At 38.0% G+C, this 72,089-nt stretch overlaps 2 protein-coding genes across 2 annotated transcripts; both read right to left on the bottom strand.

Annotated features, from left to right (window-relative positions):
• Positions 1 to 46,792: 46,792 nt before the first annotated feature.
• LOC146003062 (uncharacterized) lies at positions 46,793 to 48,729 on the bottom strand. The gene has a single exon (XM_083141231.1). It carries the CDS (start codon positions 48,682 to 48,684, stop codon positions 47,695 to 47,697), a length of 990 nt encoding a protein of 329 aa, XP_082997357.1. The 5' UTR covers positions 48,685 to 48,729; the 3' UTR covers positions 46,793 to 47,694.
• A 151-nt stretch (positions 48,730 to 48,880) lies between these two features.
• On the bottom strand, positions 48,881 to 63,699 carry LOC146003063 (uncharacterized). The gene is made up of 3 exons (XM_083141232.1): positions 63,539 to 63,699; positions 60,688 to 60,815; positions 48,881 to 49,231 (listed from the first exon to the last, which is right to left on the bottom strand). The coding sequence occupies exons 1-3, from the start codon at positions 63,596 to 63,598 to the stop codon at positions 48,964 to 48,966; spliced, it is 456 nt and encodes a 151-aa protein (XP_082997358.1). The 5' UTR covers positions 63,599 to 63,699; the 3' UTR covers positions 48,881 to 48,963.
• Between the last annotated feature and the right edge of the window lie 8,390 nt (positions 63,700 to 72,089).

Genomic DNA, 72,089 nt, shown 5'->3' with positions numbered 1-72,089 from the left:
GCGAATCGGGACAAAATTTGGATTATAGCCGTGATTGTTAGAAATGTAGTTGTCGGAAAGGTAATTGCAGTGACGTAATAAGTAAAGGTTATATTCTTGTGTACTAGTTGAAGAACGACACTTCTTGTAATAATGATATAAGGCATAGCCGGTAAGTGCAAAATTCCAGACGACCAGAAGGAATATGGCGATTGAGTATCTCACGTAACGGGATTTCTGTGGCCAAATATTGATTTAATTTCAGTAAAGCTTAGTTATAATAATAATAATAATAATAATAATAATAATAATAATAATAATAATATATCTTTATTGAGCGGGCGAGGTTCAGCTACGTTGTCTCCCACCTAACCCTTGTCAGAATACAGTCTACAGTTACAAACGGTATATATATCCAATAAGAAAAAAAGAAAACAAAAAATAATAAAAATAATACTAAATAAGTAAGAAAGATGAAAGAAAAATTCATGGACAATTTGAAATCAAATTACAAAATACAATTAATGAGTATATGTATACACATAAAAATACATAAAACTAAATTCTAAATAGAATTTTAAGTATATATATTGTAGCGTGACGTCGGGTAAGGTACTGGATCGAGTCACGCCGGGACGTAACTCAGACAAATACGATAGGTCTTAAGTTTGATTTTGCTAACCACCTCTACCCTTAAGGGAGCTGATGAAGGATTGTTGGGAGCCTGTGGTGTTGAACACTACTCACCCCTTGCTGTAGGTCTGGCCCTCGGCTTCTGGCGTCGGTGACGGTGACAGGTGCCCGCTGGAGAGATCGTAGATGACGATAAGAGATGGCAGGCAATTCGGCGACTTGTTTTATGGCTTGCAGATTCTTCGGCTGGCTTAATCCGGACTGCTTATGGACTTCTCGCTTGTTGCCGCCTCGTAGTGTCGCGATCTCTCAGCAGGCCGTCGTCCTCTTCTCGTCGATCAGTTTGGTGGTGATATTGGAGCGAAGTGAGAGATCGATTTACCGTCTCCAGGAGTTTTATACATTGGATTTGAGTCATAACTTGGTGGACTTTGCACCTCCACTGTGCACCTGGGGTATCCCTGGATGCAGATGGAAATTTACAGTGGTGGTGCACTCACCGCTGGTGAGGGCCGTTGCCTTACTGACTGTACAGAGCCGAGTGGAAAATTCTTGTTGCTCGGCTCTGCATCGGGTGGAATGTGGGGTGAATGAGCGTTCAACTTGCGAGCTTCAGAGCGATGTTTGAGGCAAATTAATGTTTCTACCTTTATGCTCCCAATTCCTTCATCAATATAGGCACACACACATGTACACATAAATGCGTATTTGTTAATGTTTGATGGTGCAAGAATATAAATATTTGACATGAAGTAATATCAAATTCTTACATTGACATTAATACATTGTGGGATGTATTCTTATTCTTATTCGTGTGTGCTTCTAGATTCCAACTGTTCGCATAGTAGATAGTCCGTTGCTGTGGATTTAAGAGCATGCAGTGTTAATTGGATAGTTATTGTTATGGGCAATTTATTCCAGGTTGAAACTGCATTTACCGAGAATGATGATTTGAAGGAGGTGGTACTGTGATGACATGTAAAAAGTTTGTTATGCTCTCGCGTGAAGTGTGAGTGTATTTGAGTGCCTATTTTAAGTCTTCTAAATAGATAATCTGGTTTACTTACTTTCAAAATTTTGTTTATGAAGGTGATATAGTGCAGATGCCTTCTTCTGTCCATTGTTAATATTTTATTTGTGTTCAAATGAGGCAGGATATGTTCATATTTTCTTATGTTCAATGCAAATCGTATACAAGAATTTTGCATCACCTGAATTTTCCTTTTATCTCTGACTGAGACCCCAGAACCATAAACTACATCACAGTAATCAAAGAGTGACCACAATAAGAGCTCAACTAGCTTCAGTTTAACTTTTTCTGTTAGATAATTTTGAGACCTATATAAATTTCTGAGAATGTAGAATGATTTTCTACACAGTCCATTGATGTGTTCTGTCCAAGTGAGAGAACTATCAATCACCAAACCCAGGTTTTTAGATGTTGTTTTATGCGGTATGCACGTCCTACGTATCTTCAAGACTATGTCGTTATACTTGTTGTTCGTAATTGGTTGTCTGTTCCCCAGTAACATGTATGTGGATTTTTTGGGATTTAATATCAGTGCATTGGAATCACGCCAGGTGGAAATTCTTTTTAATTCATCGTTGAGGACCATAACATCACGTCTAACTGCAATTGGCGTGGTAGGTAGATATATCTGTGTGTCATCAGCATAGAAATGATATGTACATGTTTGTATTGCTCTCGTTAAGTCTGCTGTGTATAAAGTAAACAGTAGTGGCCCCAATATTGATCCCTGAGGCACCCCAGTTTTTATTGGCACAGATTTTAAAAATGACAGTGGAGTGTCAGGCATTTGTACTTTCTGGTGTCTGTCTGTAAGATACGAGTTGAACCACCTGATAGCTAATGGGCTGAAGTTATAATATCTGAGTTTAGCTAAAAGTAGATCATGCCGTACACTATCGAAGGCTTTGCTGAGGTCTAGGAGGACTAGTATGACTGCACTCCGTTCATCCATGAAATGAAGGAAGTCATCTACTACTTTCATGAGTGCAGTGGCTGTACTATGTTTACTGCGAAAACCTGACTGTAATTCTGGTAATATATTGTTCGCATCAACAAATTTGGTGAGTTGCTGACACACTACTTTTTCAATAATTTTGGAGACAACAGGCAGCAAGCTTATTGGTCTGAGGTCATCAAGACTTTGAATATCCATATCTGTCCAATCCGGAAGGATGATGTCAGAAAAATTGAGAGACAAATTAAAAGGTAGATTAACATCTGTCATTTTGACTGTCGTGTCTAGCGATTGGCGAGTGTGAATGATTTCATCAGCAAAAATAAATTGATCGAAGTCATTGTAATGCAAAAACACAGAATTTCCTTCCAATACAGACACCGTGGTTTGACTATTGACATTGCCATGAAGAATTTGAGACAGTTTAAATTGTCCTTTACCAGAGATGAGAACACCATTCCGTGTTCGAATTCGTTGTGGCTCGGGGCCAGTATGAGATTTTATTTCCATTGCACAGGAAGTTGTAGAGTTATGGTAAACCAAATTCTGAAGACAAATAACGTTTTCCTGGATTGACAATTCGGCGTGTCTACATATATATAAAAATGAAATGAACTGACAACTACTGTCCACAATTTCCACTACACGAGGAGAGCCGTTATGTTGGATTGTATAAGTCAGTTCGGGTACTTTAACTCGTGACCATTTGTCCTGTCGAAGGGTGCCAAGATTGATTGCTCTGAACACTGAAGAAATTGAATTTAATGATAGATAAGGAGTTTCCAATAATAAATGGAAGGAACGTAAAGTCATATCATAATTAATAAGATATACGTTGGACAAAGTGTAGAACAAACCAACGTCTGTCGTATACAGTGTGTTTTTGAAATCAGGATGTAAATTAATAAAAGTGCGCAGCCAATGAGGAGATATCCTATGATATGATAGTTTATTCGTTGCTATTTCGGCTATGAGAAAATCGACACGCTCAAAAATTCAAGCTGTTTGGAGAAGGTATAAAATATGACGCTCCGCTGTGTACAAATCCCAGAACCTGGCCATTAAATTTTTATGAAAATCCAAAATTGAACGTTTAAGGACCAATAAAATGTTGATAACTATACCAAAGGTACGCAGTTAATTTTGTTTCATACGTGTGAGTTCTGCAGAGATTTCATGTTGATTTTTGGCGAGAGTTTGTACCGAGGACTGAAGGTGATGTATAGAGAAAGTATTATAAATTGACATACCCGCGATAAATAGGTTCAGTAAATTTAGGATTAAGGAACGTTTATTCCTAGACTGAGCGTCAGATGAAATGTTTGGAGTTAAACTACAATGGGGCCTCGTGTCACCGACTACAAAACGGCAAGGAAAATAATTGGAAATTTCAAGTAAATAAGTGTCAATTTTTGCGTGGGCTTGAACGGCAATTTGAGACCCATGAGGGCAGTCGGCGGGGTCTTTGATGTCAATGTTCACATCTAGATGGACATTAAGCGTGGTATATATGTTGCGGTGAGTATGGATCAGTAGACTTTGTTTTTCATAGTGCAAGCCAAGTGATTGAATAAAAATCGAATCGCGGTCATCTGACGTCGTTAAGGGCAAGGTTGTGGGAATGGTGAGGGAAAGAAGAAATATAATCCAACCGAGGTAAGGCATTATCGCTTCGTGTCTGAGACAGAGGAGAATAAGACTCATCCGTAAATTTGCAAAATTGATGCGGTTGCTAGGTGGAAATTACATTTCATATGACAAAAAATAAAAAAGGAAAAACTGAAACAAAAAATCAATAAAAAATTTCAATCAGGCTAATTAAGCCAAAACGGGCTGTTGTGGGGAATCCACAACGATCCGGACGGTACGCCTCTGACTGTAGAGTCACTGGGACACGGGTAGCGACCGTCATGGTCAACCCCCGGTTTCAATTTGCGTACCGTCGCAAAATGCGTCGTGATGTGCGTTGCAATTAGCCAAAGGTAATAAAACACACGACGGTTTAAGAAATTGATTAAATTTACAGTAACGTCGTCTCTTAATAATGTCATTTGAATTTGTAAATGTAATATGAACCTAAATCTGCCGCGGACTTTTGAGTATAATTCTACGATTGTAAAAATAAGATATTTAAATATCTCTGCCAAGTCACTTTCATTTACGCACGAAGGAATTGAAACAGGCCGTTGGAAATGATGATGAATTATAATCGCCAACTAGTAAATAAAATTTCGACCGCAGCTTCGATGCGAGTGATGGCTTGAAGTACAAGAAAGTCGTGGCGTCAGGATAACTCTCGTAAAAATTCTGGGGTGGGGAAATTCTAAAAGGTAAGCATGCTGGAACATTGTTCCATCTTTCCCGGTTGCGAGAACAATAGTATTGCCGCTAGGCGACAGATTATGGGGAGTCAGGAAAAGGTAACAAGAGATGTATTGTTGCTCAGAGTCAGTTCCTTGTAAAAGGAGCGGAGTTAGCCATTGTGCATTGTCATATTGCAATCCTGTCATTGTATCAATTTTCACCTTTCGGCCGGAACTGTCCAAGGTTACTGGGTGTATGGGAACGCTGAATCGCAGCCGTCGGAGTTTGCTGGAATTAACTAACGCTGGTCAAAGGGAATGGAGGAAATTAACTTGCAAGAAATGTGAGTTATTGCGTTCATGCAGATCTCCACTGGGTACTGTGAGGGGGGTAAGGGAGAGAGAAAAAATTAAAAAAAAAATGTAAGGAAAAGAAACGTGAATACGCTTGCAGAAATGTGTACTCAACCGTGCACCAAGAACTTGCGAGCAAATCTGGGGTGTAGACATAATGGAAACTATAAATTTATCACAATGAAAAAATTATAAACAATTTATGTTGGCACGCAAATCAATTATAAGTCATCATATATATCGTGATGGACAAAGGCAATGGGTTGATCCTGAGCTAGGATATTAACTGAAATTGGTATTAAATAAGGCTCAGTAACACCTATATCCATTACGTCAGGAAAGTCTTTCAGGAGCACAGGTGGGAAGAGCAAGGTGCTCTACACTCAATCTCAACTAATGGTATTGGAAAGGGGTTTAGTGGTACTATCCCATGGGTGTTTGTTTCTAGTTCCATGCAAACATTATCATAAACATGATTCATTTCTGAGTTAACTTCGCTAGCTATGTCATGTAGTACCACAATGTCTTGTAGGTACTTGAAGCTTTTTCTTTGCAGGCTTAGAGCGACAAAAACGAGATCAGAATAAAATAATTGCTAAAAGAAAACATATAACAAAGGTCGCAATGACTAAACTGGTACAGATTACATACGGGAATTGGAACGCTTCTGAAAATATCTCTGTAAATGATAACGCCTGAAATCATGGGAAATTAATATATAATACTATACGTACTTCCAAACTATTCATAGTAGAATTGTTGCAATCCATTCTTGACCACTTAGGACACTAAATTCTCGTTAGTTAGGCGTGCTATGAGCTCTATATTTATATTTTCAAAAGTTATCGTAGCTGTGCGTTTCCTATTCGGTTATTAAATATAAGTAATCCTATTCAGTTTTGCACTATAAAATTTATTATTGGAGGCGGGTAAAAGGAAAAAAAAATATTGGGAAGATGTAAATTCGATGATCTGGAAATAAAAAAATCGACGCTATAAATATGTGAATGTGTTGTTCAGCCATGAAAATTCTCTAACACTAAAATTACAGTGGAACATCTTATGTTCACATTTCATTATTAATATGTGCTTAGCACATTTATTTGAAAAATATTAGTAAAGTCTTCTGGAGTCCTAAATCTTATGCCATTTCGTCGATAACGAAAGGTACTTTCACCAGTTAATTGGGATCCCTGGGTAACTGGAGAAAGGATAATCAAAAGGCGCATTAAAATATATTTCGTACATATCACTACTATTATAGTATTGTGTGGTTACTAAATAAACTCCTGGTGTCTATGCGCATTACAGAAAATATATCGGTGTTGTAGCAGGCCCACGAAAAATGTTACTGAAACAACGCACCCCGCCAATGCGGTTTGTAGGATCAAATATCAAGACCTGGTCACCTTGATTGAAGTTCACAGACTTATGCCGTTTGTCATAGTACTTCTTTGTCTCCTTGAATCGTTTCTGTACGCATTCGGCAGCTGATAAACGTGCTTTTTCCAGGATGCGTATCTTCGTCTCGTTGGACGGGTGGTCACACGGTGTTGCGTGGAGAGCCGCTTCCGCCGGAGTTCAAAGCCGTGAAATAGGAAAAATGGTGAACTCTTCAAATTTTCATTCCTGCTAATATTACAGGAAAAATAGCGGGTTAACGTCCTAAATTTCGATAGATTTGGTGACATCTACATGAGTGTTTGTGGTGTTTGACATCATCAGGTTTCATCGAGTTAGTTGGGGGAATTGGGCAAGTATGTTTGTTGGGTTGAAGTTCTGCAGTTGCAGAAAGGGTGGTTTCGTCGGCTCCAGATAAATCTTGTTGATCATGTTTTGATAGGAAGTTTGTGTACGGTGAATGAGTCTGTACGAATGTCTATTCGGGGTCAACGTTGGAGAGGTCATTGATATCGATGGTCATAAGTAAAGGATGAGTGTATTTTTGAGGGCTACATTGTAATAACAATAAAAATAATGATTCTAATAATTATGGTAATGTTGTATATTTCCCAAGTTGTTTTATAATGCGAGAGCATTGCTAAAAAATGCAAAGCGGGGGTGCACTTCGTATTTACCACTGTGAACGAATATCGTAAGGAAATTTACGATTTAAACTGTAGGTCCAGTCCCGATTTGGTTTACTGTCGTCTATACAGTGAACTTAAAACAGCATGTCAACTTGAAACTGTAGGTCCAGCCTAGACTGGCCTTGCTGTCTATAAAGTGAACTTAATACAGAATGTTAATTCATTAATTGGTTTGGATTCAAAGTGTCCCGGGGTCGATACTCTACGGAGACACAAGTGGTTCGGATTCGACTTGAAACTGTAGGTCCTGTCACGAATAGTTTTACTACGGGGCTGTACTGTGTATTAGCCATTGTGAATGAATAGCGTGAACTGATTTACTTGTTTTTTATTTGTTTCTATAAACTCTGGATGTTCATGAGGTGTTTTATTATGCGAGAGCGTTGCTAAAAAAAATGCAAGGCGGGGGATCCACTTCGTATTTTACCATAATGAATTAACAACGTGAGGAACTTATGAATATTAATGAAATATACAGTATATATATATATATATATATATATATATATATATATATATATATATATATATATATATATATATATATATATATTGAATGTGGTTTAAAAGAAATAAAAAAATAAAACAAAAATAGAAACTTCCCGTTGAACGGCAAGGAAATAAGAGGGGCTGACGATTTACTTGCTCCGAATCAGGCCCGGCAACATTGTTTCAGATAACAATACCCGATGTTCTATTTATTTTGCAAAAGTAAATAGGGACAAAGTTGACGCGAGGTTTGTATATATATAGTTCCGAGTAGAAACTGTTTGGTATGATTCGTGGTTGTGGTTTTCAACCGTTATGAAGTATCTGTATAAGTATATATATACTAACGAGATACATTTTATATTCTGGCTGTGGAAGTGAAGAATAAAGATGGGTAAGTAACTAATATTTTTAACTGTTTTTATGTAGATGGTGTATTTGTTACGTCATGATTTTGTAATCAAGGGTCCCAGGGTTTTATACCCCGGTGGATGTACGCGGTATAGTGGTTCAGATTACACTTTAAAGTGCAGGTTCAGAAGTTCGAAGGTGTGGTGGCATTAATTGATTTTGTTTTATGTGAATAATTTTTCAATGGTGGAAACTCAGAAAGGGTATTTTTTTTTGTATTCCAGATCAATCGTCTCCCTCATCATCATCTATGCGAGGTGTTTCTTGTAATATCGTTGGTAATATGAACAGTGATACCGAGTTGATTAATATATCTACACAGGAAATTTTGCATAAAATAGAGTGTCAAATCCATTTCCCACAAGATTTATGTGATGTATTCGAAAGTCAAGAAGAAGAATATATTTTGTCTACCCGGAAAATATTAAACGATGTTAACAACTTTGCTGGGTATTCAACCGGGGAGGGTTCGATGAATTCAGGTTTGCACCAGATTAAATCCGAATCTACCCGAGTGCCCCCGACAGCGGACAGACCAGTAGGGAAAATCCGAAACAATCAAGAAGACAATTGGGACAGAAATATAACTACCTAGGACATACTGATGGACATTAACAAACATGTAGAACTTTCCACAGACACAACAGGGGATGTTCGCCGGTTAGAAATTTGCACCTCTCAACTGACCTCGACAGTGACTCAGATGTCTCCGAATAATAACGTTTGTACCCAGAAAATAATAGGTGATATAGATGCTTTTCTTGGACCTCCAACGCAGAATCAGCCGACGGAAGTAGATACAACCCAATTTTTCCAAGTTATTCAAACAGGTGGTGAGGGTACACGGAAAACGCAGGAGCAGAATGATGAAAGTAGAAGTGAAAATAAACATTTTGTGGTAATTCAAGAATTTGATCGTCAATATAGAAGGTTTAATCTACAAGGTAGGCAGGTGAATGTACGACTTAGCCCTGTTCCGGATAACAAAAACCCTGTACAGTGGATCCATGAGGGTGTAAACGAGGTAGTGGAGTTACTAACAAGGGATGTTGATGACCGAGACCATGTGGGGTTAACGATTAGGAATGTTAATTCCCCCAGAGACCCCTTCTGGGTCAGTTTCCGACTAGGAAGTGAACTAAATGCAGATGTTGTTTGGGAAAGCTTCGAGAAACTACTCCAGAGTAACAGCACCTTCCTAATATCTGATCAACTGGTTTTCCATCTCCACAGAGTAAAAGTACCTTTAGGAACTGGACGTATTAAGCAAGGGTTGGAAAGTTTGGAGGAACTTTGCCGAAGACGTTCTGGGATTGTTTGCATAAAAAACAAGGATTATATGTGTCTCCCACGTGCACTTGTTGTTGCTCGAGCATATGCTGAAACTAAGGATGATAATAATAAAAGGAAGAAATACAGAATGGGGCATCCGATTGTAAAAACAGAAGCCTTACAACTCTGTGAGCAAGCAGGTGTAGTTATTACAGAACATGGATGTGGTATTTCGGAGCTGGAGAAATTCCAAAATATTCTTCCACAGTATAGAATTGTGGTCTATGCTGATCTTACTGGTGAGAATGTAATGTTTGAAGGTAATACTGAGATGAAAAGAACTTCTCTTTTTCTTCTACACAACGAAAATCACTACAATGTTATTACATCATTAACATCTGCATTTGCATGTACTTATTACTGTGAACACTAAGAAAAAATATGCTTCTATTACAAAACACACAATATCCACGCGTATGTACGAAATGTTTCCAGCCTCATGCCGAGTCACTAAACCTAAAGGAATGTTTGGATTGCCACAGACAATTCCACGGTGAGGAATGTTTCAACCACCATAAAAAGAAAGCACAGAATGGAAAAAATATTTGTGAAAAACTCCACCAATGCCCCAAGTGCCTAACAGTTATTAAAATGGACCAGAGAAAAACCAAGCATATTTGTGGTGAAGTCTATTGTAGAATATGTAACAAACACTACCCGAATGGTCATCTGTGTTATATTCAGAAATCCACCCCCACCGGATATGAAGAAACCATACATCTTTGTGTTTTATGATCTCGAGTGCACGCAAGATGAGAAATATGGAGATTATATCGATAGAACAGAACACAAACCGAATCTGTGTGTTGTGCAACAAGTATGCAACGACTGCAGACATGTTCCGAATGTGTCAATCCCCTGCAACACATGTGGCCCCAGAGAACATATCTTCAAAAAATCTCCAGTAGAAGAATGGCTTTCCTACATTAAGAGACTACCCCACAAGTTTGACATATACTGTATATGCCACAACATGAAAGGGTATGATGGACATTTTATGCTGCGAGCTATGATCACCAAATTCAAGGTTTGCCTGGAAATTATCATGAATGGTTCGAAAATTTTGCTGATGCAAAAGGGTCACATACGGTTTCTAGATTCACTCAGTTTTCTACCTATGACTCTATCAAGTCTACCTAAGGCATTTGATTTACCAGAAGGGATGAAAAAATTGTACTATCCTCATCTTTTCAATACAACCCAAAATAGATTCTATATTGGACAGCTACCTAATATGGAATATTACGCACCGGAACAAATGAAGTTGGAAGAAAAGCAAAAATTTGAGAAATGGTATCACGAACAACAAGAGAAGAATTATATTTTTAACGCTGAAACTGAACTTGTGGAGTACTGCATCAAAGATGTTGAGATTCTTCGATTGGCTCGTATGAAGTTTAGAGAGACGTTCCTAGGGGAAAACAGTATTGATGTTTGGAGAGACTATCTCTGGTGCGTGCAACCTTTTGTACAGAAGAAAGTTTCTACATGAGAATACAATTGGTGTGATACCGCCTACAGGGTACCGGTGGGGTGACAAGCAATCCATTGCAGCTATCGAGTGGCTTGTGTACGAGGAAAGAAAAAGAAAAGTATTTATCAAACATGCCGGAAAAGGAAGAGAAAGAAAAATCTTAGGAATTAAAGTGGATGGATATTATGAAGATGCTGAAGGAAAAGGTCATGTGTTACAATTTCACGGATGTTACTACCATTATTGTGAGAGATGTTACGGTAACAAAAATGGTGGAGATCAGTTAGGTGGGGGTGACACAATGAATGCCCGGAGAGAGAGGACACAGAGAGTTATCAGTCGTCTGGAGAAAAGTGGTTACAAGGTCGAAGTGATGTGGGAATGTGAGTGGAAAAAAATGAAAAAAGATCACCCTGAAATTGAAGATTTTGTGAAGCATCATCCGATGACCATCCAGAAGCCTTTGGACCCTAGAGCAAGTCTTACTGGTGGTCGAACTAACGCTGCAAAATTATACTAAAAAGCTGCTGGCACTGAAAAGATAAAATATATTGATATCTGCTCTCTCTACCCTTACATTTGCAAGTACGGGAAGTTCCCAGTAGGCCATCCAACAATATTTCTCGACAAAAACTGCCCCAATATTGACCAAATCGAGGGGCTTGTATTATGTACTGTTTTACCCCCAAAAGATCTCTACCACCCGGTACTACCTATGAAAATGAAAGGTAAATTATTTTTCGCGTTATGTAGAACCTGTGTGGAAGAAGATAACCAGGAGAACTGCTCACATACCCTAGAAGAAAGGTGTTTCACAGGTACATGGGTTGCAGATGAAGTAAGAAAGGCAGTGCAGAAAGGGTACCAAATTGTAAAGATGTACGAGGTCTGGCAATACCAAGTAACAAGTTTCGATTCTGAAACAGGTCAAGGGGATTTGTTTGTGGACTACATAAATAAGTTTCTAAAAATGAAACAGGAAGCTAGTGGGTGGCCATCTAATTGTATAACCGAACAAGAAAAGACTGATTTCATCGCAGAATATCAGAAAAAATAAGGAATTCTACTAGAATACAATAAAATTGAAGTGAACCCAGGAAAACGCTGTCTTGCCAAACTGATGCTGAACAGTTTTTGGGGAAAAGTTGGACAAAGGTGTAATTTACCCAAAACATCTATTGTATCACAACCATCTGAGCTGTATACAGCATTTACTAATCCCTCTATTAGTGTTAATGCACTTTTATCTATTGATGAAAATGCTTTGGTTATAAACTGGCAGCAGATAGAGGAGGCAGTTGCCGAACTAGCCACTGTGAATGTAGTTATTGCTGCATATACCACGGCAGGAGAATGACTTCACCTTTACCAGTATCTGGAGAATTTGGAGAAACGTGTGTTATACTACGACACAGACAGTGTTATATACATTTCCAGGGATGGAGAATATGAACCAGAGACCGGTAACTGTCTTGGTGACATGACCGATGAATTGGAAGTCTACGGTGAAGGGAGTTACATTACAGAGTTTGTCTCCACTGGCCCGAAATCATATGCATTTACTGTAAAAAACCCTACCACCCAAGTTCTAAGTAGTGTCTGCAAAGTGAAAGGTGTCACCCTGAACTATGAAAACAGGAAGAAAATAAATTTAGCATCCCTGAAGAATATGGTATTTCACAAGACCCAGCAAATTACTGTTCACAATAGGAGGAAGATATCTAGAAGTAAAGATTTCAGAGTATTTAACAGACCCGAAAGTAAAATCCAAAGGGTAGTTATTACAAAAAGAAGAATTGTTGAGGATATCAACACTGTGCCATTTGGGTACGTTATCCCACAAAAGAAACAGCGAACAATGTAAATCTAACAGAAGCATTCCGGACACCACCTCATGCACAATCTCTGTAAATATCTAAATTCTGAAAAAAAAATCGGGTATTAATGTTAAAATGGAGTATAAATGGGAACATCCATTTTCAATGATTCTAGCTGGACCATCTGGATGCGGAAAGTCAAACTTTGTTTCGAGGATTTTAACACATCTGAAGAGTTTAGTGAATTTGGATTTTATGAACATTACATGGTGTTACAGTGAATGGCAGCCATTATACAGTAGAGTTTCAAGTGATGTGCACTTTTCGAAAGGACTCCCCAACATGGATACATACACAGCAGAACAAGGACCTCATTTGATTATACTTGACGATCTGATGAGAGAGGCAGATAATAGAGTTGTTGACCTTTTCACAAAAGGATGCCATCATAGGAATATAGGTTAAATTTTTCTCTTCCAAAATGTATTTCATCAGAGCAAACGATCCCGCGATATATCTCTGAACTGCCACTATCTTGTTTGCTTTAAAAACCCTAGGGATAAAGGTCAGATTGGTTGTTTGTCTTCTCAAATCTATCCTGAAAACAAAAAAAAATTTTGTTGAAATTTACAAGAATGCTAAAACCCCGCCTTATGGATACATATTCCTCGATCTCAAACAAACCACACCAGAAAAGTTTCGATTCAGAACCTGTGTGTTTCCCGATGATGAACATAATTATGTTTATGTACCTAAATAAGTATATTAAACACCCTGGAGAAATATCATTCTATCACAATGTCTCCTATGATCAAGAACAGGGCGTTACTCCGAACTTTATCCAAATGTAAATCTGGAATCAGACAGACCATCCTCAAGAATGCAGATGAATCCTTGGTTCATGACATCTGTGAATGTGCCCACAATACTTTAAAAGGAAATGTTCCGTTAAACAGCAGTCAGAAAAAGAAACTTTCTCGTTACAAGCAAGTGCTAAGAAAACTAGTTAAGCGTGGAACATCGTGGAAGAACAAAAAAAAGTATATTATACAGGCAGGCGAATTTCTACCGTATCTCATCGGTCCCTTAATTGGTGGAATTTTTTCTAGTCTTTTTAAATAATGGAATATGCAGATAAAATGATTTTGGTACCACAAGATACATTTCGAAAACTACATCACCAGCATCAAATCATTGTACCACTCTCCAATCTGGATAAAGAGATGGGTAAAATATTGGATGAAAAAAATTATCTGATGAAGAAAAATGGAATAAGTACCATCAAGTTCTCGGTAGATATCTTCATTTTGTTCAAAAATTAAACACCCCTATCAAACTCCCCATAGTATCTCAAATGGAACATCAAAATGAAAAAGTAAGTAAACAACCAGATCAAGAAGTGGAACATGGAAGTGATATCTCAGACCTTATCTATGAAGAAATAATATCGACAATACCAAAAAAGTTTCACTCCAAAGCAGAATTACTGTATCGTCGTCTGAAAACAAGCAGTGATATCCAATGGGATTCTCGAGGGGGAAACAAAAATATATGAGAAGTTAATCCCTGGTAGTAACATCATAGACCTTATCAGTGATGTATTACGAAACAGACAGAATAGTAACCCTAGGGGTAACAATATCTTCTCTCGACTCCTTGCAAATGTGAATATTCCTCAGGAAATTATTGGTAACTCTCGACGTTGGGAATTAATAGAGAAATTTAAAATGGAACCATCTAAAAAAAGAATAGTGCATCCAATTGGCTAAACTATTAATAACACTCACACACAGTCACCCTATTATTTGTGAGTAATGAATTCTACTTTAAGGAACACTTATTATAACATCTCCAACCCTGCAGGGTATTCCACCTTAGACAAAATCTGGAGGGCTACAAACAGAAAATATCCAAAAAAAAAAATATTGAAGAATGGTTACAGGGACAGGAAACCTACACAATACATAAACCTATAAGAACAAAATTCCCTCAGAATCGATACATCGTTAACAATATTGATGATTTGTGGCAGGCAGATCTTGTAGACTTGAGAGGTATTAGTACCCACAACAAAAATTATAAATATATGTTGACAGTTATTGACACATTCTCCAAGTATGCATGGTCAGTTCCTCTACCAGACAAAACAGCCGCAAGTATAATAAAAGCATTCCGGAGTATTCTACAGAATCCAGATGGAAGAAAACCAATTACTATTCAAACAGACAAAGTAAAAGAGTTTCTGAATATTACAGTCCGACAATTTTTCAAGAACAGTAATATTCACCATTTCACAACAAAAAACCCTGATGTAAAAGCAAGTATTGTTGAAAGATTTAACAGAACATTGAAGGAAAAAATGTGGAAGTATTTCACATCAAAACAGTCATACCATTACATTGACGACTTACCGAAGATAATGAAAGCTTACAACAATACTAAACATTCAACAATCAAAATGTCACCCAGCGAAGTCAAACCAAATAATGTTCTCCAAGTTTGAGAAAATCTACGTAGCGGACGTTTAAAAATATCATCACCCAGTGTTAAAAAAACTACTCGGCAGTTTCTTCAAAAAGGTGATTATGTGAGAATTACTAGAGAAACATCAGCATTCGAAAAAGGGTACATAGGAAAATGGTCGGAGGAAATTTTCAGAGTTGTTTCCATAATATCACGGAATCCTGTTGTTTACAAAATTCAAGATTTGGACAAAAATTCTGTTGACGGTACATTCTACCGACAAGAACTTCAAAAAGTAAAACTACCAGAAACTTTTAAAATTGATAAAATATTGAAGACCAGAGGAAAAGGTACCAGACGAGAAGTTTTTGTTCAATGGAGAGGTTATCCGTCAATGTTTAACCGGTGGATACCCTACTCTAGTCTCAAAACAGTATCATAATGTCTTCTTCGTTCTATATAACATTACCAAGTAACAGTTCTATGAATTTATTTCCTGATAATACATTATCGAATTTTGTGACAAAATTACCAAAGGATATAGAACTTCAAGGTCTGTGGGAAGTTGCTGTAGCAGAAATTCACTATCCTAATTTTATGTACAACGTAACAGAAAGGCAAAATATAATCTATTATAATCTAAATCCAGATGCTGATGAATGGGAAAAAGTAAAGATCCCAGCTGGATATTATAGAGACATGACACAAATTGTAACAGCAATTCAGAACTCTGGTGTCCCAATCCCCATCTCCCTTTTGGATGATCAGCATATTCTTTTGAGACAAAACACCGAAATTATAAAAGAGGGGCTTAGTACAATAATATTCACCGAAATTAGGTTTTCACCAAAACTAGCAACACAACTAGGGTTCGATCCTTTCAAAATTATGAAACTAAGTGGGGTTCAACGCATACACTCCTCTGCTCCCACAAACCTAGCATTAGGTGTACCACAACAAATATTCATCTACTGTGATATATTGGAACCTCAAATTGTAGGGGACAGCTTTGCACCACTTCTGAAAATTGTGGCTACCGATGTTCGAAATTTTGTGTTTGGTAGTGACGCACATATCGAGTATTATGCTTTACATTATGTTCCACTGATGAAAAAACAGTTTGATACTTTGGAAATAGATATTAGAGACCACACCGGACAGAAAATACCATTTCTTTTCAGGGAAGTGTCACTAAAACTTCACTTTAAACGGTCTCTGCAGTGATGAATCCCTACATATATCACTACCACAATCTTCATTGGAATGGAGTTTCCAACATATACCAAGGGGCACCCTTCCAGAAAGGACACGGTATTGGCAGTTTCCTTGGAGGTCTTTTTAGGTCTGTAGTTCCACTTATAACCAAAGGAGCAAAAGCTGTTGTTAGGGAGATGCTTAACACAGGTATCGATGTATTAGGTCATATTTCTCAGAACCATCCTATAAAACAGTCGTTACAGACAAGATTTGCGGAAGCAGGAGACAGATTGAAACGAAAAGCTGAAAACAAAATTAAAACTATGGTTGGTTCAGGCAGAAAAAAGAAAACTTTCAAATGTTGGTAAAAAACAGAAAAACAACAGTAATACAAAAAAGAAAATAAGTGAATCATCAAGAAAAAATATAAAGAAGAAAAACAGACTGCACGTAAAACAAAGATGGATAAATTTGCTTAAAACATCTCACCAGGATTTATTCTCATAACGTCGTTCACAGAGGTACAAACTGGTCAGTTTTACTTTGATTGTCAAAGAATAAGGTTCTCTGGAACATGTCATTTATTAACAATCCTTCATGTCAGTGTGCAAATTCGGAATTGGAAATTTTCTCCGTCCCCCCAACGCAGACCAGTATACAATCTGGACAGTTTATTTCATACAAGCCACTGGCTTCCATCAAGGATGTGCTCCCTTCTAATTTTCGGTTCCAGGGCATGGCGAAGACTACTTGGATCTACCACATACTTTTCTTCATGTCAAAGTAAAAATTTATAATTCCGATAATACAACAATCACCGTTACAGATAAAGTTGCACCTGTCAACAATTTTATTCATTCTCTTTTTAATCAAGTTGATGTATTTCTTAATCAGAAACTTGTTACATCACCATCTTATACATACCCATACAGAGCATACATTGAGAATCTTCTTAACTACAACCCTGCTGCAAAAGAATCCCATCTTACATCATGTTTGTGGTTCAAGGATACCCCAGGATACATGGATTCTGTAAATCGGGATGAAAATGAAGGTTTTAGGAGTAGAAAAAAGTTGATTTCCAACAGCAAATCATTGGATTGGATTGGTCATCTCCACTGTGATATTTTCAACATGGAACGTCTTCTTCTGAACAACGTCGAGATCGTGTGAAGTTGGTTCGGGCCAAGGATTCTTTTTGTCTGATGGCAGAAAATAACACATTCAAAATTCAAATCGAAGATGCAACTTTATTCGTTAGAAAAGTATCGCTGAACCCCAGCATTAAAATCGCACATTCCGTCATATTACAAAAAGCAACTGCAAAGTACCCAATCAACCGTGTGCATATGAAGGTGGTAACTTTTCCAAGAGGAATTTTGAACAAACCTGTCGACAACGTATTTCTCGGACAGCTTCCAAAACGTATAATCATCGGTTTTGTAACTAATACTACTTTCAATGGAGATTATACTAAAAACCCATTCAATTTTAAACATTTCAATATCAATTTTCTATGTCTGTATATGGATGGAAAACAAATACCGTCTACACCATTACAACCTGATTTTCAAAACAATCTATCTCTCTGTGCCTATCAGACATTATATGACAGTACCGGGATACAATATCAGAACGATGGGAATGGAATCTCCAGAGAAGACTACGGGAATGGATATACTCTATTTGCATTCAATTTAACTCCTGATCTCTCAGCTCACACTTCAACACATTGGAACCTTTTACGACATGGGACCGTCCGGATGGAAATCCATTTCAATACACCATTGGCAGAGGCAGTCAACAGTGTGATGTACGGAGAGTTCCAGAATCTACTCGAGGTGAACAAGGATGGCAACGTCATCACCGACTACACAAACTAATAGTACAAAAGGTGAGTCCATTGTTCATTCTATTTCAGTTGAATAAAAGATGGGTTTTGCAGTAGTCGATTTGCAGGGTTTTAATGTAGACAAAACATTTATACCAAAGGAAATAGCTATATATAGTGGCGATGGTAGTCAATCAGTTCATTGGTTCCTTCAACCTTGATATCCTATACATAATCTCTCCTATAAAAATCTACAAACTGTTAAATGGCTACAGAGAAACCATCACGGGCTATCCTGGTCTGATGGAGCAGTTCCTTTTTCCTCCTTACAGCGTCTAATGCAACATGCTCTAGCACCTTACCAAACCTTTTTTTGTAAAGGTTCAGAGAGAACCCGATTTTTAACATTTCTGCTCAACAGGGAAGTTTAAGATCTCAACTACCACAATTGCCCTTCCATAAACTTACTCTTGAAAAATATAACTGGACCTCGCTGTTTTCACCAGGCACACATCAAATCTACATTCGCCTGCTCTCTCTCAAACGCTTACGTGCTTGCACGTTGGAAATATGGACACAATTCAACTACTGTCGTTTCTTCGACAACTCCCTAATCAGAGGCACATTGGTGTATACCCTTCTAATAGACTCCCTTATAATGTAACCATGCCGGCTTCTATAATTGTAAACACAGACCCCGACTATAAACCTGGAACCCATTGGGTTGCTATTTATATCGACTCCTCAAGAAAAGGAGAATATTTTGACAGTTTTGGGGTACCACCACAAATAACGCAAGTACGTAATTTTCTGCAAAACAATACTCTATCTTTTTTGTTCAACCCAATCTGGTTGCAAGGTTTGAACAGTACCGTATGTGGGCATTACTGTCTTTTTTACATCACACACAGAACACATGGAAAGTCTTTGAACAAATTTCTATCCCAATTTACAAATAATACTTCTTGGAATGACACATATGTAAGAAACAAAGTCTCACCTATTGTGAAAAACATTGAAAACTACAATTGTTCAAGCTTGGAACTTCAAATTTGCAACCCAAGGTAAAAAATCTTTGGTTATAATTTTATATATATATACACTACATTTTTTTGTTTCACCAAAATAAATAAAAATTTTAATTGTATTTTTTCTAGATAAAACAATTTTAATTGTATCTTTTATTTTATTTTTCAGAAGAACCTAAGTGACTATCGGATAGCAAACCAGCAGTTAATAATATGGACCTGTGTTCATCTTGGGAAGAAGAAAACAGAAAAATCTTCAGATTTTCGAATTTTTCATGTGTTCCACCATTACAACCAATTCATAGATACTCTTTCCCACCTTTCTACAGTAATCAGATAAACTGAGTGTATTTTCTGTGCGTGTGTGTGTGTATGTAAAGTTTGATATCGAACAAAAAACTTTTTTTTTGTCCTGAACAATGACCAGAGATTCGTCAAATACATATATTTTTTTTCTTAGTGTACATATATTATTATCATTATTCTGTGTAATATATAATATACTATAAACTTATTTTCTTCTCATGTAAAACAGAACAAAAAAATATAAACAATATGTTTTTTAAGATGTTAATTTTGTTCTGTTCAATTAAATATGTTTTTCCAAACTTGTATGAAACTTGTATCAAGCAGATTACTGTTAAATTTATGACAATCTAATCTTGTAGAAATAATGAACAATAAAATAATATCAATATTATCTTATATTTATTATTATTATCACCACCTTTTTTAAATAGAAATATTCTCTACAATACTCACAATTTTTCAACGTATAATAATTTACTAACACAAATACGAAGTTGGGCACACATGGTAATTTCTAGCACAGCTCTCGCATATTAAGTATTTTTTTCTTTTTTCAATATACAAGCACTACTCTACAAAATACCGTACCTACTATGTATTTGAATTAGTAACAAAATAGAAAAATAAGGTACTAAAATAATAAAACATATATTTTAGAAATTTATTTTTCATTTTTTTACATATATTTGTAAACATTTCCCCAATATTCTTACAAATTTCAAAGATTTTTCTAGTTAAAATTGAAAAAATCAATTGTTCTTGTAGAAGCCAATAAAGTAGGCGCCAAATTGTCAATAATCATATCCTTGCAAAAATATTCAACTTCAAGCAATAATCTTTCAACATCAATACTAGCACTGTCAATTCCAATGGGTTCAGAACCTTTATGGCTAAGAATAAATTCCGGTTCAATACATCCATGAATCTGGGAATCAAGCATTACAACTGTCACGTACATTCTCTGCACACTTTGCCAGATAACGCTGAAACCATTCCGCCACAGGTTTCTCATTCTTCTGCATTTGCTCTAACGCATAATGAACACACGGACGGAGATTCAGAAGCCCTTCCCATCCCTTTTGGGCCAGACATACACATAAACTGTATTCCACATTACAAACAGGCTCCAAACTTATCACCTTGTTTCCATGGAAACGCCAAAAACGCACATACAGATTCGCTCCAAGTTTTATACCAGGAAGACGTTTTGAACTCTCGTTCTCAAAATAATTATCCCCAATCACTTGCACATTCATTAAAGTTTTCCACTCCTCCACGTTCATTATTACACCATGCTGACCACTTTTGAATACACGAACAAAAGAAGAAAAGTTCTTCACCGGATCCAAACCAACAACAATCTGTTTCGATCCTCCTACTTCACTCAGATTATAGCATACCTCCAATAGACCCTGTCGGATTGGTGTACGTTCAGTCTTCTTCTCTGTTCCTTCCTCATCCTCCTCCGTCTTATCCCCTTCATCCTCCACTTGTTTTTGCGCCTGCTTCAGATATTTTGATCGATTCTCCTCCACACCCTCCTGTCGTCGCTTCATACTAGGACGTTTAGGAACAATTCGCCCCAATGCAGAATTCATGACTTACTTTTTCCACAACTTGCAATAAACTGATCTTCCTCGTCTTCACCAAAATCTACAACGCCGTTATCTTACACGTCACAAAGCATGTATAAGCCTGTTCCATGGAAAATTCCTGTGACCCGTGTCAATACAAATACACACTTGCCTCATTCCATACAAAGGTCAACGCACCGTCTTCCACAGCATCCACGCGGTTAGCTTATGCCGTCCAACGCTACAAATCCATAGTCACGTCACCATAAACACTACGTAGAGTCACGTTGACACGTACCAATTTTTGGTTTAGGCACACAATTAATTACTTCACGCGTCGTATTATTATACTATTAATATTAACTTAATAACACTCAGCGGTGAACAGTGAGACTTGGTGAAGTACACAGACTCCTCTCAGGTACAGGGATAGTGTTGGGCAAAGACAATATTCACAGCACAGAGAAATAAAACCACATTACTGTCGTATGTATAAACTGAAAAGTTTTATTCTTTATTTCTTGCAATTATAATGCAACTATACTTGAAACGAAGGCGAGGATTTCGCTTTGTTGATGAATTGACTCAATTAAAACGCATAAAACTCAATGCGTGGCTATCGGCAAGCCTATGATCACATAGACCTAGCTTGCGCCCCGAACTACCACACCAAGAGATATGCAATGATAACCGAGCCAATAATTGCTCTTTAGCCTTTTATTTCCAAATTAATCTTTAGGCTAACTTTATTATTTGACGTAGAATGGTTGCAGTATTGTGCATATCATCAATGCATGGCCATCGGCGTACCTATGTTCACATAGGCCTAGCTTGCGCCCCGAACTACCATACCAAGATGTATGCACAACACCGAGGAGTTCTTTTTAGTTTTAAAAGCTTCGACGATCCGTGGCGAAAGTGTGATATTTCTTACGCGATATCCTCGCTTTTATACTGTTTCGAGAACACAGATTCAAGTACAGATGAATCACTCACTATTTACAAAAGGTTACTATCAACAAAACTGACATCTATACATCTTTAGAAATACAAATTCGTATAGAGCACTCTTGCAAACAAAGATACATTAAACTACTCATAACACAGCATAAAATACAACAAACATTAAACAAAATATATACATTACTAATAAGGAACAATATTACATAGAATAACAAGGAAATTACGCTTTCTTTCACCAAATAAAAATATTAGTGACATATTTTCTACTTGTGACGTCACATAAAATATGGATCATATCATCTGCCCCTTCCTTTCGGAAACTAAGTTTCAGGAAGGAAGTTATCTACCTGGAGGAAACTTAGTTTTAAAGTACAAACTCTTTCATTTTGTCCTCCGAAAAACGCACCAGTTTTAGGTTATCCAAGTTAACCTTATCATATAATTCTTTAGTCCTTGGAATTAGCAATGTCACAACATTATTTTCCACTTTGTCCACTAGATAAGGTCCTATCCACAACATAAATAACTTTTGAATGGTCCTATCTAGTGAGGAGCTTAAGGAATGGTTTTTAACCATCACGAAGTCTCCAACTGTCACTGTCTTGGCGTTTCCCTTCTGTTTTAAATTCTTCGACAGCTTCTTCTTCTCCCTGACTTGGGCTAAGAATAATTTGGACTTCCAATCCGGTTGGGCTTCTTCCCGTTCGGGCCAATTGAAATGGGTTAGGATCTCTCTGGGTATGGGATGGTTGAAGAATAGTTCAGCAGGTGAATATCCAGTAGTCTCAGAAATGGAATAATTAATTAGCAAGACGACTGCAGGCGTATGTTACCATCAGGCTTACCAACAATTTAGGTGCTCATACAAGATGAATATCAAGGCACAGTAACATGTCATTGTCTCCACTTTTTCAGTTCTTCCTTCAGGAGCTTTCTTTAGGCTATAGGTATGGGATATGGAGATCGATACACAGGTTCTGTGGCGGTGAGTTCAATCTCACACTGGAAGTTTTTAATAGTACCTGGTCTCTCGGAAAATACATCTCTATGCTTCAATAAGACTTCTTTCAAATGGCTTATACCCCTTTCACATAAAATCTCATTCGCATTGACCTTCTGCAGAATGTCGTCAGGACTAGCCGTCCACTGATCGACATGGGAATCTTCACGGACCTTTCTTACATACGTCCCTTTCGAAGATCCATTATTCACGAGGTCCTGCTCTACCGGAACTCCGTCTACGGTGAGGGATAACTTCTCGCGCTGTAGGTCAATTCCTGCTTCATATTTCCTGAGGAATGGGTAGCCCAAAATAAAGTCAGCTTCGAGACCCTTCAAGACAAACATGTCCTCCAATAAATTTCTTCCAGTAATTTCTAGGTATACTTGTCTAAATCCCACAACTCTAGTTTTGTTTCTCCCAGTGAAATCAGTCAGCCTAACATCTGGACATGGTTGTAACTGCAATGACGGCAGCTTCTCTTTAATCTTCTTCCAAATGGCGTAGCTCATGAGATTACATTCGCTGCCAGTGTCCAGAACACAAATAAAATCGACGCCTGCTACAGTTGCTTTAATTAACGGAGCCCTGGGTAAATTTTCCTTTCTAACTGCCTGTTGTAGTGCTTTCTCTAAACTTTGTTTTCCTTCATTGAGAGTCAGCACAACAAAAAGATGATTATCTTCACTACTTATATCGCTGTTATCGGTTCCCAGAGAAGTCCAAGATTTTAGCCCAACCGTGATCGGGAACGAAGAATTCACGTTGGGCGACTGGCTAAATCCGACTGCATACCACTCGGATTAGCACTTGTCGATGGTGTCCAACAAAAGTCTCTTGTTATGTCTACACTTTGACTTTGCTCGTTCGTCAAACGTAAAGCAGAAGGTTCAAACGGAGGCGCCGTCGCTCTGAAGTGACTGGGTTCAGAGGCGTTACGTGAAGAGTCACGGGAATGGTCTTCTGGATCAGATCTGGAACGACGCGGCCCACGTGCGTAGTTGTTCCTGCCATCCCTTCTAGGAGGATTACGTCGTCTGTTGTAATTTGAATATCCATTCCTCTGGCTCTGCATAACTTGTCTGACTCTGGGTTGTTGGTTTCCACTTCTATTTTGTCTGGGAGCATTTCCCTGGCCTGCACCTTCCCTATTCCACACAGGCTTCCAACTGTCTTGCTCTTCAAGCACCTCGAATCTTTTCAAAAAATCAGCAAGCTGTCGTACAGTTCGAGGAGAGTTAGCCAAACTCAGACTGCGGGCTCTATATGGAAGCTGAGAGATAATTAAGTTCACTATCTCGGGTTCTACATAACGGGCAGACAGATTGCGGTAGGCTGAGTAAATGGACCATGCGTATTCTTCCATACTCATACCAGACTGCTTTGAATATCGACGAGACCTCACTGCCGTCAGCTGCCTCTCTTTGGCCTCTTCAGAAGCATATTGCTTGCGAAAACGGCGGCAGAAATCGGAATAGGACCTGAACTCCAACTGATTTGCTCGAAACCAATGCTCAGCCTGGCCTTTGAATAACCGAGGAATAATTTCCAATCGGTATTCGTATGGAACTTGCATTAAATCAAAGTTGATATTGAGTTCTTTTAAATACTGTTCAGCATTCTGGGCTTCCAGGTCTCCCTTGAACTTGGACAAGGAATTAAGGTCTGCCATCCTTGGGGTTCCTGTCGTTGTTGATCGCTGAGTTCGCGGTGGTGACTCATCTGACCCGCTTTTCACATTTCCATGCCTTCGTGTTCGCTTCCTGATACTCGCTTGATACTGAGAGTCAGAGCTGGTGCTGGAAGAAGAGGAACTGCGATCTTTCTTCCTTGCTAGACGTTTCCTCTTTGCCCCTTCTTCATAACGACGATGTCGTGACCTGGGAGATTCACGCTCTCTGTAACCTTTATCATCGCCCGAAAGACTAAAGGTAGGTGGAACTGCAGAGACCACTTCATTAGCTCTTGAATCAGCAGTAACTCGTGGGTGACATACTTGTTTGTCTTTTCTAGCTCTCTCTCCACCTGTTCTGTTCATCGCTTCATTTAGTTCAATGTTAATGGTTGGCAACACTGCACTCTCAACAACTGCAGACGGGTGACCAGCTGTTCGAGATCCAGTTTCTGTTTCCGTTTGCCGGGAAACGTGCATAGTCTCTAATTGATTCGTAAGTTGTTCTACCTGAGTCTTTATTTCCTCAACATCCTTGCTTCTTTGAGACACAACGACGGAAATCTGACTAATATTTTCTTGGACCTCAGCCCGGAACTGTATTTTGTCTGTCTCGGCCTCGGCCAATATCTGTTCCATCGTCAGCTGTTTTTCAACAATCTTATTGCACTCCTCAGTGAATCTCGAATTAATACCCTCTACATCGATGCGAACACTTTCCGTGGCTTTATTAACATCGGCTGCCAAGCTACGCCGGAACTCATCAAAGTCCATCTCTCTAGCCTGCCGAATTTCTTCAGAGAATCGGGCCCTAGTATTCTCGTTCTCAGACTTTAGCTGTTGTATTTCACAGGCCATCTCGCCTATTTCAGCTCTTAAAGCTTTCATAGATTCATCGTGCTGCTTACCGATATCATCCTTTAATAGCGCACATTGTCTACAGATATCAGCCTTCAAGTTATTAATGGAATCAGCTTGCTGTTTACACATATCAGCTTTCAGTGCTTCAGACTGTTTGCTAATATCAGCCTGTAATGTTTCCATACTTTCAACTTGCTGCTTGCTAATTCCTTCAATCATGGCTTTTAAAGCTTCAAACATATTTAATGGATCTGATGTAATAGTTGTAGACAATGATTCACATTCTTTACAAACGAAATCGGTAGCTTCGTGGCTTTCAGATCGAACATCTAAGCCACAACATTCAAAATGTAGAAGTTTTGTACATTTCTTGCACACAAATGTGGTTTTATCTTTATCAATGTTCCGACAACAATCGGGAACATTAAGCTCTGAACTTGAAGCAAGATTTTTATTTGCGCTTCGCAAATGTTTTCTTTCCATTTCAACGAAGTAGTTCTGTGCTTTTCTACAAATATAAAAGTTTAGTGCTCTTGCACAATGAATATCAACTTTAAACAATTGTCTTGCCCTTGTACACTACAAAATCGAGCCAACACGTTGAGCTGCCAATTGACACGTACCAATTTTTGGTTTAGGCACACAATTAATTACTTCACGCGTCGTATTATTATACTATTAATATTAACTTAATAACACTCAGCGGTGAACAGTGAGACTTGGTGAAGTACACAGACTCCTCTCAGGTACAGGGATAGTGTTGGGCAAAGACAATATTCACAGCACAGAGAAATAAAACCACATTACTGTCGTATGTATAAACTGAAAAGTTTTATTCTTTATTTCTTGCAATTATAATGCAACTATACTTGAAACGAAGGCGAGGATTTCGCTTTGTTGATGAATTGACTCAATTAAAATGCATAAAACTCAATGCGTGGCTATCGGCAAGCCTATGATCACATAGACCTAGCTTGCGCCCCGAACTACCATACCAAGATGTATGCACAACACCGAGGAGTTCTTTTTAGTTTTAAAAGCTTCGACGATCCGTGGCGAAAGTGTGATATTTCTTACGCGATATCCTCGCTTTTATACTGTTTCGAGAACACAGATTCAAGTACAGATGAATCACTCACTATTTACAAAAGGTTACTATCAACAAAACTGACATCTATACATCTTTAGAAATACAAATTCGTATAGAGCACTCTTGCAAACAAAGATACATTAAACTACTCATAACACAGCATAAAATACAACAAACATTAAACAAAATATATACATTACTAATAAGGAACAATATTACATAGAATAACAAGGAAATTACGCTTTCTTTCACCAAATAAAAATATTAGTGACATATTTTCTACTTGTGACGTCACATAAAATATGGATCATATCAACGTGACCCGTGACGTCACAAGTTAGGTTAACTTAGACCCTCCAAGACTACAAACACATAGCCATGCTCCCCGTAAACCTACGTAGAGTCACGTGGCACGTGACAGTCACAAAAGTTAGGTTAACTTAGACCCTTCAAGACTACAAACACATAGCCACGCCCCCTGTAGAGTCACGTGACACGTCTCGACCAATAAGAGGCCTTGTGCCCAGGTGACTCCTTACTGCTTATGTTACTGGTACATATTATAAGTCTTCGTATATTTATATTTATTACAAAATAAGTGCTCTCCTGTGCTTTGCGCGACGCCAACCCCCCTCCAGAATTTCCTCCAGATACCCACTTTACACGACGCTGGGTGGGTGCTGGAGCCGCTTTAACAGGTGGAAAAATTCTCGGTTCTCTCCCACCGAGGATCGAACCCGAGGTCTCTCGCATGGTAGTCAAGCACCCTAACTTATTTTTAAGGAATACCTCTATGCGGTAGTATCCCCGTTATTCACATCTTCACAATTTTCATGTATGCCAATTTTCTGTTTTCTGTATTCTCATTGGAACAAACACAACAAACAGACCATTCCGAGCGACAAGCGACATCTGCAATTTATCGTGTCACTTTAATTCGGAAGGTGTTGTTTATTTTTGAATGTTGGTTTCCAAGAGACACGTATCGCTGCAGTCTGAAAGCTTCCTTTCGAACCAATTCGCCACAAGAAAATGCACGTGTCGCTTGGACTGGATTGTTTTCTCAGTACATCGTGTCGCCTCGGTCTGTTGTACTCGTATGCGAGGTGAATTGTTATTCACCTCGTAATTGAGTAAAGGGGCTGTTGCCTGTCGCTTCGGTGTGTAATCTCCGAGCCACTTAAAAGTGAATCCTCAGGGATCAATGAAATTTTTGGAACCGAAGCGACACGACAAGCTGCACGTGTCGCTCAGATTCCCAATGGCTTGTATTGTGCCGCCTGAGACTTGATTTCCCATGAGCAGTAAATGCTTATTTATAGACTAAATGGGCCTGTCTCGCTTGTCACTACGGTATGAACCACTGCTGTCGCGTGTCGCTTCGGTTTCAAACCTCACCAAGAGGCGTGCTTTTCACCACAACACAATATGCAGATAAAAGATCAACATGCTTGTAACAAAATGCAAGTCGTACAAATCCTTTCCGGGTACCAATCCTTTCTTCGTTCTGCTTGTATCCACAGGTTATGTCTCTCTACGTCCTTCGGAAACCTACGAAATGATACTTGACTCAATAAATTTGTTCCCGATCAAACTGTGCAACCATATGCTTCACAGCTGAAAAACTATTTCCTTGTAAAAGAATCTCCACTTTGCCCTTTCATATGAACGTCCATAGCACTAAGTGTAATTGAATGTTCGAGGGGAAACAGAACAGTGTGCATGCTCCGCAGTAGCTCCGCCTTTAACACCGTCTATAGTGCATTGTGCTAACCACTTCCACCACAGAGGTTGAAAGAACTACTGTGTCTTAAACATTTGTATTTATTATCATTGTTGTTCTTAAGGAATGTCCATGGGAGTGGGGGATTCTAGAAACTGCATAGAAAGAAAGAAAGAGAGAATATATTCTAAGAAGGGAGGTCTGTTTAGCATAAAGGGCGTGTCGGAGAGAAATAAATTTTGTTGCATAATTTCAAGTGTTTGTACACCAGAAACTTATAAAAATTATAATGTAGTAGCCTATAATTGTGCATTATCAATGAAGGTGAAAATGGCATTTTAAACTTACTCCTTCAGTTCTCTCTGAGAGGATTACATAAATAAGCAAGACTGCTGATAGCTAGGGTCTTCCTGATTCATTAGTTTACCACTGGAGTGTTGTAATTCACTGTTGTATAAATAATAATGGTGAGATCTGTCGTATCTGTTATTTCAAGAAAATGGGTTCTCATTTAAATCTTAAACGAATAGCACTTACGTACCATGATATATTACTTTTTTCAAAATATCCAGAAATTGAATAATCGTAAATAAGCGAATTCTAACAGGAAATATTTTTACTTTCATTTTTAAATTATCAGGAACTGAGATAAATTAAATCACATGGAAACAATTGGATTGTTTTGCATTCATATGCAAAATTGCTATCTCTCGCCTTCTTCAGTTTCGATCATATTATCAATACTACCAGTATTGTTGAGTTCTTTCGTAAGAACACTCAAATATTGCAGTACGTTCCTTTTCAGCTTAATCCGATATTATAGCAAAGGAAAAAACTATCGGATGCTGCTTACAGAACGGGGAAGTTATTCACTGAGGAATACCACAGACGAACAAACTACAGAAACAAGAGACCCGTAACAGCACACAACTGACAATGGCAAACTGTCAGTAATAGGAAGGAATTCTCCTCCTAAAGGCTTATCTTCCCGCTTCTGGAAAATCCACCCCTCTTCCGAGGTGTGTATATCACTTTGAAATTCAGGCCTACCAAACAAGATATGAAACATATGATAAACCTTGAAATTCCTGGCACCTGGCTGGAGCCTACTGACTGAGCACTGCCAGGAGACAAATTTACGACAACTACTTTCTCTTTTCCTCTTCATCTATTGTTTGCAAGAATTAATGTACCAAAGTTGGGCTTTTATATCACAGCAGAAACTAAATTCCAGCTCACTATGTACGTATCCTAAATCGCCAATAATTTATGATGCTTACATAGCAATTTAAGTGTCGCAAAGTAACTGTAGAAGTAACTGTTAAAATGTTACTTCTATTGTAAGAAAGTAACTCAGTTACAGTTAAATTTTCTCAAAAAAGTAACTGTTACTTGTAACTAGTTACTTCCAAACACTGATTAGCAGCTACATTGTAATTTTGTAAGTAGGATTGGAGTTCATGCTGGTGTATATACATATAAATAAAAACTATGGTTCCAGGTTAGAGTAATGTGTTTGAAGCTTGTAGAATTATATTAAAATGGCATTCTAAATAAAGGTGGAAATGTATGTGTGCTTGCTGTAACAAATTTCCTGCACAATACACAAAATGTACAGGGAGAGCACTTTCATTGATCCTCTCTTGGCTGGCAATAAGTGCATTAACAATGTTTGGTTTTCCTACTTCCAGAGTTTCAGGGATGGGCCACTCCATCTGTGCCCAGTGTTTCTCTTGAGCATGAATACTTTGTGAAGCCTTTCTGCTGTTCAAGCAGGTAGCTGACCATTTTGAGATCCTAATAAGAATTTTTATTTTTCCTAAACAGTATACAAGATATGGATACATAGAACGATTATTATTTTATGTATATGTATAAAGGTAGTCAAACTACTTTCGGAGGTATGTGCTTATGCCCTGGTACCTGAAAATTAACCCAGGGCGTCAGTTCCGTGAATTTTTTACGGATTCCCCCGCTTTTCTTTGATTCATCCTTGATTTCCATTTTTTTTTTAATTACAATAATTCACTGTGACATTGGCAAGAATGTCCCAGTGTGAAGAACCAAATTTGTTCGGTTTTCCTGAACAAAGTTGGTTTCACATCATTCTACAAGGTAAGAAGATTAAGATAAAGGTTAGAAATAGTAGGATGTAAATAAGTGTTATTGTTTAATATTAATATTATATATGATCACAGATACGAAATTACATAAGTGTGTAATTGGGTGGGTAATGTTTTCTTAGGATAAGTTTTATTGTGTGTCGTGTGCATTAGTGTTGATGGATGAGATGAGGAATAGACATTAACACGATTCTATGAATGTTAAGCAGGGTCTATGTTCTAGTATGTTATGTTTGAGATAGTGAGAGTATTATTGGCTTTGAGATGTACGTATTAATAGTAGGAAGAGATATGAAAGAACGAGTGGTACCTGATGCAAGGAGACTTGCGGGAGACCAGCAAGAGTTGGTCGGACTGGGATGAACATCGGTACGACGGTTGGTACCCGGGACATCATCAGGAAGGTAAGAAGTAGGGAGGGATTTCCTGGGAAGTATCGGGTACATTCGTACGTTCGGTAGTGGAAATATAGAGAATTGTCAAGAATCAGTGAGAGAAGTTTGCAGTGTGTTTAGTAACGAGAATAAAGAAGGGGGTGTAAGATTACAGTTTAAGAAAGAAACGAAAAAGAAAAATCTGGGTTAAATTCGGTTGGTTCCTGGGTCGAGTCCTTGCAGTGTTATCCTTTGCCTTTCTCCAGGGAGGCGTAACCTTTTTTTCGTTTTGGCGTATCACTGTCTTGTGTATTAGTGTCTCCTTCTTGATGTTCCTGTGGGAGGTTCTGCTTCATTATCCTCTTGGTGATCTTAGTCCTAAGGAGGGATGTCCTGTTGTTGAGTTTGTCGAAGGTGGATTCTTTGTGATCTTCTGGCGGGTATATTACATTCCGGAGGTAGGGGTTGAATGGGGAGGTGAGTGATGCCGGATTTGAAGAGGGAATATTCCTCCTTCGACACCAGGTTTGTTAAGTCGTTTAGTAACGTAAAGTCCTCGGGATTTCTTATCAACTGGTACGTGTTGAAGTTTGGTGGCTTTTGTCTTAAATCTTCGATTTGTTTGTTCGATGTGTGGCAAAAGAAGGCTTTATGTTCCGGTGTGTCCATCTCGGTTTTACATTTCAGGCATTTATCAGTCTGTCTGAGGTTGTGCTTATTTAGGTGTTGACCGTAGGGACCGTGTCCCGTTAGGAAATGTATGAGACGTCTCGTGGGATGGAAATGGTCCATCGAAAGTCGTTCTTTTATGTTTGGAAGAAAGCTGTGAAGTCTCCTTCCTTGTGTAGCTTGTGTCCATTCCTGTTGCCAGACGCTAAACAAGTGGTTGTACATTTCTGGTACCGTGGCAGGGCGTATTCCAATTAGTTTATAGATTTCGTCCTCTTGTCCATTTCTAAAGTAAGATTTTGATGCTCTAGTTTTAATAACGATTTCAATAGGCTGTAGGCCCGCAATCATGAGAAGAGCCAGGGTTGAGGTTGTTCTGAATGCACCCGTGAGGCGAAGTATCACTCTGCGTTGTGAAGATCTCAATCTGTTTTTAATGTACTGTTTACTGGTTTCCATGGCTCACAGGGGCGAGACATAGGAAATAATAGAATTATATATGGTAATGAGATATGTTTTTATGTGTGATAGTGGAAGGTTGTAGTTTGCGGAACTCAATGTGGCTAGACTGTTTATAGTTGTTTCGGCCTGGGCTGTTGCCAGGGCTATGTGTCGGTTAAAAAACATCTTCTCTTGAAGAGTAATACCAAGGTATTTAGCTTCTCTTACTCTTTTTAAGTTTCTTTCTCTGAGTTTGATTTGAGGGTTTCTTTGTAATTTCCCCTTGAGGATAATATAATGAGTCTTTTCTGAAGCTATTTTGAGTTTAGCATGATCACACCAATTGGATAGCATATTGATTGCAGAAGATGCTTTATCTTCGATTTCCCTTCTTGAGTTACCGGAAGTGAGCATGATAATGTCATCCGCATAAGCTATAATCTGGTCTATGTCTGGATGGTCTTGTAGTTTCATAAGCGCAGGCTCCAAGTTAGTATTCCAAAGCTCGGGTCCCAGAATGGAACCCTGAGGACAACCTTTTGACGTGATCTTACTCATTTGTAGATCCGGATATTTGGTGCTAACTTTTCTGTTAGAGAAATAACTTTTCAGAAGTAGGAAGAGTGTACCTGGGCAGTTCATATTTTTAAGTGTTTGAAAAAGGCTGGGCCACCACAAGTTGTCAAATGCCCCGGCGATGTCCACCATAATTCCAACCATGTACTTGTTTGGAGTGTTTTGTGTTGTAGACGATAGCAGGCGTAATGCATCGTCAGTGCATTTACCTTTCGTGAACCCAAATTGTATCCCTGATATGGGTTTGAGCAGGCGAAATTCTTTGAGTCTTTTTAGGATAAGTTTCTCGAAGAGTTTTCCCAAAACGTTGAGAAGGCATATTGGTCTGTATGAATTGACCCTGGTTTCATCTTTATTTGGATGTTTCTTGATGATTATTAAGTTTGCTTCCTTCCAGGTTTCTGGGAATATCTTCTGAATAAGGCACTCATTAAATAGTTGAGTAATGTAAGGCGTAAGTATTGGGTGATTTCTTGTATTATTTCCACAGGAATTCCGTCTGGTCTCGGGGACTTCTTCCTCTTCATGCTGCTTATTTCGTTTTCTACTTCCTGGGTAGTGAAAGGTAATATTGGTGATTCTGGATATGGCTGGTGATAGATTTTTCTTGTATCCTTATTTTCATCGCTGTCGTTTTCAGGTTTGTCGTCTGGTATGAGATTCTTCATTAAGAAGTTGATGGTTTCTTCCAAGTCCTTTGTCATATTCGTGTTGTTCTCGTCATTAATTAAGGTGGAAATGGTTTGCGGTTTTTTTATTTTGCCGGTAGCAATTTTATACGGGGTGCCCCATTTATTTATTTATTTCCAGACGTTTTTTGATGAAGATATTCCATTGTTGTGTCTTATAATTTAGTAGCTCGGTTTCGTATTGCTTTTTTTGGCACGGTAAATCTGGAGGTTGGCATTTGTGTATTGTGCGATGATGGATTTTTTATATAGTTTCCTGGCTTTTTGCATTTGTTTCTTAAGGTTGGTTAGTTTCTTTGGCCATGGCTTCCTCTTCATTTTCCTTTGGTTATTTCTGGGTGATGAATTTTCAATTGCTTGTCTGATGTTTGCAGAGAGTTCCTCTGCGAGCGTGTTGAGTGATTTTTGTTGGTCCAATTGTTCAGGGATAATGAGTTTTTCTAGGAATTTTTGACGATCGATTTTTCTCCAGTTCAATATGTTCTCCTGGTCTGTCTGTTCAAGCTGATGTTGCCTGTAGATTAAGTTGAATAGTATTAAGTTGTGATCGCTTGTTGTGGCGAGATCTATAACTTTCCAGTTTTTGACATCGCCCAAGGCCCTTGCATTCGTGAGTGTTAGATCAATGTTGCTTGAGGCGCCCGCCCTTCCCCTGTAGGTGGGGGGATTATCTGGCTGATTTTCGACTTGTAGGTTGTGCTCAGAAATGAATTCCTCCATGGCTACCCCCTTGGTGTTGGTTTCTTGGCTGTACCACCACGGAGAGGAGGAGTTCGTGTCAGCTGTGATTATGAGCTTGTAGTTTTTGTATGCATTGCAGATCAGATCGATTTTTTCCAGATATGGGTCTATGTCATGGCTGAATTGGAAATAACTATTTATTAGGATCCAAGAACCATGCTCGGAAGATATTTGAGCGCAATTTTTGTGTGTGTCACAAAATTGTGCTATTTTGGTGATTGTTAGATTTCTGTTTAGGTTAATTATTGCTGCCATGGTTTGATTGCGGTCCGGAATTGTGTGAACGTTGAGTGGTATAGGGAAATTTGTTTTTAGATGTGTATGGTTCTTGCATGAGAATTATGTCAATGTGTTGCTCTTTGCAGTAATTGATTGTTTCAAGTGTTGCAAGCTTGCTTCTTCTGGTGTTGATCTGTGCAACGCGTATCGTATCGTTATCTATGAGTGCCGTACTAATTGGTGGCATCGGGGCCATTCGTTTGTTGCTATGAACTCCATCCTCCCGTGTGCCCTTACAAAGTCCGCGTAAACATCGTCAAGTACCAGGGACTCTCCGCGACGTCCGAAAGCTGTCTCGGTTAGCCAGAGCAGCTCCTCTGTGTCGGTAGGAAGGTTGTAAGTTTTTAACGTTATCCTGTCCACTGCTTCTGGTATGGGGAAGGTAATAGTTTTGCCCTTGCTATGCTTCTTCCTGACTAGTAGTCACAGTGCAGTAATGAGAATATCTCTCTCTTCTAGGCGTGAAAGTTTCAAGTTGTGTTCGAAGTTTCTATATATTAGGTACAGATCCGAGGGATGGGATGAATGTTCTGGCGAGGGTGATGGAGGTTCCGAATCAGTATCGAGATCGGTGTCATATAAGTCAAGTGTGTCTTCTGCAGTGAGTTCAATTTTCTTGAATGTGAGAGGGGTGTGAGATGATGTGTCAGATGTAGGTGTTCGTTTCAGAGCGGGTTTTATTACCTCAATTGGGGCAGGAAGAGTTGGAAAAGGGTCGTTGAGGATGGAATGGGTGTTTGTAGTGGATTTTATATTCTCCGATGGGTTGGACGGTTCAGCAGAGAGGTCGAGAAGGGTTGGGGGATTGAAGTATGTGCTATATGGGTACAAGAAGGGGGGGGAGCTTCTGGGTTTAGCGTGGAAGAGTTTACTAAATCGATTGCTTTTTTTAGTCGGTATGCTGCCGCTCTTTTAGCGTTTTTCTTCTACTTGGTGGATTTCTTTTCCTTTTTGTTTTAGGGGTTTTCTCCATAGTCTGTCTTGTCCACTAGTCTTTGCCACATGAGGGTGTATGTTGGGCAGTCTTTGTTGTCTTTACTATTGCATGTTTTGTTCCTGTTTTTACATGGAATGCATGTTTTCGGTTGGGTTTTTTTATCACAGTTTTGGCGTTCATGATTCTCATTTCCACAATGGGTGCACAAGGGTTTGTTTTTGCAGTATTTTGCTACGTGGCCCAAATCTCCACATTTCAGGCAACGTGCAACCACGATATAATCTTTGATGAAAAGAGATAGGAACGGTAAATATACGTTTTCTGTGCGAAGAAGGATTTTTCTAATTTTACTTGTGGTTTGTACAACCAGATGTACTGTGTTGCTGTTACGGGGTCCTGTTTTAAATCTCACATTGAAATCATTTGTGTATTCTTCATATGGAATTGATTCTTGGACATTAAGGCTGTAAAATTCTGTGTAAAATTCCTCTGGGTCTTTATTGGCCGGAACGTCATATATGATCAGAAGTGGATTCTTTTTTCGAGGATTTTCTACTTTGATGTTATGTTTAGGAAGATCTTTATTATTAATTAATTTCTCGGCTCCTTCTCTGGAAGCTGTTTCCACTATCACCATTTGATTTGTGGTTCTTATGCTTTTGATTTTGATATTTTCCCTCACTGGATTTACTGTGGTGGTCAAAATTTCCTGTATCTTCTTAGCACTCATTTTCTTATCTTTGTCTGACATAAAGACAGTGTGCTTTACGGTAGATGTGACTTTCTGTATTTGTTGTTGTTTGTCGGGTTTTTTTGTTGATACAACCTGGGAGTATAATACGTCTTCTCTAGGGGTTGCAGATTGGACATGGTGATTTCTTTCTTGAAGGATTTTATTTACAGCGTTGAGTGATTTGTTCTCCGACACTGTTTCTTCATGTACTTGTTCTAATTTGCTCATCAGTTCTAAGAGGATGGATTTTCTTTCTGCTGATATGTTATTATCTTTAGCGACGAGGGTAGTAATTTCTAATACCAGTTTTCTGTGCATCTCTAGCTTGATAGTCTGAGAAACGGGAACACTGTCTATTGAAGATACGCCAGTCGTATTGGAGTTTGATGTCTGAACGTTGGTGCCTGGTGTCTGAGAGGAAGGGGTGGCTGAGGGGCTGAAGGGGTTTGCAGGTGACGGGTTGAATGACTTTTTCCAGTGGTCCTGGGGCTGTTGTAGGGGCGAATCTGGCTTCCTTTTTGTCAGAGGTGAAGGTGGGGGGGGGGGGGAATGACGGACAGGGCCTCCCTGTCCGAAACCAAAGTGAGTGTTTTGCTTGGGGGTAGAATTTTTGTTTTTGGGTGTGGCGCCACCGGTAGGAGCCACGAGGAACACCAACAGTAGTCCAAGTTGTGCGCACTGATGAAATCTGGATTAAAGCAGCCAATAGACGGAGAGCGGCTGTTAACTGCAATCGCACAGTCGCAAACACAGGTTGCCCGGTGCTACGAGAACTGACGCGTATTGTATAGTATTGGAATGGACTTCATACTCTCGAGTGACATCACGCTATGTGAATGTCCTTTGTAACAGCTGAGTGAGTGATAATGACGTCGCACCCCGGCAATGCACAGACCCCTCTAGCCGAGAATTACGTCGTGTCGTGGCAGTTGTATTTGTCAAATAAAACTGGAACTACTGTATTGAATTCGGTTCTGGGGGTCTCAGAATGTCAATCACGCTTATCATAAAACTACTATGTTTCTTAACAAAGCTAACTCAGTTCGGGTTGTCTGTGTCTGGTTGTTATTTATACCACTGACATCCGTTAGGCTTAACTGACGTGGCTCCGTAAGGATAGCATGGGGATGTTTGTTTCACAACAGTTATTTTGCTTAAGGGTGAATTCACTTTTAGTTTATTTTCAGATCAAGATTGGTCCTTGTTACGTGAGCGTTTGGGGGTGAGCAAAGCAAACTACTCCTTGGGTGAGCTGCAGGGGGTGTCTTTTGCGTTCATCTGCGGGCAACAGTATTCTCCATAAGAAATATATGGAGAGTGCACACGATTACTATTTTGGCAGTGTTTGAGAAAGTACTTACCGGAACAGATTGTGGGGGTGTCCTGCGACCTAAGGCACACCTTACACTACCACATGCTCCCTCACTTACACTAACACTCACTAATTACCACATATTTTGTCGATTTTTATGGAGCACTTTGACGCATGAAGAAGTCTGCTTGGCACACGCACACAAATCCTTTTTTGAGATCACAAAATGATCCAGTCTGCTTGTGATATTTGACTAAGTCAATATCAATCTTTATTTGATTATGTTCTCGCAAATGCACAGAGTGGCCAACTGAAACAGCTCAATAAACATTCATTTTGTGAATGTGTTGTTAGGGCTATCAAAATATAATCATAATTTTTTGTGCTGTACGAGATAACACGTAATTGGCTGAGAAGACCTGGGATATCATGCCAGTAACCCATGGTAGCAGGATGATGATTGGACTGCTCATAGCTTATAGCAATGCCACTACATATGTACTATCTGTCCAGAAAGTAAATGCTCGGTGGATGTGGCTAAATCTGCACCTAACGCTTGCATGAGAAATTATTTGCAACATGTAACAATACCACTTTGCATTTACAATACATTAGATTTGTCACATTAGATCAGACTGGAGAGAATAAGATACCACAGAAGTCTGGTTCTGAGTTGCAGGCCTCAAGTCTATTCCAGGTTGTAAAAATAAATTAGTGAGAAACAGCAGGTATGTTAACGAAGTTTGCAAGATTGCTGACGACTTTTAAGACAAAATTTCAACTTGGTTTGATCGAGTGATGAAGTGGGAAAGTGGAAAAGATCTGGCCCAGTTGTCTGAAGGTCGCAAGTTCAAATCTCTTGTAGAATCGACTTTTTTTATTTAGTAGAATTGCTGCTTTTGGACATTTATAAGAGGGAGAATATGAAAACTCTTCTTCTGATAACTCTAATTACTTCTCGATATCACTTGGGATGTGTTTTTCCACATAACTTCTCCAATACGCAATTACTTCCTACATGAGGCAATAAGGTGAACAGAGAAATATTCGTGGCGCAACTGTGAGGTAAAATAGAGGTTGATTCTTTTTTTAAAAAAAAAAAAAAGTCATGAAAGCCCTACATCTCGTTTAAAAATCCTGGGCACTCTGCTGCAAATCAACCAAGGATGACACCATACAGCTGAGCGAACATTTGCGTTGACTGTGTGAATTGTGGTTTCAGGCAGAGAGTGCGATGCTTGCCAATCGTTGAACTGCGCATGCTCAGTTCACAGGCTTCTGTAAGTAAGACTGTTAAATCATACACAACATGGGCTATCCTGTCTGTGACCGAATTCTAAATTCCCTCCTATTTAATATTTAGAGTTAACAAGAAAACATAATGTTTTAGTTTCGAAAAACACCAATTTCATTGTAATATTCTCTTTGAAATATTTTTTTATGAATATCAGATAAAATAGAGCAATATGGTTTGAAGACATGAATACGAGCATATAAGCTATAACTTAAGAAGGACGGTGTGGTCCAGTCATTATGATACTTACCCACCACACGAAGGATCCCCGGGTCGATTCTCCCCGTACAGCACTTTTTTTAAAATTAATAAAATGTGAATTAATGTAAGTCTGTGAAATATTTATTGCATATTTGATGACAAATGTTTTTAATTTTTAATACAAATTGAAAATTGTTTTGAAACCGCTCAATACAAAACAACTTTAATAAATTTGAAACCATAAAATGAGACGAATAAAATAAATGTAATAACAAAAACAATAAACAGTGCATAATTTAAAACTAGTGTTTGCATGGAATTGATGGAACTATATTTTATGCTTAGTGCATCATTGGTTTACTGTGCTATTAAATCTTGCCTCTAAATCCAAACACAGACGCAAGTGTTAATGCTGGATTTGTTAGTAACCCAGTGTCAAGCTGTCATTTCAAAAAGTGACGTTTCTTTCAGTTTGCCATTTATATTCCTTCAGTTTCTATTAAAATAATAAATTATTTATATTGATTTATACTTTGAAAGATTGTGTAGTTTCAGGTGTTGTATGCATGCAGTGAGCGAAGAAGATATCGACTTTGTATTACTGCACTCATCATTCCCTATTTACATTAAATGTTTCTTAAAAATTGAAAAACTATCATCACCTCCCCCACCCCTTCAAGCCCGACAAGCACATCCCTTGCTCACAAAATTACTCGTCTCTCCACTGCAAGGAGGTTTCCATTGTGGATCCACATGATTGAACAAGTGTGTGACGTCATATATCGTTTCGTGGATGCTACACGTTCAGGCAGAGATCACACTTCCACAAACCTTTTGGTAACGTCCTATTGCAGAACGATCAAGGAACTAACTTCCTGTGTGCGAATTGTATCCCGGGCAAAACAGGCTTTTCTGTGTATGATCCCCACTGCCCTACACTTCCCTTAAATACCTAAACTTGCCATATAAAGTTGTATAATAGGTTTTTTTTTTTTTTTACAGAAACCTAAGTGGGCAAATGAAATGCCAATGGTCCTGGGTTCACCTCTCGTCAAAGGCAGATTTTTTTTTACAGTGCAGTGCCAACTAGTATATACCTAGGATGGAATTAATTACACATATCGGCATGACTGTTATTTTTTAATAAAAATGTAATGGGTGTGAGAGTAACTACTCAATATTAAACTTCTTACAAAATGTGAAAATGCATGTGAACAATTCATACAGGTCTTGCTTTGCAAATCACGCAAGATCAAGAAGCAGTGGAACGTTAATGTGGAAATTCTTAGCAGCCACGTCAAAAATTCCAGCTTTTATTGAAAAAAAATATATTGGTTGAGTTTTGAATAGAATTTAAAACTAAAAGTAGCTAAGAATATATTAGGTTATATGAGTCGACAGAATTAGTCCAGATCTTAACATTATAATTGTGTTGTAAAATCTGTAGCTGTATATAAGAATCTGACTGAGGGACGGCATGACATGGGTTCGAGTCTGCCTGGGTTCAATAGCTGGGTTCTCGGCCTGTGTATACGACCAGTGGCAACCCACATCGTGAGGAAATTGGAGAGCTGCGAGTGAGTAGCGTAAGCTGGTCTCGGAAATCTTCTACAATGGCTGGGGGTTTGACATGCTGATCCCATGTCACCCCAAGAGCGGTTGAAATTCTCCACACCTCTATGTAGGATTGTGGGAAGGAGACAGGCAGTCGGGAGATAGGCCAAGGCCCTTCGAGGTCTGTTGTGCCATGGGTTATTTATTATTTATTCATTTAAGAAGGAAAAATGTAAAGTGCATTTCAAAATTAGGAGGTGAAATCATGGATTAAAAATGCATGTGGTATGCACTTCCCACATCCCATTATCCCATGTATTTGAGATTCTGTGGACACAGATATTAAAAAAATCACTGTATAGATGTGGATTCGAACACACACATGTTGGTGTCTTATTGGCAACTAAAAAAAAACAAAAACAATAATAATTCTGTAACTGGGCTCGAACACACATCCTTCAGATCGTGAAGCTGTAACACTAACCACTCACCTGCACCTTCTATTGGTAAGTATTTATTTACTTATCATTTAAGAGTTAAAGAATTAAACAGCAGCTGTGAGCAGTATGGGATGAAGATTAATGTAAAGAAGACAAAGGCAATGGTTATAGGACGGAAACCAAGGAATATTAATGTGAGAGCAAACAGTGAAAGAATCCAGCAAGTGGATAGCTTCAAGTACCTCGGATGCACTATAAGCAGTGACATGAGCTGCAACCAAGAAGTGAAAATGAGAATCGCAATAGCAAAAGAAGCTTTCAATAGAAGAAAAAATGTTTTTTGTGGACCCATGGACATAGGTCTAAGGAAGAGATTAGTGAAATGTTTTGTGTGGAGTGTAGCGCTACATGGTGCAGAAACCTGGACGTTGAGAAGAAATGAAGAGAAACGACTCGAAGCTTTTGAAATGTGGACATGTCGAAAAATGGAGCGTGTAAAATGGACGGACAAGGTAAGAAACGAAGCCGTACTGAAAAGAGTTGGTGAAAAAAGATCTATACTGGAGACCATCAAGAGGAGGAAAAGAAACTGGTTAGGACACTGTCTAAGAAGAAACTGCCTGCTAAGAGATGCCTTGGAGGGAATGGTTGAAGGAAGAAAAGTCCGTGGAAGAAAGAGATATCAGCTTATGGATGATATTAAATTAACTGGGTCGTATGCTATTACGAAGCGTAAGGCAGAGAACAGGGAAAGCTGGAGATTGCAGTGAAAAACCTGCCAATTAGGCAGAAAACAATGAATGAATGAATCATTTAAGTTTTCGAATTGTTTCACTACTGGCGACACGAATTTCTTCTCGCTTATTTTCTTTCAGACGTAGTTGTTTTTCCAGACCTATACATTTTTTTACCTTTTGCCACCCACGGAGATCCTTATGGAATACATTATTGAAACGTAACTGCCAGAAAAGAGAATATGTTAGTTTCAAAAAACTTGAAGTGGGAATGGTGTGTTCAGTCATACATTTAACCTTCATATTTGAAGTTCTGCTTTCAATGCCACCATCAACCGAGCATTTTCTTTCTGGACAGACAGCAGTTGCATTACTGTCCAAAAGGCTCCTCGTTATATTAAGTATAATGTGTGGTTAGTTATTAGTTATGTATTTCTATTGTAATTCTTTTTATCATTGTCACAATCAATAATTTCAAAACGAGACTATTTTAGCATATTTTATTCTGTTATTTAGTTTACTGATGCAGTAGCCTTTCTGGAAAAGACAGAACAACTCATTTTTCTATTGGATGCTGTAGGGTGGCCTGATACTCCAGCATATTCTGGAAAACCCAGAATGAGGCCCCCTTCGGCAGCAACCAGCTCAATTTTTAAATATTTCATTCTTTTGTCGACATATCTGAATTTTGTAAGAGGGAAGAGAGGGTAAGAAGGATACATACGGAGATAAGGGTAGTGAGTTGGGTTATGGTTGCGGGGTAGGCTTTAATAAAGACAAAGTTTATTGCTTTTCCCTCTTGCTCCTATTGTGTAAATTGATATAGAGCAGGTGTTAGCCTCTATTTTCATTTTTTTATATAGGGCACCCGCTAGTCACATACGGAGTTGAAGGTCTTGAGGCACATGCCCGATGAAAACTTCACATCAGCATTTCACTTTGCGAATACTAATTGTGGCCATCCAAGGTGCAAAGAAAGCACCCTATGAACCATCAAAGTAGTCCTACAGCATCCACACACCATGCTGTCAATCATGTGAAAGACAGTTTCGGATTGAGAGGGAATTGCCATCATCGTGAAATGTGAGATCTAATGACTCACACTGATGAGGTGAATGGTAATTGAGACATTCCCACATGTGGGAAAGTATTTCCCACATTGTTGGCAGCATGTTATGGATATTCTGGTGGACTACTTTGAAGGTCAATAAGGCACTTTGTTTGCATCTATTTTGTTTCTGTACTGACAATGTAGCCTTGTGACTAATACATACATTGAACGAAATTTTTTAAAATATTTTTGGCACTTCCCTACCAAATCCTGGTACACTTGACCTGCCTTGTTCATACATTATTCAATTCCAAATTTGAAATTTTTGTGCCAGTCCTGCATTCTACTGAAAAAAAAAAATAGTTTCCATGACTTATGCCCCAGCCTTTGTGTATATATCTAATCAAACAAATTTAATACATTTTAATTTATAAATATATTCCATCAGCCAAGTTATAGTTAATTTAAAATAATATACAGGGTGTCATTTTAACATTTTTCTCGTTGGTGCATCATTTCGATGCTACAGTCGTTCAAAAAAGCCCGTTTTGCCGCCTGAATGCTGGCAACCACACACAACATTTGATTGCATTTGTGACGTCATATCCCGTCGTGAAGCAATGTGTTACAGGGTTGCCAGGAACACACATATTCTGTGAAAAATGACATAGCTACAATCAGCCACATTATGTACCGTAAAAAAAAACGAGAAAACACGTTCTGTAACCTAACAGGAAGTAAACAAACGATACGAAAAATGGTAGAAAGAAAATGGAATTCAAGTGGGAGTAGTCATATCGAATTTTTGTCTTAGCTTGCATATCAAATATTTGCAAATCTAGTTACCAAGTTGGTATCTACAATTTAGTCTGTGCACTTCGTCCTTCTGATACTAGTTGTCTGTGACACACTGAACAGATGACTAAATATACATGAAAGAACTCAAAATTCCAAAGGTAAGTAACACATAACATAATGTATAATCAGGGCATTTTGAGCAAGGGGCAAAAATGGTTGAAAATACAGGGATATAAATAGTAGTAAAACAAACTCTCCGACGACTGTGTTTATCTATGCACCGGATACACATGTAATAGTTTGCAACTGTGAACAGGGCAGTATATTCGCTACTGATTCATCATTACATTGTTACTGTGGTTGTACGTGTTTTAGTCGTAATGTAACAACGTGAACTTCCGTTATCACCACAAAAGTACCACAACGCATCTGGACACAAACCTGTAGATATCAACCTTGCAACAAGATAAGCAAATATAATTGACATGAAACTGGGCTTAAACAGCCAAATGTAACTTGTAAGTACAATAAAATTTATTGTTGTTGATATTTGACATGTAGGTTGAGTTAAAATCCGATAATGACACTTCATTTTGAATACGTTTTTTTACCATTTCTCATATCGTTGGTTCACTTCCCCCTTCCCCTGAGATGATTGCTGATGTTCTGGCTTATAAGCTATGATGTTCGGTTTACTGGATGTGTTTCTCTCTTCGTTTTACAGGTAATAATGTGGTTGGTAGTTTGTAATTTTTCACACAATTTGTGTGTTCCTTGCAACTCTACCGTGCGCTGTTTCGCCGCAGGAAATGACGTCAGATACGATCAAATGTTGTGTTGGGTTGCCAGCATCAAGGCGGCAAAACGGTCTTTTTTGAACGGCTGTAGCGTCGAATTGACGGACCAATGAGAAAAATGTTACTGAGAAAAGTGGTTTGTTTTGATGTCCTCTACACAAATCTGTGGTCCGTGGGCACCATTAAAATGACACCCTGTATAAAAATGGAAGTGTGGTGAAGTTTAATCTTCAAGTTCAAGGAAAATCATGAGGTTTACAGAGAAAAAATAATAATAACAATTTACAAAACTAACATGCAGCTTCTGTGATATGATGCGAGCATGTCCCTACATTTTCATACCTACAACCTGTGATGAAATTAGTCTACAGCACCCATTTTTCTGATAACAGGTTTCATTTGTGTCAATATAATAAATAGGATTAAAACAAATTCCTCATTATCAAATCAAATCACGATGGGATTGCTGGGATGCGGTAAGGTGAATTCTCTTTTTTTTTCTTTTTCCAGTGGGTATGCCATGACGAGTAACTATAATTTAAGTTGCCAATTTGCATGGCAAAATGGTCAATGTCACTTGTTACAAAGTAATGTTTGAACACTGGGTGATTGATGGGAGCATTATTGAGGTTAATTCTAAAAGCTTTCCTCGCAGCAAAGCATCCCAGGAAGCCTATCTGGAAATCATCTGTTTGATATCCTGTGAAAACCTCTTCATTATTGAGTGTTGCAAGAATAACATATTAGAAATATTTCTTCCCTTTACTGGGTATAACCTCCTAGGTTTCAGCCAACCCCACTTCACTGATAGAGAAGGACAGGTCACATCAAGAACAACTCTTGTGTTTCTGGGATATACTGGATAATTAATGTTGATTTCTTTGTTGAGCATATGACATGAGAATAGAGTTGAAGAAAAGCTGGCTTTCTTGAATGGATTTCTTTTCCGATAAAACGTCGACCTTTTTCTTAAAAAAAACTTTGACTTTTGAAAATCACAGCTAACACATTTCATTTGCAGTTTCAGTTGTGAGCTTATAAGTTAAAGCCATATTGTGCAACTAGCTACATAATCTTACATAGTGTAAGATTAATAATTTTTAAGCAACTGAAATATCAAATAGTCAATGTTCCTATTTTAAAAAGAGGCAGGATGGTATGCAAATTCTCCATATTTGTAAATTACATAGTTCTCAAGTATGGCAAACTTACAACTTCACTTAGGCACAAAACTAATAATAAATAAAAATGTGCACAATCAAGATGGGATCCCACAACATAGAATATCCATGTATGGTTGTGATCATGATAAAAATCTTGCTGGTGTAGTCTTGTGCTTCTTGCGAGTTTTATAACAATGAAAATCTCATTAGTGATTAAGAACCACCTTTACTGTAGACTTTGCAACATTTGCACTTGGGTCTCCATTTCATTACCAAATTTTCACACAAGAATCAAAATATTTTATGTGCCTTTTTATCCAGAAACAATGTGAATGCAAGTTTTAGCGATAATTTATCTTAAAAAAGTCATTTAATTCCTTTTAGTAATAACTACCACCAATCGTTCGAAAGATATGCCTTATATTCACAATTTGAGTGGGCCAAAGATTAAAAATATAGAAGTGAGTGATGACACAAACATTTACTCATGCATGTGCTCGGCATATTTAAGGGCAAACGAGAGAAGTGGAACATGAATAACAACACAAAATGCATTTGCCAGTAAATAACAATTTTAGCTTATTTGAAGAGTTTTCTTCTGGAGAATATTAAAGTTCCATTCATAGGTGTGTTTCATCACTCAACAGTTATAGTCTTGCTTGCTGTAAAAACCCAAGGTTAGCAGCAGCATAGGAGGAGAGAGAAAATACCTCCAAATTCAAAGGGTGCATTTCCTAAGTGTCATGTATTTAATGCGTTAAACGAGTAATGGGCGTTGGCCATTCCAAGAGTCCTGTCGCGAAATTGGTGGAGCTTGGTATGGCATTCCTTGAGTCGATTTCCGTGTGATGTGTGAACTTCGTTCTCGCATGAAACATAGGAGAGGAAGCTGGTTGTTCAGTGAAAATTATCAGCTGCTTGCAGAAAATGCATATGCATGATAGCTTAGAACTCCACCAGTTTGGAAAATGAATTATAATATTGACAGGGAGCAATACGAAGCAACATGCACAGGATGAGTGTGCCTTACCTCCTTGAAGGATAGTGATGCAAGTTCTACACCACCAGAATTTCTGACTCCGTGAGGTATGGAGAATACCAAGAAAATATTATTGTTTGGAAACTATAAAAAAATGGACATATTACTTAGCCCGAAAGTTCACTGATTACAGAAACAGTACAATTATTATTTTATTTTGTCTTCACGCTAAAAGGTGATTCACTTTTTGCATCACAGAGCATATTTATTCATTTTATCAATAACACACTATATCATTATTGCATATTATAATTATTATATTTATGCCATTTTATATTACAAACATGTGTATATAGTACATAATGTATGTTAAAATATACAGGCCCTCCCTGACGACATAGTGGTAACGACCTCGCCTTGTATACATAAGAGTTCCGGGATCGATCCCCAGTGGACGCTGATAGTGATTCAGATTCCACATTAAATTGTAGGTCCAGTCCCGATTAGCCTATCTCTGCATAAAAAGTGGACTTATACACACAATATTTTACACAATGATCACCTTGCAGAAATTTGTCATATTTCACAATCCCTTAACTCTTATATGTCGGCTGACAGATCTGGTGTGTGTAATCTCTGTGGTGCCAGGAGTGTTCTCCGTGAACTTTAATTTCTCAACAACAAATATTGTTATGCTTCCTCAAGGAGACTCAAATCTCCGCATGCCCAGTAGACAGAGCGCACAGCATAATGTCTTAGACCTCACAGTCACGTAGGACAAAATATTATTATGTATATTATTATCCATGAGCTTGTTCTTAACAATTATGACCTAAATTTTGGTATGAAGACATGGTAACTATCAAGATACCTATTAACTAAAAATTTAAAAATAAGTAAGAAATTAAAGTCATGGTCCCTCCCAGACAGTGGGTGAGATGATGACAGCTGGCATGTCCTTTGACATACTTTCTAAGCACACTGTTTCCAAGCTACCCCATGGAAATAAATGCTTTTTCATCCCTTTTAAAAGCTAAGCTAACCTGGACTATATAAGTAATACAATGGCAGCTAGCTTATCCTTTGATCTACTTGCTTGCTAGGCATCCTGTCTCCAAGCTATCACATTTTCACTCCTTTTACAAGTTAATCTAACCCTTTTTAAACTATTTTTATGCCAGGATTACTGCGTTAGTTGTGATTTTAGGTTTTTTAACACATGGAATAGTATTTAAGCTGAATGACACAACATGTGTCTGTTAAGTTGTGGCTTATGCCTGAAAGACTTTTTACATATGTCACACTGGAATGGTTTTTCACCTGTATGACGCAGCATGTGCATGTTAAGGTTTGATCGTTTCTTGAAAGAATTTTCACATATATGGCACTGAAATGGTTTTTCACCTGTGTGACTCCGCATATGGACTTTAAGATGATATCTCATTATGAAAGACTTTTTACATATGTTGCACTGGTGTGGTTTATCATCCCTATGGATCTGCAGATGTTTTGTAAGGTCTGATTTCACCTTGAAAGTTTTCTTACAATTGTCACACTGGAATGGTTTCTCATCTGAATGATACTGAATGTGCACTTTAATTTTAGTTTTATCCATGAAAGTCTTGTTACATATGTCACACTTAAATGTTTTTTCATCTGTATGAAGTTGCAGATGGATTTTGAGGGCTGATTTCAGCTTGAAGGACTTTGGACATCTATCACACTGGAATGGTCTTTCACTTGTATGACACACCATGTGTCTGGTAAGTTCTGTTCTACGCTTGACAGACTTGTCACATTTGTCACACTGGTATGTACTTTCACTCACATGACACAGCACATGTGCCTTAAGTTGTCCTTTCGACTTGAAATATTTTTTACATATGTCACATTGAAATGGTTTTTCAGCTCTGTGACACAACATGTGGGTGTTAAGAAATGATTTACATTTGAATAACTTTATACATACACCACACTGGAACAGCTTTTCATCTGTATGACATAGCATATGGTAGTTAAGGTGGGGCTTCTGCCTGAAAGACTTTTTACATATACCACAGGGGAATGGCTTCTCACCTGTATGATACCTCAGATGGAGCATCAGGTTAAATTTCACACTGAAAGTTTTTTTACATGTGTCACACTGAAATGGTTTTTCACCTGTATGATACCGGTAATGCTCCGTGAGGTTTGTTTTTTTCTTGTAAGACTTTTCACACATGTCACAGTGGTATGGTTTTTCATCGGTATGTATTCGCAGATGTTTCCTAAGGTTACCTTTGGCTTTGAAAGATTTTCTACATATGTTACACTGGAATGGTGTCTCTATCACATGAACACTAGAATGAATGGTCAGTTCACTTTTTGTTTTAAATATTTTACCACAAATTTTACAGTCATACTTATTTTTTGCAGAAGGGAAATGATATTTTGTAAAGTCCTTTCTAGTAAATGATCTCTCACATGTATCACGTCTGCAAATCTTCTTGTTGGCATGACTCTATAAGTTATCATATCTATCCTTTTGTTGAAATGATTTTCCACACAATGAGGAAAAACGTGTTGGTGTATTAAAAGAACATTTATCAAGGAACTTGTTTTGGCAGATGTCATGTAAAGATGTTTTCTGATCTGTCTGAGTACATCTGTGTGTTTTCGAAGCACTTTCAGTAGACAATATTTTTTTGCAAATGGTGCAGGTATGTACACATTGAAGGTGGTTAATTGTGGATGTAGATTTCTCCACCTTCATTGCTTCTGCTAAACCCCTACAATAAGAAACAAAAAGGAAGGAATTAATATTGCTGACGTAAGCTGCACACAACATAGTTAATCACTACTGCATATTGCACTGCTTAAATAGACTTATAAGGGAGGTTATCTAAGTGTCCCCCTCCGATTTCCATGAAACTAGGCAGGTGTATAGAGGGGACCAAAGGAAGAAATACCTGTCTTTGTGTTTCAGCTAAAAAACTGTTTTAGTGGGCAAAACCCCCCTCAAATGTCAAGAAGAGGAGAAATTGAAGTGGGGATCTATTCCCGAAACCACGTAAATATGGCATACGAAGAACACACATGGCACAGAACTGTATGATTGTTGGTACCAAACGCAGTGCAATTGTAGAGACACTTCGAATTCATAGACACCTTTGTTCCCGGATAGTCATGGGCATAACATACACAGACCAGAGCAGGGTAACTGATCATCAAAAGAGCCGCACACGGGAACAATAACCCTATCAAGCATGACCTTGATATCATATAGGTGATATCCATAGCCAAGGACAAAAGAGGATAGTTCCATATATGAATACACAGCATGTATAAAACATTATTACCTCCAGAAAGTAACACGAAACAACGTTATGTTAACCGATCTGCCAACACAAAGTAAAGCACCCATGCATCACATTGAAAACTGCTCTCATTGTTGCTCCCATGGTGTCAATGTACATACTCGTCACAGTAATGGAACTCCTAAAAAAAATGATGTAAACATAATGTTCGGTTACACCATGCACATCATCTGATTACTGCCACTGCACCACAAACATCACATATCGGATTACTGTCACCACCATAACAGAATGCCACCGGATTCTCAAATGGAGTTGGCCTTTTGGGAAGATACCCACTTCAATTTCTCCTCATCTTGACATTTGAGGGGCGGGGGGGGGGGGGGGGTTATGCCCCCTAAAACCATTTTTTAGCTGAAACGAAAAAACACAAATTTCTTCCTTTGGGCCCCTCTATACCCCTTTCCAAGTTTCATGGAAATTGGAGGGGGAAACAGGTGTCAGATCCCCATTTCAATTTCTCCTCATCTTGACATTTGAGGGAGGTCTTGCCCCATAAACCCATTCTTTAGCAGAAACAAAAAACACATACTTCTTCCTTTGGGCCCCTCTATACACCTGCCAAGTTTCATAGAAATCGGAGGGGAACACTTAGATAACCTTCTTTGTTCATATCTTTTTAGCAGTATTGTAGATTTGATATTTAGAATTTACACACACACACACACACACACACACACAAACTGATTTAAATTTTGCAGACTATTTGAATCTCTCTGTTGCTAAATCAGTTGTAAGGACCGACCCTTTCTGTAAGCACCCAAGTTTCAAACTATCTTCAGAGACTGTGAACTGAATTTTGCACACTAAAGAGGCTCAATCACCAGTACACTGTGGAACTTAGTGCCATGCTTCCGATTGTCCCAACATCAATTTCATCTTATCATCATCGTCAGAATGTTCAAAAGTGGAAGAAATTCAATAGTAAATGAACTGAATCAATCTGGTGAAAAATATACTCACTCAATTATGAAAAGCATTTTTTCCCATTGAATGAAAGATCATTTTCACAATATTGAGTCCAGTGTACAAAAAGTAGGAAGTTTAGTCCTTAAATACCTGTTAGGTTAAGGGGGAAGAGGGACAAGTTCCCCTATGTCCTTCTCTCTGCGGCAGCTGCTGAGCACTGTTGGCAGCTTCGCTCTTTTGGAGCCAGATCCGACTCTTTCGTGCACTCGTTTGGCTGTGAACTGTGGCACCTGCCCCCTGCCCCACTATGATGTCATCACTGGCTTCGACCCACAAAGACCAGCTTTTGAGATGAGTATATAATTTGCAGGTGGTGCTTGTAACTATGAGATTTTATATGTAAAATTTCGAATCGACACAGTCCATAAAAAGGAACTTACGATGCAATAAGCGAAGTTCTCATGTCTGCCGTCAGAGGGTAGCTCCCTCTGCCAGCTTCATATAGTTGTGCTGCCACCTGGTGGTGACAGGCTGTACTTCCTTATATGTGGAAAGTAGCTTACTTCTCCGTTACACTTCGTGATTCGATGCGACCCTGAAAACAACATACTGCAAACAGTCAGCTGAGATCATCTTATCCAGAGCAATGTTATTGTACCTGGTAGAAAGAACTGGAAGCCGTTACACGTTGAGGACTGAATCATGTTTAAAACATGCAATCTTGGACAGTTATTTTACTCGGCGATGCTGTATCTAAAGGCTACTTCTACTAATGCATATATATATTTTTTTAAAGGTACATAGAAATGGCATGTTGGATAATAACAATAAAGTGTGACATACGTGACTTTTTGGCATTTTGTCTATTAATTAAAAGAAGCATGAAAGTTAATTTTTTTGTTATTCAGTAGAACATTAAAGGTGCAATAAAAATCATAATACTGTGATAATTAAAGTGAATATCCGGGTTTCTACTTGTTAAATCAATCTCGACTGAAATTGCAAATGGCTGCACGATTACAACTTTCTGACCACATGTTGAATCTCTTGACATTTGATTAAGTATTACTAATGCGGAATAGTGCAACAAATCAAAGACCATAATTATCATCTTTAATTACGCATCGATTGATTGTTCACTGGTTTGAACGTAACAATGAAACATGAGAAATCTTCTACGAAAGAAAGGTTATGTAAATATCAACCCAATAACATTTGATCCCTAATTAGTTCTCGCTTGCCAGACAAAACCCAAAAGCGTAGTATCAATTAATTGATTCATAACGTTCTAGCACAATAAGTATTCTGAATGAACAACCAAAAGGTCATTAATAAGTCAATTGAGTAAATGTAAGTTGGTACGTTCATGATTGCCTTGCAAACACAAATTATGTTCTTAATATAGTATTAGCTTGTTGTTTGAATATTTAGTGCCAAATATTGTGATTATGAAATTTGACCTCGCTGGTCGAGTTCCGATTATTGTTACAAGAAATATGCATGTATTCCATGCGCCGTGTGGTAGGATATAATGTACATATGAAAACACTATCGTTAATGCAAGTTGGCGCTTGAGCCTTTTGAAATTATATTGTTATTGAGGAATGTTGCATTTATGTAATATTGGAGTGACAAAACTAAAAGTAATAAAAGTCACGTTTGTTATTATTCTCAGTCTATTCTTGAGACTTATTACAAGGTAACCAAAAAAGTTCTTGCCGTTTTTGACGTTCCATTAATCATACGCTCACAGAGAGGAAACGAAATGACACATGTGCCTGCCAAGCGATCGGGAGTTAGTCGGACCATCGACTGTCAGTAATACAGGCACGTTGCACACACACAGCAGTCATAGCTCCTCCAGTGTCGAAGAGAAATGGAGGTAACAAAGCAGCTTGTTCGCGTGTGTTTGTTGTATGACTTCAGCTGCCACATCAAGTCGCTGCATTTGCCAGGCATTTGGGGAGAATGCCCTGAACTAACGCACTGCCAGGCATTGGTTCCAGAAATTCCGTTCGGGAGATTTGAGCCTTTCGGATGAACCTCGCAGTGGACGACCACATGTGTTGGATGTCGAGGCCCTGAAAGCAGCCATCAAGGAGGACAGTGGTCTAACGTGTGATGAACTTGCAGAAATGTTCCATGTTTCCGCTGAAACAGTCAGACTGCACCTGCATGGGATAGGGAAGTCATACAAGTTAAGCAAGTGGGTACCCCACACATTGTCGGCAGCCAACAAGGAACAACGAGTGACAGCCAGTTTGTCCTTGCTCACTCGGCACCTGAGCACACCCATATTTGATCGCTTGCTCACTGGTGATGAAAAGTGGGTCCTCTATGACACTCCCAAGCTTACCAGACATTGTTTGTCGCCACATGACCCTGTTCCTCACACCTCAAGACCACCTCTGCACCCACGAAGGTTATGCTCTCTGTATGGTGGAATTGTCGGCAAGTGGTGCATTACGAGCTCCTTCCACCTGGTCAGACCATCACTGCTGACCTCTACTCTTAGCAGTTGCAAAGGGTGCACTGTGCATTGCGGCAAGAGAAGCCGGCATTGGTGAATCGCAAGGGTGTGCTGTTCCTGCACGACAATGCCAAGCCACATGTGGCAAAGAGGACCCGGGAGACCCTTCATCAACTTGGCTGGGAGACACTGTGCTATCCACCATATTCACTGGACCTTGCGCCAACAGATTACCACCTGTTTCATTCCCTCGACAACCACCTCCATGGGAGATCCTTCACAAATGAGGGAGACCTGCGGAACGCACTCATGGACTTCTTTCCATCCAAGCCCACCAAATTTTATCACCAGGGTATTGTGCAGCTGCAGGAACATTGGCAAAAGGTGTTGGATACTGATGGAGATTACTTCGAAACCTAAAGGTACGTACCGTCCACTGTATTGCTCTTTGTTTATCACTGCTCTAGAACGGCAAGAACTTTTTTGGTTACCTTATATTATTATTTGATAAGGCAAAAATTAGTAGTCTTCACATACTAACTATGCACCATGGTAGAAGATTTAAGCTACTAACTGTATTACAAAAAAAAAAAGTATTGATTCCTTCATAAAGTGAATACATGTTGTATCTAATTAAAATTAGTTGCTTTTTAGGTATGTGTATAAAAGCATGTAAGCATGCATGAGGAACCACCATTTATATGCACACACACTGTGGCATTTGTTTGAACCTATCATAGATTACAATTTTTGGAGGGACCTATTTAGTAGAGGTGAACCATTAAATGAACATTCATTTTTTGTGACTTAAAATTAATAGACGCTTAATGCGCGTGATCCATTCGTACCCAGTTTTAAAAGTGCTTTGCACTGTGTGGCTCACATGGTGATTCATGCATCTGCTTGGCACATGTATAGTAACAACCTTGCAAATATTTAAGTTTGTGCAACTGACTGTTACCATCTTCCGCACTGCTTCCAAAATTAATGTTTGCTGGGTATCAATAACCAAACCAAAGGCAGGCGTCACATGTTATATTACCCCACCCCCTCTTACCTCATCAGCTGCTTTTTTACAGTGCCGCAGCTGAAGTGAAGATGGCATAATATTGTTATCTGGGATTCCTTTATTTCCCATTTCATGGAAGCATTGGTGTATTATTGAGATGGGTGATGCTGCCAGATCTAGATGGTAAATCACTTTGAAGTTAAAGGTAAAGCAGTGCCTCTGCCCTTCTTTGACACCTAAAAATTGCCCTAGGAGGCAATTTATTTATTTATTTATTAAACACTACAGGCAAATGCCCAGTTACAGTGCTTTGAGGTTAACTGAGTTCAGTTTACATACATATTGACAAAACAAGTAATTAAAAATTGGTAAGAGAAAACAACAAAGAGAAGTAGAAAATAACTACGTATAAGACGGAACAGAATAATCATTACATAACAACAATATATAATACAAGGGTGGTATATCATAAAGTATACAACATATTTGGTTACAATGCTATTATATACAGGGTTCACATAATAAGTTTGCTTTTAGGTCTAAATAGATCAATGTCAGGGGTATTATTGGAGACTATATTGTACGACGCGCACATCCTCCTCATGGGATCCATTTCAGCCATCCTGGTTCTACCGCGTGAAATTTTAAAGAGGTCATTTCTGGGTCTTAATTTTGAGCATGGAACGTAAAAGTTTATTTTTGCGAGAAGTGCGGAGGAGTCTGTTTTTCCATTGACAAGTTTCGAAAGGAATGTTAACTGGTGCATCTGTCTTCTTTTTTCAAGGGACGGGACACTTAGCATGTTGCGTAAGATGTCACCCGAAGTGAATTTTGGATAAATGCCATCTAATTTATATACTAAATACCTTAAGAATTTATTTTGGAGTTTCTCTATTTTTTCGATTTCCTTTATAAATAACGGGTCCCAAACGACTGAGGCATATTCAAGTTTTGATCTGACAAACGTATGGTAAAGTAGCAAAAAGGTTTCTTTTTTCTTAAACTGGCTACACATTCTCATCACAAATCCTAGGTTCCTGTGCACTTCACTGAGGATGCGCGCAGTGTGTGCCTGGAAATTTAAAACTTTGTCAAAAGTGACTCCAAGATCAGTTACAGTATTCTCTCTTAGGATTTCTACGTCGGAAATGTTATATGAATATTGGATGGGATGTTTGTTACGTGTGAATGACACTACTTTGCATTTCTTGAGATTGAGATTAACCTTGTTGTTCTTGCACCAATCAAGTACTTCGTTAAGTTCGTCTTGTAATTTCGTACAGTCGTGATCACTTTTAATTTGTTTGAAAATTTTGACATCGTCAGCAAAGATTAATTTTTCGGAGTTTTTTAGTGCATCCGGTAAATCGTTAATGAAAATCAAGTACAGCAGGGGGCCTAGGTTCGAACCTTGGGGGACACCGGAGCTGGCTACGTAATAGGAGGACCTTAGTCCTTGGTGCATGACATATTGTCGTCTATTCTGTAAATATACAGCAAGTAGTTTTATAAGTTGCGGGGAGAGGCAGATGTAAGCTAGTTTCTGAATTAAAGTATCGTGGTGTACCGTGTCGAAGGCCTTTGAAAAGTCCGTGTATATTACATCAACCTGTCCTTTATCGTCAATAGTTGACGCAACGTAATTTGTTAATTCGACGAGATTAGTCACAGTTGAACGGTTTTGTACAAATCCATGCTGGTGTGGAGAAAGGATAGGTTTGACATGAGAGTAAATATGATTATAAATTATTTGCTCAAAGAGTTTAGCTGGAGCTGACAGTTTCGCGATTGGTCCGTAGTTACTTATGTCTGTCTTATCTGCTGCTTTGGGGATTGGACAAATCTCCATCGTTTTCCAACTTGCGGGGAATTTTTCTGTTTTCAAGATTAAATTAAAGAGGGTGTGGAGAGGGAACTTGAGCGCCTCTGAGCAACCTTTAATAACATAGGGGGGGATTAGGTCCGGTCCAGCTGCTCTTTTTGGTTTGAGTTTCTTGATGGCTTTTTCGATTTCTTTTAGGGAGATTTCTGGGATGCTTAAGAGACTAAGTTGGGATTTCGGGAGCACGTTCGTACGTGTGGTTTCGTAAGAGGACGGTTCCGCGGAAAAGACAGATTCGAAATATGTAGCATAAACATTCTGGATGTTATTGTTATCGATAGGTTCACCATTGAGTTTGGTTGGTTGGGCTGGTGGATTCTTCCTTTGATTCTTAACTAAAGACCAAAATAGATTTGGGTCGCGAGTCAGATTAGCTTCGCAGCTGTTAAGGTAGTTTTGGTAAGCTTTGTTTATTTCCGCTTTTAATTTCGTTCTTAGGGCTTTAAAGTTAGCTTCATGATACCCTACATTCCCTTGTTTTTGCTTCCATTTTTTATGATGGTGCGACTTGATCTTTATACCTTTTATAACTTTTATAATATCTAGCGTGAACCAACATGGGTACTGATTAGAATAAGTTGAGCGGGAGAATGGATGCAGCCTTCGTTAATCCGCCCTCCTTGTGAGTCAACTTTAGCTCTATTTAAGGTGAAATTTAGTACCCCCCCCCCCATCTGCCAATTCATGCAGGCATCCTTCAATGTTTTGTTCTTAGTAATTATTTGACTGAAAGCATACTCTTTTAATTACTTATTATTAGTTTATTGGTATTTATTACGAGAAGGCACATTTTGAAAAGTAGTTGAATATTACTATAACTCTTCAATACATGAAATAAAATTAATGAGGAACGTATCGAGTACATCGGATTGCTTTGGTGGAAACCATCACTCAATGGAAAAGCCACTTGGCAAACCCTGCTTCTTAGAGGGCTGTTTCCAGCATGTAAGGTTAAACAGCCCTCTAAGATATCATGTTACTTGATATTTTCTTTACTTTAACCCATGAGACAATAGTCCTGGATAGTCAAGGACTACTTACCAACTGTCTGCTTCCTTCCCTTCCCACATGTCCAAGTTCTTAGGCCCCCACCCCCTCTCTTTTCCAAGGTAGGAGCAGGAGTTACAAACATAATTTGTTTCAGTGTCAACTGCAACCCAAAACTTAAATCCATATATATCAGGTTTACTGCTCATAAATTGAGTAAAGCAGCATCACGTTTTGCTGGGTAAAAGCTGTTCGTCAATTGTTACGTTTTCACTTGGTCTGTAACAACTCAAACAATTGTTGATAAATTTTATCCAAACTTCTGACACGAGCGCAAATTTGTCGGTCAAGTTTCTTTCCTTTCGAGATGACTTTTCATCGAAATGCAAGTATCTCAGTATCTAGCGATCCCTTGGTATTGTGTCTCGGAAGAAGCTGACTCCCCAACTTTGAGACCACAGATCTTCGACTGATATTCCTTTTGCACAATAAACACCTCTTACATACATTGAAGAGATTGCAGCTTCCAGTTCCTCCAATGTTAAGCGCCATTCCTGTGTTCCAAGCTGACGTCTTGCCTCTATTTCTGTGCATTTTTGGATTAGGCGTAACATGGATTCATCGAACAGAAGGCGAAAAGCACTCGAAACTTCCCCTGCACAAATACGTCGTTTGGCGTAGCTTGTAGATCCACCATGTTCTTTCAGTACATTCACGGCAGCTTTCCTGCCTGTCACCGGAATATGACCCTTGCCTGTCTCCCAAACAGAACTGTCTCTTCCCAACCAAACCTCCTTTTCACTAACCCGAGCATTTCCTCCTGCCTCTTCTCTGCTGTGGGAAGACGTTGTTGCAACTGTTTCAATGGACATGTCATCTTCTCGGTTACACACCACTGCATGATAGAGGATAGGGTAGCATTTCTGGACCTGATCCTCCAGAATCTTGACTTGAGTAACCCCCTTCTTCCTCAGATAGCTCGAGAAAGCTTTCAATTTGCTGCGAAGACAACCCACGCTTACACGACATCTTCTCAAGTCAAGTACTCACTGATGAATGTAAGATCGAAGAACAAAGCAATTTGCTACCTCAAATCGAAACACCTGCATTACTAGTAAAAGGAACCCGCAACCAACAATGAAGTAACAATCGTTGCACGCGTACAAACATCTAAAGAAAGAGAAGTTAGCTTTCGAACAATGAAAATAACAATAACAGAAGCCTACAATCTGCATTTCCAATTTTTTTCTTATGATGGTCAAAATGACAGTCCGTCGTCGTTCTAGGGTAATGTACTCATACAGCCCATATTTTGAAAAAAATTAAAACTGCTTCGAACCATCGAAAGGAGATATAAAATTAAGAAAAGTCAAGCACATCGAGATTTTTTTCGCAAAAAGTAAAAGAACGTGAAAAAAAAAAAAAAAAAATTGAAAACTGTCAAAATGACCGCTCCCATCATTCTAGTGTTAATATGCAACAAAAATCAAATCAAATAATGGCAATGATGATATGTTTCATGTCATATGGTGATGGAGTCATTCAATATTATAAATGAAATTTTGTATCAATAGCAGCTTACATGATTATTTCATGCTCTTCATTTGGAAGTGATCTCAACTCCTTGAATGTAACCTATGTGGGTATGGATACCAAACAATTTACATCTCACACACAATGATAAATATCATCGAAACAGCAATGAAGAATTCTAAAAATTGTATCTTGTCACTGGCAAGTGAAGTTGCAAATGCTAGCTGAGACACAAGTTTGACAGGAAACATTTTGTGAATTTTGGAGCATACACTTGACACAGGTAATGTCCAGAGAGATATATTTTCAGTGCTACATGAGCCTTGAAGTTAGTCATTAGTAATTAGTAGGGCTCGGAAGTTGAAGACCTTAAAATAGCCTAAAAAAGACCTATAAAAAGACCTAAAAATATATAAAAAGGACCTAAAAAGCAAACAAAGGATGTATAAATGTGATCCAAATTAATTAATAACTTCAGTTTTAATTACATATTTAATGAATAAAAAAATACAAAATTCTGGTGGTATGGAACACACAGTGCGAGAAACTGAAAGCTTCAAAACAAGAGAAAGTTGCCACTTACAGCGTGTCACCTACGGTTAAAGGACCTTGTACCGTACCTGCTTCAGTCGACTCAAAATATATATTTTTTTTTTTTTATTTCTTTACTACAGAAAGGATGTTTAAGAGGTGATGAACTGATGATGATTCGAATTGAGAATGGGCATTAAAAACATAGTCGAAAGAAGGTGAAGTTAAAAAAAAAGCCGTTAAGACCTAAAAAAGGCTAAAAAAGGACCAATACGCCAAAAAACGCCAAAAAAGGCAGAAAGGACAAATAAAACCCACCTTTTTCTGGCCTACAATGATCCAAAACGAACATATATTATGTTGGGCCTCGTCTTCGGACACTAGGAAAAACAAGGATTTTTCCTCAACTTCCGAGCCCTAGTAATTAGTAAAGTTTAATTTGCTTCCAGTTATATTTGGGGGGAGGGGGAAGGATCTTGAATTTCATGTGCAATTTTCTCAACTTTTTTTTTACGAATTGTGAAAAGTCATCCTTTTCTCACTTCTGGTGCTTCTTGAAAAGAAGTTTTACCAAGGATAATAGAAATGTTTTTTGTGTAGCTAATTCTTTTCCATTCAGGTGGAATGTTTTCCTCAGAAAGAATCATTAACAAGCATGCAACTTTTTTCCAAGAGAATGGAACACATACCAGGCACTAACATCCTGGCATTGCCTACATGGGGCCCGACAATGTTCATTTTTAAAAAATCAATTTTCATCATCTTTTACTTGATAAATGAAAGATTCTCTTTTTTTTTTTCAAGCATAGACCTATAGCCTAATACATACTGAGCAAAAAAAGAGTTATAATTTGTAACTCTACCATTCGTAGTTTCCAAGATATAAAATTATATTTAAAAAGCTTGAGGAAATTAAACTTCCCAAGGGAAACACTCTCGGCATTGCAGCCTACACTCAGATGTCACAGCCAGCATTTAAGAGTTAAGGCATTGTGAAACATGACAACACAGTTTTCCCATGGCAATAATTTTTAACAATATTGTGTATATGGAAACTTCTCTACTGAGATTTCTGTCCATGTATGGGACTTATAGCCAGCCACCATTGTGAGGAAATCAGGAAGCTACTTATGGACCCTGTCTCTTAAACGTACAATAATGACTGGAGCTTCCATTGTGCTGACTACACATCAGTTTGTAAGAAGTTGGATAATTGTCCATCTATGCTGAGGAATTGTGGGACAGGCTGGCAGTCGGTACTCAGACCTAGGTCCTCAAAAGCTGTTGCACCATGGGTAAGGTTATGCTATATTGTAAGTATTGTGTCCCACAATTTTGTTTGACTCTAAATACACAAACAGGAAGCCCTTCGTATGTCCAGAAAACCAGCTACATTGGTGAAACTACAGGAACACACTCAACAAGTGTAGAATCATGATGTATTTCAAAGGAAGTACTCACAATTGAACCACTGACCACATGTTTCATTACATCAAAATGCATGCCCTACTCATAATATGCTCTCTGGAATATACAAGATTACATACCTTGATGTTTCCTTTTGGGAATCTGAGTTATATTCAAGCCTAGGATTAGAATGAACAACTGCAGAGCCATTTTCTTCAGACTGATCAGAATCATTGTCATCACTTGAAGTTCCACTCACAACACCGACCTGAACAACAAAATAAAATAAATCACACACACACATAATATAACATGGATTGTTCATTGATATTAAAATTATGGGCATGTCAGCATTTAGACTATTTACACCTGTTAGACAACACAGGAATAGGCCCTTTAATAGCATGTGGAACAGTTTATGTTGGGCTCTTCCTTCCATGGCAGTGTTGCCAACTTAGTCTCTTGGAGTCAGATCTGGCTCTTCATGTATTTGTTTGGCTGTGAACAGGGGTGCCTGCCCCTGTGCCCCACTATGATACCACCACTGTTTCCAGCACACACAGACCAATATTTGCCATGATTATACATTTTGCACGTGATGTGATATTGTTATATTAGCTGCGTCGTTCCACCCCTCTTACCTCCCCAGCTTCTTTTTTAATAGCACTGTGTTTGACGTGAAATTCACATAATATTATCAGGGAATCCTTTTCTTCAATTTTATATAACTACTAGATGGTGAAAACTAAGAATAAATTGTCATCAATTTAGAGTTAACAGTAATAGCTGCGCCCCCACCTTTCACAACTAACATTACACTAGGAGGCACTTTATGCAGCATTCGTAAATATAGCTACTTGAGTCAATTTTAACTCCATTTAAGGTGAAATTTAGCTCTTCTATGTGTATCAGGTTTGGCAACACTACCAGGAATGGCCATAGGAGGCAAGGTGAAATGCATGGGAGTATTATTTGATTTGTTCCCTTGTGAATATCAAACTTCCAATAGAATACAAAAATATATCAATGAAAAGAGGACAGTTTGAGATTCATTTGACCAGCAGAAGAGTCAAAACTTCCATTTCATTAGCCGTTACTTGATGTTGAAATTGATTTCCCATAAGGAATGCATAAGATCCGAAAATTCTTAGTTATCATATTCTTCAAACATTGTGTCCAGTTTATTAATCAACATAAAAAAATGCTCCCACTTGCAACATGGGGAGAAATTCACGCTCTTGCATACACCCAGTTTTCTTTAAGTAGCAGCAGTGCCAATTCAAGTGATATTGAAATAAATGGACAACTGGTGCATAACTGTAACTTCTCACCTTAACTATAACAGAATGAAAGACCAAACCTTAATACAAGAAAAATAATTGTCTGTTAAAACTTTCCTAAATCAATTAATACTAATGTGTGGTGTAGTAGCCCATGAAGATCAATGTCTACCTATTGACTACCAGCCTCACAACCACCAGAGGTGGGACGTCATTCAACCAGTTTCGACAAATCCATCATCCAAATCCAAATCAGTCATGCGTAGTTTTCTATGACTGGGTTATACTATTCATTCGTAGCTCCCCAATTTCCTGATGGTGTGGGCACCAGTCCCTATACACAGGCCAAATTTCAGGAAAGGTTGTTACACTTCCTCCCAGGAGACTCGAACCTGTATTCATCTCGTAACCAAAGTGTACATCTTAGACCACACAGCCACGGTGTGGTACTTTACAAATCAATTAGTACAACTAATACTGTCAAAGATTACCTAGATAATAACAACTAAAGCTATACTGTTTCTGATGACTTACATCTCCTTGCCCACGTTAAAAGCTGAGGCTGTAAAGGGGCACTCAGTACACGTGAAGGTAAAAAAAAGAAGCAACATTGCAATCAGTGAAGTGACTATCTGGAAGTGAGGATGACTTTTGAGTGCCCTCTGCAGAGGTCACCCCTTATGCCCCTGTAATATCAAATTACAACTAACATTGGTTGCTGCTTATTATAAATGAATAATGCTAATTACGAAAATTTTTAACGGAGCTGGTATGTTAATTGCAGCATTGTTAGACTGTCTTCCTGGTTTGTTCAATGTAGGCATCAGCTAAAGTGCACATGGCACAGTAAATGCCAGGTGTTTTCATTCCAGGATTGTTCTTTGGGTTTCGAATTCAGCTTCTGATATTCTGTGGCAATTTGTGAATAGCCTTGGTGTTGTGCTTTGAAGGAATGTGGCTAATGATTGCAGATAAGTTTCCAGTGTACGGAGTAAGGACTATATTCTCCTCTAGGTCTGATGTATATGTTTTTGCAGTGTCCAGCTTTGTGTTTTTGTGGTTCCTGTTGTGCATCACTCTCTCTAGTGTTACAATGATGATGCCAACCGAGTATTCATTCTGTCTATACCCTGTCCCAGCTGTGGAGCAGGGCCGTGCATAGCAGCAGAGAAGGAGGGAAACTGAGTGGTGAAAGTGCAGGGTTGCCAACCAAATGGTCCTGATTGTACAGGTATGGATGTACAGTTCACACCTTAGTCCGTACGCTAAATGTACGGCTTGTAAAAAGTTGCACTTGCTGTTTTATTCAATATTTCTCTAATAAATTCTTAAACCAAGTGTGTGGACATGGAGACAAAAATACGGTCGATCCATTTGCAATGTGTGTATGGTGTTATCCTTTTCAAAAATTTGCAATGCTGCAGAGCGACGCAGGAAAAGCAGGTAACTTCAGTCGCCCATTAAACAATCCTATTTCTCTCACTGATCATTGGTGGAGCTGTCTCACGTCACTAATTGTTCTCATTCGCCTGGTCTACATTTAGCTGGTACAGGGTTTAGAAGCTGATGCAGGTAACTTACTTCAGGTAAAAGGTGCTCCATATCGTCAATGGTAATCACTGAATGAAACGACGTAGAGAGAATTGTTGTTTGTTACAATGGGCATTCAAGGCTATACTACGTCAGATTTTAACAAATTAACATTATTTACCCATTCTCTCTCCTTTTGATTGAATTTCACCCTCTTTATAGCAGTCTCATCTTTCATCATCACATCAGCATTAACACAGCTTTGGAGGAAATTGTGAAAGATATCAATCTCTGCCAAACACTGGATGCACGCAATATCTGATGAGTCAAGTGGATTTGTTGCCTAAAAAAATGGAAGATAAAAAGGTTTATATTATATCTGGAATTGTGCAATTAAATATTAAAAATATTGGAAAAATATATATTTTTAATGTGTTTATACATATATACCTGCACATGTTGTCAGCAATAAGGAAAACATCATCATGAAAGTTTTGTGAAAAATGTAAAAGTTATGTGATTCAATCTTTAACACAATCCACAATACTATAAGCTGCACCTGGGTTTTCTCTTCTGTGTACATATTGCTTGCATTATACATTTCTCTTGTAGTTTACAGCTCTTACAAGAAAACTGACACAATTCTCAACATAACATTTTGGGAGAACACATGCTCCCTTCATCAAATTAGGTGGGGTGAGCGCGATAAAGATGTAAAGGAGGGTATACCCAAGACAGGATTATCTGAACATATATTAGTTAACCGGTATAAGATCGCCAAAAAAGAAGTCATCAGGAAAATTAACAATAAATTGGATAGGAATGTGTATGAGGCAGCCTATATATGCGCAGATAATAGGAATAAACTCAATAGGGATGACGGAAACTTGGAAGATGGCTGGATAAACTTTTTTAAAAAATGGGATAAAGCCGCTGGGAATAGAGACGAGAAGGGCTTCCATGTTACTCCTGAGGTTAGGAAAGCCACCGAGGTGGAAGTTGAATTCACTTTGGATTGGTGACTTGCGAGCCCCAGTTGGGGAAAGACCGGGGTGAGGAGTTTTCCTTCTCCAGGTATGAACTGACACGGTGCATTCGCCTACCACAAGCACCGATCGGCAGTTCGTCTTCATCAGCTTTGAACGTTCTTTTGTTTTTATAGAGTATTGCACTGTTTTAGTATGTGTATTTTACATTATCTTTTTAGAAAGTGTCTTTTCCTTTACCATTTGACCTAAATCCTCAACCAACACTTTCTCAACGAGGCACCATGTCAGGTGTCTGAAAATATCGCTTCAACTTGAAGAAGAAGGTAGTACAACCTTCGAAACGTAGTTCGACAAATCTCAAACTCACACATGTAAGTTACTGATTTTTAATCTTTTAACCTTTAGTTGACCTTCATTAGACATTTATTCTTGTTAAATACATTTAAATGTGTGGGAGGTGCTGTTCACTGCAGAAAAACACTGGAAGAAAATAAATAATGATAATGTCAATATAAACTCACTATGGAGTTCTATTTTTCAGAAATTGAGTAAGCTACCCTTGAAATTTAGTCCTACAGAAGGGATCAAGAATCTTTGCAGAGAGGAGGAGGATTTTGAATTGCCTGATGATATTTGGGATCCAGATTAAAATTTGATAAAGTCTTCATTCAAGAACATAATTCACATTAAAAATGTTCTTTACATACTTGTCATGTTTCAACAATATCACATTATTGACATGATTCACTGTATTACTGCTTCTCTTTATTTTTGTTAAATTGACTACAATGCCGTAATGGTAACATTAATCAAACAAGAATAAAAGTCTGATGAAGGAAGTGTGTGTTGTTCCAAAATCATACATTGAGAAATGTGTTTCTGTGCTTGTAAGAACCGTAACCAAGAGCTAATGCATCTGGATATTTGTGATCAACTTCAACCCCGATAAAAAAGTAGATAAAGTACATAAATAATATTAACATTCATAAATTATGGATCCTGTATGTAATACAAAAGTAAGGTAAGTTATGTTGGAGGATGAGCATATTGAATGTTCAACAAACAACCAAAGCTTTTTTTTTTCCTCCGAGTTCCAGGCTGATCATTGTTTTCCATTTGTATGTCTTTTCAACTGAGATAGGTTTGGAAGTTAACAAAGAGAAAACTAAATATATGCTTACAGGCCGAAACCAAGTGTTAGGTAATAATCAAAATCTAATTATTGATAACAACTCGTTTGAACCAGTTTCCAAATTCAAATACTTAGGAGTAATATTAACAAATGAAAATTATATTAAAGAGGAAATAAAAAGTAGGCTTAATTCAGGAAATGCATGTTACTTCTCTCTTCATAAACTTTTGTCTTCTCGTTTAATATCTAAGAAACTAAAAGTTAAAATATACAAAACAGTAATTTTGCCTGTAGTATTATACGGGTGTGAAACTTGGTCCCTTACATTAAAAGAGGAACATAAATTGAGAGTATTTGAAAATAAGATTCTTAGGAAAATATTTGGACCTAAAAGGGATGAGGAGACAGGTGAGTGGAGAAGGTTACATAATTTAGAACTACATAATTTGTATTCATGTCCAGATATTATTAGAATAATTAAATCAAGAAGACTTAGGTGGGCAGGCCATGTGGCACGAATGGGAGAGGAAAGAGGAGTTTACAGGATTCTTGTTGGGAAACCTGATGGTAAGAGACCTGTAGGAAGGCCAAGACGAAGATGGAGGGACAACGTTGAGATGGACCTAAAGGAAATCGGTAGGGATGGAAAAGAGTATATAGATCTTGCTCAAGATAGGGACAGATGGAAGGCCTGTGTTGCTGCAGCCATGAACCTTCGGGTTTAAGAAGGCTAGAGAGTTAGTTAGTTTATGTCTTTTCAACTGTAACAAAATGTATATTATACATTGCATTTCGTTACATATGTAAATGAAAGTGAAGCCTCTCTCGGAAAACCATAGTGGTTCGGCTTTTCGCCACTAGAGGGCAGGTCCACTTGACTTAACTTGATTCACCTCCTGGTGGCACTTTTGGGCATTACAATTGCAGATTGTTTTGCCATTGAGAAACACATAATCACTCGGCTTTAGCAACAGCAGGAAGTAACTTCGCTTTTCCTTTCTGGACGTCTCGACCTGGCCTACGTGACTGATTGCAGCAATGAATTGTGCTTTCACTGTACTTCGCCAATGATTGGCAGCCATTTGTATTTTTGGCTAACCATGTGCAACATAAAACGCATTCCGTACAAGTTTCATTTGTGATGAGAGTAACACGTATTCTGGTAACGTGACTTATATCATGAGGTTGAATTACAGGTACGTAACTTTTAAAAAAAGTGAAGGATTTAGTGTTTGCCAAAAGTGTTTAAACAATATCGATTCACGTACGAACTCTGTACATATCTAACTAACTCATGCCAATGCCATTGTTATGAACGATATACTACTATTGCGTAGTGCATGAACGTTATGAACTTTAAAGTTACTTCCAAAAACTAGCTATAAATGTGCTAAGTTGTAAAAATCTTAATTCAAAACTTTTCACAACATAAAATTATGATATTACTAATCTCAACGCAATCCATTCAAAAATCTCCCATGAGGTGTGATGCAATTCTTCTTTTTCACGAATCTCTCTACATAGGTTACGTGAGTTACGAAGTAGTTTTTGAATTACAAAACATGAACCAAGTTTCTCGTATCTAAAATTACAAACTGTAAAGTAACTGAATTCTGAGAAAGTATGCGTATACGTATTTGAATCGACGCCTTACGAATTCACTCCCTTTAGTCATAAACGGATTACCATTGTGCTTACCTTAACCTAGTAGCGTTAAATTTATGGACGTTAAAAAATTGTGATTAAGTTTGTAAAATTTGGTAAGCTTAAAAAGGCTTTTATTCTATTAAGTAAGAACACACACTCTATGGTCAGGTAACGGTTGAAGAACAAAAGAAATTTGATTAAACATGAATGAAAAATTTTGTGTTTTTTGAGAGAATGCTTGCATGTGTATTAATGCTGGCTGAATGTACATACATTTGAATCCTTGCATTATGTGTGTGATACAGATTAGCGCAATTTTGAAACGCTTGATTGAGAATGAAGTATTTGAAATATCGTACGTGTTGAATTATTAATAGCTCGTGAATAGAGTGATTGTTAATCTTAACGATGTAAATGCGAATTTCATCTAAATAAAATTTTGTTACTTTGTTCATACTCGTTAAGATTCCTTCCAATGAGAAAAAAGTTTTCCTTCCTGAAACATAAATAATCCCAATCTAGAACTAAAATCGCATGCATTGCATGAATGCAGAATGAATTAATTGTATGGAGAAAATTACATGCATGGTAGATTTAAGTTGTTGCTATTGCATATATATATATATATATATATATATATATATATATATATATATATATATATAGTTTTATTTGAAGTGCTTTATCTTGCGCCAAGATTAATTAGTAGTAAGAGTGTATGCTTTTCTCTTAGGTCTCTTACCACCAAGTTATAAAAAAACATGAACAGTGAGATATTATTACAGTACTTTGTTAATTGATAGTTTGCCTCTTGTTGCAACCCTGTTTGGGAAGGAGCCGTGTTTTTACGGTCTTTTTATTAATTTCTGATGAGTTATACGTTAAAACTCATGGTTTGTGATTATCTGGTTGGTCTTCGATTTCTATTGATATCTTTGTCCTAGCACGTTCTTCCAATTTTACCACCTCTGGGATAAGATTTGAAGATTGTACCAGACGTCACACAACAATTTTGTCTAATAATCATCATACATCCTCATTGTCAGCATTAACCTAAAGAAAGAAACAAGCAAGAAAAAGACATGTAATGGAACATCTACTAGAACAGCCATGTCAAATTCAAGGCCTGCAGGCGGCCCCCAGCATACCTTCAGGTGGCCCACCTTAGCCCTATGTACAATTCATGCATGCAATATTATTTATACATTTGTAGTTTTCCAACTTTTCCTTTTGTCGAGATACAAGCCCCGACTCGATCGAACTTAACCAAATTGACCTATTTTTTCTGCACTGATGTCCACTTTGCAAGTTGACTGACAGTTTAGTTTTGAAGTACAAGAATATCTTTCTGGTTGGGGAAAGGAAGCATGCATAATTTCTGTTGCCAATGAGTCAGTTCCTGGAGGAAGCATGTTCATTCCTAAGACATTTGTTACTAATAAAGTAAGAAAAGAGCTATATCACTCAAATGTATACTTTTTCAAAAAGTAATTAGTGAAAAGGGTGGAAATTTTGTGCCCTGATAAGTGGATTTAATCAGAAATATTTCCTTCTCACAAAATACAGTTGCCAACCTCCATGGTGGAGTGATTAACACAGAGTCCTACGACACCAGGGGTCAGGTTCAAATCCCAACCTGGGCATGGGTGTTCTTTGTGTGTGTCCCTTCATCAATTTCAGGTTATGTTCACTCATCCTCATCGTCTAGGGTTACCAGACGTCCAGTTTTTCCCCGACATGTCCTACATTTTAGCCTTATGTCCGGCGTCCGGGAAGAATTTGAAAAATATCATACATGTCCTACATTTTGAGCATCACATAATATTAAATACGTAACAGAAAAAAATGATGCACGTTAAAAGTCTATGAACTGTGCTTCCAAATTCAATACTGAAATTTATTTTGATTCAGTCATTGCACAAAAAGAAAAAAAGTTTGTTCTGCTATTAAACAAATGGGAAAACTGAAGCAATCAATGAACAAAGTTTTGGGACCACTTTCTGATAACATCATTGTTCAATGCCTGAGCAGAATTTCGGAGCGAATTTACAATACCAGAAGTATCTCCAATTTGTTTGAAATTCGGAATACTCACTAATTTTGGCCTCATAATCACGAATCTGCAGTTAAAATTTGGTGGTCACGTCTAGAAATTGCAAAATAAGCCGAAATAAGCGGGTCCGTGAACGGAGTAAACACCCTTGATTTATGAAGGAAACAAATATTTTTTGCAATGATTAGTGTTTAAAAACTATGTTCATGATGACCCTGAATTTTAACTATGCTTGCCTAACCTAACCTTACCGTGAATGGTTCGTGGGCCAAATATTTTTTCCCTCTTTATGCAACACGACATTTTATCACATGCAAATCAACGCATCTCACTTATTGCACAACACTTGAGAAACCTTCGCATTTCACTTGTTCATATCATCAAACATGGTTACCATGTTAGTATATGGACAATTAGAGTGGTAATTTCTGCCCTTTATTTGCAATTTGTAGATGTGACCACCAAATTTTAACTGCAGATTCGTGATTGTGAGGCCTAAATTAGTGAGTATGCCGAATTTCAAACAAATTGTTGATACCTCCAGTGTTGTAAATTTATACCAGAATTTCTTGCCTTAGGGTTTATACTGATGGAACAAGGTGTGGGCCATTCTTATTCAATATGAATTTATTATAAAGCAGGAGTATAAAGAACAAAGTTATTCAGGGTGTCTGCCAGTCAAGAAAGTCATGGAAGAAAAAGTAAAGAAATCAACAAGTAAGTCAAGAAGTCAATAAAAAGACAATAAATTATTCTTGTGGTCAAGAATTTTTGCTATCATATGACTGATTGGTTGATTAAGTTTATTTTACTTCACTTTTTTCTGTCCCTTTGGCTAATCACGAAGATGAGGATGAATGGTGGTAAGATAAGATGGATGAAGGAACAGGCACAAGCATATAGGGACAACCGACACAAGCCTCACATAAGATTATACTGGCTGTGAGTCCAGATGCCAAAGCCTCGTTTGTCTGTCGAACGAAGTTCAGGATGCATTAATACGAGAAAGCAGATCTAATTCTCATCTTAAATTGTTTCAGTTTTTATCTTAACTGGCCCTTTGGTAGGGGTTTTCATTACATAAATATTTCTTTTCTTAATTACTAATTTCCAACTTTACCTAAGTAGGGGTCGAATAAATAAGCATTAAGAAAAATGGAAAAAGGTTTAGAAAAGTCCAGAAAAAGTCAAGAATTCTGGATGTGTTATTTTGGTAGACACCCTGTTATTGAACTAAAAACTACCCAAGATGAAACCACTGGAACAATTTTAAATTATGGTAATTGCTGAATACTTGTTTGCCATTACAGGACATTATGCAAATATTGAGAGAGTATTTTCATTACCATCAGCACAACAGACTCATGAGAGAAATGGTTGTTTTTTTTTTGTAAAGTATGTAAAATGTTTGGTACTGGTCCCTATAATATCCGAGTTTGACTCTGACTCTAACTCTAACATAAACTGGAAATGTTGATAAAAATTGTCTTCTCTGAGAAATACCACTTAAATCATGTAGTAAGAGGTGCATTGATTAGTTGGTTGCAAGATTTGAAATTTTGCATTTAAAAATTCATTGAGAATTCATTTTTTTAAAACTGAAAAGTGTCATTTTTCTACTACTTTCTAACGTGTTCTATAGAAATATGTTTTATTTATTGAGAATGTTTTGTGTCCTACATTTTGGGACAGCATGTCCTACATTTTCCTTACAGCAATCTGGTAACCTTATCATCATCGCTATTAGCTAAAAGTGACAGAAAAGCTAAGCTAAATAACAAAATGCAAAACATTCCTTTAAAAAATCACAAATACAGCTAAGGAGAGGATTAATGACATAGCACACGATATAAACAAAAAATTGAAAGTAAAAATTGCAGTTTTTTTTTTTTCACAATACATGAAAGTATGGACATCTGCAGGGTATCTCACTTAGCACTATTTATTAGAGTGGATGCAATTCTCATCACAGTCTGGGTGAAGAACTGCTGGACATGATTTCTCTCCGTAAAACAACATAATATATTTTCAAGGAAGTGGATGCCATTTCGTAAAGGTACATTATTTCTTAATCTCAGTAATATATATATATAATCCATAATTTCAGTTATTTCTCAACTTGTCAGGAATGTCAGCGGTTAATCTGTGATCCTGATTTAAGCCAATACTTCTCCAAAGTAAAAATACTACTTGATGAATTTCAAAAGAGGTTTCAAGACTTCAAAGAGTGTGAAGGGCAATGTTCTTGTCCACTGCTCTGCTCCTTTTATTAATGCTGTGCATGCAAGTCTCAACCTTTCAATGGAACTTGTTCAATTACAATGTGACTCGAATTGAAAGAGAAATATAATGAAGTGTGTGTTCTTATATTTTTCTCATATCTCCCACAGCAGCATTCTCCTATAAGTCATTTTTCTGCTGCAATTCTGGTGATTTTGGCAGCACTTTCCTTGGTGAACTGTTGTTCTCCATCATAAAGGTTAATAAAACAGCCGAAATATCAAGAATAACTTTCAAACATTTGTTGTCTACCTATAAGTTTCTTGCTCAGAAAAACAATGCAGATATTGATAAGATAGATAGTTTCTAAACAGAATGTGCCAGATTTCCGGAAAACGAAACTAGAATTATCCACATAATGTTTCTTGCCAAAATGTTTGCACAAATGCAACCAATTTATACATGCAAAATAACATCACAGACTACAAGCAAATATTTCAGTTTCATTTTATTTCAATAAAACCAATAAGGATTATAATTAAAATATTTTACTACAATTACACACACACAAACATACTAGTGTAATCATTCAGTTGTAAGCAGAGTGATATGTGAAGTTAGAATGAGGGGGATTCCGCCTTCTGGTTTTTGCATCCCCAATGGTTGTTAATTTATGCACTTGGGAGGGAGA

The sequence above is a fragment of the Lepisma saccharinum genome, chromosome 19 (assembly GCF_977018435.1).
Source record: "Lepisma saccharinum chromosome 19, izLepSacc3.1, whole genome shotgun sequence".
Taxonomy (NCBI): Eukaryota; Metazoa; Arthropoda; class Insecta; order Zygentoma; family Lepismatidae; genus Lepisma; species Lepisma saccharinum.
Note: the sequence above shows the minus strand (reverse complement) of the source record. Positions and strands in the feature narration are given on the sequence as shown.

Bases quoted from the DNA above. Each gene is read 5' to 3' on its own strand.
- LOC146003062 (XM_083141231.1), bottom strand. From the start codon at position 48,684: ATGTGTGAAAAGTCTTACAAGAAAAAAACAAACCTCACGGAGCATTAC.
- LOC146003063 (XM_083141232.1), bottom strand. From the start codon at position 63,598: ATGATGAAAGATGAGACTGCTATAAAGAGGGTGAAATTCAATCAAAAG. The intron at 60,816-63,538 runs GTAAATAATGTT...TTTGTTGTTCAG, and splicing joins ATCAAAAGGAGAGAGAATGG to GTCGGTGTTGTGAGTGGAAC. The intron at 49,232-60,687 runs GTATGTAATCTT...TTCTTATTGTAG, and splicing joins TCCCAAAAGGAAACATCAAG to GGGTTTAGCAGAAGCAATGA.